This window comes from Eublepharis macularius, chromosome 8 (assembly GCF_028583425.1).
Source record: "Eublepharis macularius isolate TG4126 chromosome 8, MPM_Emac_v1.0, whole genome shotgun sequence".
In the NCBI taxonomy this organism is placed as follows: Eukaryota; Metazoa; Chordata; class Lepidosauria; order Squamata; family Eublepharidae; genus Eublepharis; species Eublepharis macularius.
Genome location: NC_072797.1, coordinates 109,282,702 through 109,354,790, shown reverse-complemented (window position 1 = coordinate 109,354,790; position 72,089 = coordinate 109,282,702).

Here is a 72,089-nt window from a genome sequence, read left to right as displayed (position 1 = left end):
GGAAATCCATGCATCTGCAGGAAAACTCCAGAGAATCCAAGACTATGTGTATACACTTTAACTTATTTTTCTCCCTTAACAGGGGAGGGGATGATCAGTGAACACGCACACATACAACTCATGTTATCCTGAATATGTGGCGGGACCGGAGTATGCTTGTGTTTACATTCTATCACTGCATGTAGAGAGTACCCTTTTTGTAAGTGTCTGAAATGGTACAGGGCTGTTTTAAGTGGAAATTCAAATTCTGCTACACAGCTAAATTTAGCATTACATACTACGGTCTATGAACTCAAGATTAACCCTGTTACTTAGAGAATTGTCATAGCTATTTTAAAGTACAGGCCTATGCTTGCAAAAGCTGGACATTTAATATCATTCAGCCTAAATTGCATAGTTTTGCATTCCACCAACCAAGTTTGAACTTGATGTGCCATTCATCCTTTGGTCCTTTCGATACCTTTTGCTTTCGACTTTGCACTTACTTATCTTGAGTTACATTGTGTCACTGGCAAAATTTCTCCTTCACATTGTTTAATTCCTCTTTAAAATCATCCATACTTAGAGTTAACAAGAGAAGACCTGCGCAGTAATTGATTCCAATGTATGTATTTTTGTTTCATCATACATTTGTGATAACTTACTGTTCTAAAGAAGGAAAATTATCGAAGGTTTTTCTGAAAATCCAAGTATATTGTATCAACAAGAATGGCCTCATCTGGAGCCAGAGATTTTGGCAGGCCTGATTCTCATCTCCTTTGTCTATGGCTGAATATAGTTTGATAGTTAACTGCTGTTTCCTGACAATTCTCCCACTCAGAACAATTTTTTTTAACATGACAGTTTACCTTTAGGAAACTGCCTCTTAATGTGCTTTAGTTTGGTATTATTTTAAACTAATCCAGGGATAAATTAAGAAAATAAGAGCAGCTGTGGTAGATCAGACCAGTAGTCTATCCAGTCCAGCATTGTGTTTCACACGGTGGCCAACCAGGTGCCCCGGAAAGCTTACGTGTAGAACTCTGAATCCACAGCCGAACTGGAGGTTCAATTCTGGTTCAAAATGGAGGGATATTTTCCTCATTTCTGCTTCTTGTTCAGACAGACAAATCCTCTCATACAGATTCCCTCACACTTCATAGCAAAAGCACTATAACTGGGAATTCCACGTGATTGTGAAAAAGGGAAATCAGCTAAAACTCTCAGGGAAATTCCCTGTGCCTATTTAAGTCTCAGGTGTAGATTTGAGGTTCATTTAACAATCTTTTGAAACTATTCTTGCATTCTGAATGTGGAAATGTGGGCCTACATTCTTAAAGGATATGCTGAAGGTGTGTGCATATGCTTTGGGGCACGAGAGAGAAAGAGAAAGTGTATCCATCTTGTTCAAAAGTAGAATTCTCAGTCTGTTTTGGCAATCATTTCTAGATATTTCTGAAACCACCTTCTTTCTTTCAACTCTTTTTATTAATTTTTGCTGCCTAAAACTCTAAGAAACCCTCAGCTCTGAATCTGATTCTTTCTGCATAGGGTTAGCTCAAGATCACTGTACCACAGTTCCTACTTTGAATGGTCTCAATGGAACTTAATGGTGCATAAGCTTTTTGCCGCGTCTCAATGCAGGGATGAATTGGGCCTTTAATGACTGTCAGCTTTAGTGAATGCATGCATTAACCGCACAGCTCCCTGGATTTGAATCTACAACCAATGATGACTTGGGAAGAGGCGGAGGAAACCCCAAACACTGCAAACACTGTGACAGGTTTAGAAGATGTTTATTTATAATGACTGGGAGGCTCTCATTAAAATGGAAGTCCTCACCATCTGGGTTTGGGCTTTCCTGATGTGGGGTCAGGATCTTTTCAGTGCTTGAAATGAATAGCGGAGCATAATTTGCCTTGGATATTATGGCCAAACTGCAAACATTTTGTCATTACGTTTGCAAGAAAACCAGTTCTAACCACAGTCCCATGGCACAACAACAAGCAAACTCTTTCCAGCTGCACTACTGTCTGCAAAAAAACACACATCTGAAGACAGCACTGACAATCCTGCCACTTTAATTCTGAGCCTTCTCTCGGTGCTGGATATTTGCCATTCAAAACAGAAGCTTAACTTTATCTTTTCACTACAAGAAAATGCTTCCCTCTGCCATATGGGGAAACGCAGACAGGATCAGCTGGGGAAGACCACTTTGGAGAGCAAGAAGGGGAATCAAGGTGCTGCAGGAGCTGGTGGTAGATTTGTCCAGAAAAGTATGAAAGAACAAGTATGAACGAAAAATGAACACAGGGCTGAATTAATCATTTTACAGGCAGTGATGCCGAGCAATGACGGGCTTCTGCTTTAATGGAATCGGGGCAGAACAGTGATGTTGATTTACTGAAAATAATTAGAATGAGAAAATGTTCTGAAAAATTATCCAGTGCCCTAAACGAAGTGCGGTTTGATTTTCATTTAACCGATCTTGCCTATGTAGTAGGGTATAGTAGAAGAATTATGGCCCAAATGGTACATTTCCTTATCTGAGGGAGCTACGTGAGAATTAAAACTTTTTGAAGGCAATGATGTGAAATCTAAATAAAACCCAAAACAACAAAAGTAGTCACCAGATCCCAGAAACATTTTATTGCTTAGTTTATTGTGTGGCCCATATTTTGTTGGAGCAAAAATAGACTGTGAAAAAAGGAGATGAGGTTGACTCAAATTCCACTGGTGAATCAGAGTCTCTCTACACAAGATGCCTGAGTGCGTGTTTGTCAAGTGCCAGGAGACGCAACGTTCTCAACTGGTATGTGGAGGAGGTGGCCTACCAGCAGGATGGACTCCAAGTTCCAGCCATATAGCTCCCACCAACACAAACTGTTGGTGCACAAGGGATGCCTTCTCTGGGGGAGCAGAGTCATTGTTCCGCCCAGGCTGCATCAGCGGGTGCTTGACGCTCTTCACGTAGGGCACCCAGGGATCATGAAAATGAAAGCCCTGGCCTGCAGCTACGTGTAGTGGCCAGGGATGGACTTAGCAGTTGAAAGATGGGTCCGGACCTGCCAGCCTTGCCAGGAATCTTGCCCCAACATGTCGCAGGCTCTTGTACAATCCTGGAAGACAACATGAACTCCGTGGTCACAGCTCCATATAGACTTTGCTGGGCCTTTTCAAGGGCACATATTCCTGATAGTCGTGGACTCATTCTCCAAATGGCTGGAAGTCTTCACCGTGTCAGCCATGATGTCTACGATCATCATCGACTATCGACTGTTTGCAACCCACAGAATGGGTTGCAACTGTTTGCAACCCACGGAATACCCGACACCATCGTGTCGGACAATGGTGACCAGTTCACATCATGAGAGTACCAGAGGTTCCTGGACAACAACGCTATCTGGCATGTGACGTTGGCACCTTTCCACCCATCATCGAATGGGCAGGCAGAATGCCTGGTGAGGACAGAGAAGGACTCACTGCACAGGCTTAGTCACAGGGATCTGAAACTGCAGAACTGTTAGTGGGGTGGTGATTAACCACCTTGCTGGATCAACTCCTCCCAGATTTTGCTCCGAACAGCCAGCGGGAGCTGTTCCACTCAGGCAACCTCGTCTATGCAAAAAACTATGGGACAGGCCTGTGTGGTTCCTGGCATCTGTGATTAGGGCCACAGGCCAGTCTTGTATGAGATGGCCAGCTCTGCCAGCAAGGTCTACTAATGGCATGTCAACCAGCTTTGGCAGCTCTGGCTGCCATGGGAACGGGGCAGGACAGGGACCTTTCCTCTTGCTCTGCGGACTCAGGGACAGAACCAGCTATGGCGGCTGAGGACTGTGGAGACTGGACACCAGAAGACAACAGCACGGAAGCTCCCACAATTACTCCTCCACCACCAAAGCAGAGCCATTAATGGACACTGAGTCTTCAGGCGCGGGGCCCTCTGGTGCAGAAGGGCTGTGCAGGTCCCAGAGGGTTCACTGTCCCCAAGCCTATCTTGGTGATTTCATTTGGCATGGGGTATCCCAAGTTTATGGAGGAGGGGTGTTACATACTGGGTTGAGTTCGGGCTGAGCTAGGCTCCTAATGCCATTGGTTATTACTTGTTGGCAGCAGCCAATCAGTCCACAGAAATAAAGACCAGTCACAGGGTTGCAAATCAGTTACCATGTATATAGTTAATGCAAATTTAGGATTCTAGTAGTGTATGTTCCTACTGGTTATTGTTCCTATTGGTTATTGCTGGAAAGGGGTGTGGGGTTTATGTGTATATATTGGCTCCTGTTGAGCCTCTGCTTTTGTCAGTCTGCTTAATAGTCTTCTCTGACTGGCAGCAGCTCTCCAGGTCCTTTCATGTCATGTACTTCCCACGATTCCCCTGCTCTTGCCTTGTTGTTTTGCTTTCAGCATGCATACAAAAAGAATAGAGATCCCATTCCTCCAGTGGGGACAGTGGATCCCCCTCCTTCAGCCTCTGCCCACCACCACCTCTCACCTGGCTGGTGGGGTAAAGTTGTGGGGAATGGGTCTGGGAGTTCCTGCAGCACACTCCCATGTGCTCCAGAACACCTCCTTGTTGCACTGGAATCATTTGTTGCACAAATCATTCCTGGTGTGACAAAGAAGTGCTCTGCAGTGCACGTGGGCTGCATGCGTGAAGTCAGTCCTCTCAATGCGCACCCCTCAACACCCCTCAACACCCTCTGTCCTGCAGTTCGAGTCCTGGGGGACCTGGCTAAAAGAGAAGCTGAGGTATGGCATTCTTGCTCAGTGCATGAGAACTAGCTGCAGGTCCTGCCAAAGAGCAGCAAAAATGGTGGCCCCACAGGGTCTCATAACCCACTCAAATGTCTCATCCCATCTGTTGAAGTTGGAACCCCTTACTCTAAGCATAGGGCCACCAACAGAGGGATCTGACTCAGAGCTAAGCTACAAGAGATGAATTACACAAGAAGGAGCACGTGAAGAGAGTCGCAATGTTAGCTGGAAAGCAGAGTTTTAAAAGAGATTGGAAGGCTTTGTTAATTTCCCCTCTCTACAGAGCCAAGGAGATCACTGCTCAGAAGGTTTGTTTATTTCCACTTCACCTCTTAGAAGGGAAGGTGAAACTGACAGGAGGCAAAGAGGAAATTAATAAATCCTCTGAGCAGCTATCTCCCCGGCTCTATAGAGAGGGGAAATTAACAAAGCCTTCCAATCTCTTTTAAAACTCGTCTTTCCGGCTAACATTGCTACTCTCTTCTCGTGCTCCTCCTCGTGTAATTCGTCTCTTGTAGTTTATCTTTCAGACTCATGCTGATATTGTACCTTAAACTTCAGAATTCAGAAGATACTCTATTATTTTTTTAACAGTGTCCCCAAATAACTGAGAGAAATATAGAAAAACATTTTATGTTGTGAAACACGTCATGTTGTAAGCAGCAATTCAGTTCCCTGAATCATACATTCTTCTCAGAAAAGGCTATGACACAGAAAACTGCCATTCACTTATTTTTTTCATGACATCCCAGTGGATTCAACCAAAATTAAGTTTATATGTTTATACAGCCAACTGTAATGACTCATCTGCATACATTTCATGCACCTATTAGCATCTGTCAGAATATTTACACATACAAAAGGGTGATCCTGCCTAACATAACATTTTTGGAGCCCGCAGTAGCCTGTAAGGAGCATTCTGCCAAAAAGGAAAAATAAAAGTTCAAGATCAAGATGAATGATTGTGAATTATATGCCTCTTTCAGACATATACACATGAGCTAGACCGAGGATGAAAACTTTTGTCGTTTTTCAGCTCATTTAATTTGAAAGACTCACATGCTGGGTTACATAGCCAACGTTAACATCTGCACTTTAGTTGGTACATGCTTTTGGTGTTGGCATTAGCCCTGTGACCACAGTGGCTTCTACTGCTCAGTTATTCTAATTTCTTGGCACTTTTCTTTTTCCCTTGGGCTATATGGTACTGCCGAGAGGACAACCTATGCTGGAAGTCAGGAGACTTGTCTTAATGAATGACACATTATGAGCTTCATGAAAGTAATTTGCATTGCTCCAAAGCATAAGTGGCTAAACTCCTCTTACTTGAAACAAAACTAAATTCAGCATAAGCTTGACATACATTCTTGCCTTATAGGCATGGCATGCCACCCAAACATCTCCTCTGGTATAATGGTTTCTGTAGTTTTCTTTGTAAAAAAAATGTAGTGGGGGTGGAGACATGGATGTAAAAAGCTAGCCCCCAGGAGACATTCTCTTCTGGGAAAGCAAAGGAAGGAAGTTTCCGGACTGAGAGAGATTTAAAGGTACAGCGGCCACAGATCCCTGTCAAAAACATACTTGGCACAAAACATGGATTTGATACCAGATAACATGTGCAGCAGTGGTTGCTAGTGCTGGTTCTTTCTTGTCTTTAATTTGATTCCCAAATTGCCCCAAACCTTTAATAAAGAATATTTTCCAATCCTGCCACTGCAGCGGCTTTTATTGCTACATCCATTTGCCATCTCTGGAGCTTAGTGATAGACAATCCAAAGTAAGTACACATCTGCAAGCTCCAGATTGTGCACCATACAAGGTGTTCAATGGATTTCATTTACCTTACCAGAAAACAGCAACAACAGAGAGAAAAGAATTTGCTCCAAAGATGTGTGATAACTAAGAGGTGTCAGGAAGATTAATTTTCTTTGCCTTTCAGAAAATATGCTTGATAAGCTGGTATTGGTTTTCATATACAGATGAACTATTGTACTCATCTTACTGTTTATATAATACAATTTTAGAATACAGTGGTATTACAGTTTCAACTGTGCATGGCACATAAACCATTGAAACAAGGAGGAATAAATCTTCTAGTATTTGCCGTCTGGTGGCACTTTTGCTGTTCCACAGCGTATGCAAGGAGACTGAACTAAGACATATGGTCACCATCAGCCAGGATGATTAATTTTGAGATGATGCACTTATTAATCCATGTGGAAAAGGGGAAGCTACCATAGAACTGGTTGCAATTAGCCAACCACAAATGACCTGCTTCACTCCAAAACCAAAGCCAAAAAAATGGCATTTTTGGAACGATTACATCCCACAAGGGTTTGAATTTCTTGATGAATCCCCAAGGTTATGATCTAAGCCATAGTGTAAAACCAACCCACAATTATACCTTTTCAGAGAAGGGGAGATCAGTAGCAGGTGGTGCCTGCAATAAAAAGCTCATTAAAACACCTTCTGGTTGAGTTTCACAAAAGAACTCCAGCAGATGGAGGCCCATCTCTACATGGTCACCTTACCTCACGTGCGTTTCATCTGTCACATGGCAGCCTCCCTTCACCTAACAAGTAACTGTGAGGTTCAAAAGAGGATATATTAGGATGAATAACCCTCGATCACTGATCCATTGTCGGGCCATATGCTGGCCACGTTGTTCAGTGTTAAGCCTCAAGACAGGTAGGCCCACTGCAGGCAGCACAACCCCTCCTCATTTCTATGGAGCTAATCTAATTTCATCTCCTCATAGACCTCAGATTCCAGGAAAAGATATTTAGCTCTTCCTGCATTGCCTCTTGATGGATTTTTGAATGGTAGCAAATCTGATATAGACGCTAATGATGCTGAAAGTTGCTGACAAATTGGAAAATGTCCACCCCCCCTTCTCCTCTTCTTTTACTGTCTGTTAGAGAAGCCAAGTATATGAAAAGAACGTTTACTACATGTGGGGTGCTGCCGAGCACATGGATTCTGAGGAGTGAATCTGACTTTTCACACCTCTCCTTTTTAAAAAATTTGTCCCCAAGCTCTTTCCTAGAAGTTGTGATTTACAGCAGGAGAACAATTGGCAGGCTGAGAAGTGTAAGCAAAGGATTTTTTTTTGAGAGGAGGCTTTGTCACCTTCTGTAACCCTGTGAGTGGGAGGATTTTTCAGTGGCTTGGCTTTGGGACAGATCCAAATCATTAAGTGCCAAACAGCTCAACCAGAATATTTTTTTTTGGTACGGTTCTGTTGTGTGTTTTGAGTTAAGCTACTTTAAAAAAATACCACCCACCAAGTCTGTTTCTTAAATCAAGAAGCTCGTGCTTACTTAATGCTTAGTGTGTGAGAGACAGAGAAAGAAAAGTTAGGGGGGAAAACTTACATAGCAACACACTGGAGAAATCAACAGCAAATGGAGATTGTTTGTAGATCTAAAATTTATGCTGCTGTGAAAGGTTTCCTCTCCCCTGTCACCAACTTTCCTGCCCAGTTGCACAAAATTATCACTTGCTTCCCACACAAGGTTCTCTCTCTTTAGCTGAGAATGGCTCTTTGCAGCCTCTCTAATGGGCCAATTGGTCAGTTCCTTAAGTAAATGTATGTATGAGTTGCCTTACCCCTGATTTGGTAAAGGGTTGAACTGCTAAGGCTAGCAGGTAAGGGACATGAAATGGTGTGATGTGGTTCAAATCTGAGTTAGCATTTGGCAAAGCACATTTGGAGGACTGTAGAAATGGTGTTGAAAATGGACAATGTGCCCATTGCATTTGATTAAATCCAAGCAGGGAGGGGGTAGAGCCACTAGAATATTTAAGAGCAAGATTTGGGTCCAATAGCACCTTAAAGACCAACTAGACTTACAGGATATGGAGCTTTGACTCAAAAGCTCATTCTCTGGAAATCTAGTTGGTCTTTAAGAGAATCTTGCTCTTCTGCTACAGACCCACACTGCTACCCACCTGAAACTAGAATATTTAGAAAACTGCAGCATATTGATGGCTTGTTTTCAGGGTGTTTTACACATAGTTCTTGACATCCGGTATTATTTAGGGTTAAAACAGATGAGACACTGAGAAATCCCTGAGTGGATCTTCCCAGACTTTTGCTAAAACTAGGGCCTACTCATAGCCTATTCCAGATCAGGGCCACACATGGGAACAGGAGAGGGTGGACTGGGACACCAAGAAATCCATCTGTCTTTTCTTCTTTTTAAGGTTAATAGCAACATGGCAAGGGCAGTTTCAATGGCTGAAACTGTGCAGTGTGGGAGTGAAAGGATTAAAGTTCCTCCCCTCTCCCCTCATGGCCCCACTTTGGCTTTAATGTAGTTGCAGAGTACTTTTAAAAACAAGTAACAGATCTCCCAACATCTTAGATTTAAGTCTTTGATTCCGTAGTTAGGATTGTCAGTGCTGGAGATGCTATTAAGAAAACTCTGGTGTTGCTTAGATCTGTTTCCAATGACTTCTCCTTTAGTTTGATGAGGTGCTCATAGTCACCTGTGGGGAAGAACTATATTCCTGTTGGATGGCACAGACCACCTGAGAGAAACTTGAAGGAATCGTAAGCTTATTGTGAGAGCGGAAATGATCAACTTTCCTGAAAAAGGCAGTAATCTGAACTCTCTCAAAAAGAGCTTGAACAATCCTGTTACTGGCTTGTGGTTTAGTTTCCGTTTTGGGAAAATGTAACAGTATGTGCTTGTGCCTAAGCTACAGATGGCTCTCGGTCAAACAAGGCTTTTAAAAAAACCCCATATCTAGTTTGGCTGCCAGCCTGAACTGAAGGCCCATTCAAACAGCTATCTCATGCTGAGGCAGCCGCAATTTTTAGCCATCCTGGAATAACTTTTGCTTATTGACAGGGACAAGCACAGAAATCTTCTTCATTTAATGTTCAGCTCTTTATTTCTTTAATAGTGAGGTATTTGTTCTCTTTAATATAATTATTATATCAATTCAGATTCTGTTTTCCATTCTTGATTCAATTAAACTGGATTCAGTGGGAAATCTCTTTGCAGTTTTGTTTTCCACTCATGTTGGATGAAATAGGGTCCCTCACCCAACGGATTCTCCATGCCAAATTTCAGGCAGACAAGAATTACAGGCAATTCAAATTCTCATAAATAAGCATGTCAGGTTTTTTTCTTCCTCTCAAAAAGGATCATTAAGAAGGTTAGTGGGGTCTATTTTTAAACAAGAAAAGAGGCAGTAAACCACCTCCCCTCCTTCCTTCCCTTTACCTTAGAGTAATAGGTTGATTTTAGCATTTTCTCCAAACACCAATGATTTCAGGCATGAAAGCCCCAGAAAATGCTTCAGGCACTGGCTTGGAGATTAGGAGCATAAAATTTGCTCCTATGGCGTCCGTGGGTCCAACCTGTGGATGCCAACGCAACTTTAGAGATGAAATTGGCCATTTAAAAAATACTGCAAGCCTACAATATGGCAGGACCAGGCAATCTTGTTTCTCCCCATGAGCCATTTCAAGTGCTGAACTGGTTCCCCCGCCCATGGCTGTTTCAGCACCTGAAAAGGTGCAGGGGGAAACAAGCTCATCTCGTCCTGCTATGCTGCACCTGACCGAGTCCTTTTTAAATGGCCAAATTCATGGGTCTTTATCATCTAGTTTAGCTCTTGCTTGTGCATTTCATTTAAAACTAGCCCTTTTAAAATGTATTTATGTCATTTATAGTCCACCTTTCTTACTGAGACTCAAGGCAGATTACATAGTGTGCGATCAGTACAATTAGTAGCAAGGACAAAGGTAGGCATTTCCATACAGCGTCAAGGACATTTCCGTAAACAATGTTATAGGGTAGATGAATACAAGTTTACAGAGACATAGCATTAGCAAGGATCCAATACAGGGTTAAAGGATTGCTGAAACAGAACATCATCAATTCTAGGACTGACATTAGACAACGTGAAGCACAAGCAGTATATACGAGTACATATTCAAAGGAACAGATAATATGTAAAGCAACATAATGGTGGAGCCCATGGTTCCCAACTTATTGCTGAAACATCCAAGACCCCCTCCCTACAATACCACCCTCCTATTAGTGAAACATCCAAGACCCCCTCCCTACAATACCACTCTCCTATCTGAGTAAAAAAGCCATTTTGAATAATTCAGTTTTGTATTGTTTGCAGAAAGCCAAGGGCGTGCGAGCTTTCCTCACCTCCTCAGGCAGGCTGTTCCATAGGGTAGGGGCCACCACAGAGAAGGCCCCTGTATGTGCTGCTGTTGATTTTGCCCATGTGCAGGCTGGCACCTGCAAGAGACCCTGTTCGGATGAGCGAAGCTGTCATGGAGGGACATAGGGAGGGAGGCGGTCCTGTAGGTATGTCGGGCCAAGGCCATGAAGAGCTTTGTATATAATAACCAGTACCTTGAACTGAGCACGGTAACTGATAGGTAGCCAATGGAGTGACTGCAGGATGGGGGTGATGTTCATGCTCCTGCTTGCTCCTGCTAACAGTCGAGCTGCAGCATTTTGCACCAATTAACACAGCTTTCGAATAAAACTCCTGCTCACCGTATAAAAACCATATAACATCTGACGGAGGTGGAGGTGTGACTTAACTATGTGTGGTCGCTCATATATGAGGGGGTCATATATGAGCGACCCAACCAGACACGGCATCCAAAGCTCTAATCAGGGCTTCTGGAGCCGAACCAGGCTGGCTGTCCAACAACAGATACAACTGGGTGTCATCAGCGTACTGGTAGCAACCCAGTCCGAAACTCCATGCCAGCTGGGCGAGGGGGTGCATATACAGATTGAACAACAATGGGGAGAGAATCGCCCCCTGGGGGATGCCGCATACCAATGGTTGGTGTGCAGACACCCTCTCCCCTAGCTCCACCCTCTGTCCCCAACTGTGGAGAAAAGAGACAAGCCACTTTAAGGCAGTCCCTCGTATCCCCACATTGGCAAGGCGGTGGTTCAACAATTCATAGTCAACCATGTTGAACGCTGCCGAAAGATCTGTACCAGGATACTAACACTCTGCATTAATACTTTCTGTAGGTTTCTAGTACGGATATGAGAATTATCTCTGTGAAATGTCCAACTGGACTTAAAGTTTATGCTTTCCTTGAAATTCTTCAGATACTTCTTCCTGGAACGAATGTCCACTTTTGCCTTAAAATTTTGCTTTAGTCTAAATTCGGTGGTAACTTCAGCCTTAGCCCAGCCCAGCCCAGCAGTTTTCCCAGCACTGCTGAGCTCTCCTTCGTGATTGCTGATGCCAACTCGCTGGTTTTCTTTTGCACTTCCTGTGGCTTGAAACAGGAGTCGTTTAACTATGAAGCCACGTCACAGTGACTGAGGTTGAAGAGGAAATGCTTGATAAGGGATTCCCTCAGGAAAACAACATATCTTTGTGCTAGGTTTGTGGCCTCTCACGACTTCTTTGTCTATTTGTTTTGTGTACACCTCTTAGGTTTATTGCTAACTATGCGCTGATGTTTGTAGTTCTTGAAAATCTGTGTCTTTGTTATTTATGTTATCAGTGATATGATCTAGGCTTGCCTCAGAAATGTTCCAACTGTTCTCAGGTCCTCAGTTATTAATTATGCAGATGAACAGATTGTGCAAACTTTTTTTTCTCCTTATGATCACATTCTGGAGGGCTTCTTTTTTAAAAATAAAATTTACTGGTGTAGTTAACTGGCAAGGAATTTTTTTGTCTGTGTGGCTTTTACAAATGTTGACTTTATTGATCCTATTCATGAAAAATAGAAAATGATTTTAAAAACCCTTTGGAAATTTAGGAAATTACAGTAATTTTAGAAATAAGGGTTTAAGTTGAGGGATTCTAAAGTTAGACTAGTCACCAGGGCCGATTCCGCACGGCTTACCTGAAGCCAGGATGTTGCGGAACCCCCCGTGGAGGGGGGGTTAAACCATCGCCCCTATGCAAACACAGAGGCATGTATGAACTACTATGCAGTATGAACTGTAATATTTTATGCTTTTAAATGTTTTTTAATGTATTATTTAATGCTTTTAAATGTTTTTAATGGTTGGGTGATGTTTGTATTTGTTATCCGCCCTGAGCCTGTGAAAGTGGGGAGGGCGGAATATAAATATAATAAATTAAATTAAATTAAATTAAATTGCGGAACATGCCGGAAAAAATGCGGAAGATTGCGTTTTCTCGCATGAGAAAACACAACCTTCCGCATTTTTTCCGGCACGTTCCGCAACATCCCGGCTTCAGCTAAGCCATGCGGAATCAGCCCAGATGACATTAGATTATCCCGGAGGAGTTTGAACTTTAAATGCTAATGAGCCAGAGTAGTGTAATTCCAATGATGCCATTAAATTTACTGTGTATGCCAGAGATGGTTTTAGTCTCTTTTGGTAATATGGGCCTACTTCTCACTGATGTGATAAACCAATACAAACTACGTGAAGACCAGATGCTCTTCCATATAAAAAATCATGGATAATCTGTCATGATAAAATGCTGTACAAATATATATTGTCCAAACACACACATATTTATATTGTCCACATAGGTGTTAGGGAGAAGGCTATGCTAAAGCTCTTCCCTTTGACATACAGGTTTTTTGCATGAAGGAATGTTTTTGTATGGAGAAACATTAAGTAGGATTGCCATTTGCCTAGTGACACTGTACAGCCTCCCACCTCTGCCTTCAGTGCCTTGTCCTTGCTAATTTTAGCATCAGGAAAAAATAGGAGGGACACGGCATTGATAGTGACTCTGTAGGAATTTCCCCCACTCTCTATCATTAAGACCATAGAGATCTGGGGAATTCCTAAAGGGACTAGAGGAAGTGATCTGACCCTCCCATCCAAACTCCAGCCTCCCCAGGCACTGCCCCCCCAATCTCCTTATATTTACCAGAGCAAGGCTGGCAGCCCTAATATTCAGTCATGTGAATCATGTGTAGTGTGAAGTGGTACAGAAGTCTCCTCTTCCACTGGTAATTGAAACCAACAAACCAAACAAAAGCCACTCCAGCCCTTCTTTTGCTTCCCTAGAGCAGGTGTTTCAGATTAGTCCAGGGTTGAATGCAAAGGATCCCATAGTCTGACAGACTTCGTGTTGCACTAATGGACAGATACAAACTTTGGAGCATTGTTTACTGGAATGTGATATTTTCTCAGTATTAGGAATTTGTGGGTTATTTCCAATTTTTTAAGGATAACAAGGGGCTATCAATACCAGAGAAGGTTAAAAAACTTTTGGGAGATGTGGATTTAGCAATTACATTGCCATTTTTTGCTTATGTAATTAAAGGCTTTTAAATGTGGTCAATCATAGGTTATTTTAAAATGATTTAGTTATTGTAGTTGCATTTGACGTGGCATCACTCAAGGCTGGGGATCAGCCCTGGAGGTGTCACTTTTGCGTCTGAAGGAAGCAGCCATTCTAAAGCAGCTGCCTCTGTCATAGAAAGACCCTTGGCTTGGAGATGGCCAATGTTTTGGAATTGGACCTTCCAAATTGTACAATATTATGATTGTACAATCCCCTTGTTACCCAAATAGTCTACACATGTCTGCTTCTTGACTATTGGAGTGTCCCCCTTCTCAGTTTGTTGAGTAAAGACACATGTAGCTGGGCGAATTATGGGATCCTGCCTGTGTATACCAGGGTCTCAGTTCTGGGCAGAGCCTCATATCAGAATGGGGAATTTCCCAGAAACAAGCAGGCAGAAGACAGAATAAAATTAAAATCTTCATTGAGAAAGGAAAACTTTTATTGAGACGGGAATGTTGAGACACACAGGAATCCAAATACGCTGCAAACACACACAGAGTAAAAATGGTAAACTTAACACGTAACACATAAACAATAAACAAAAGGGGTAGGTGGGCAAATGAGTGGATACAACCTGTTCAGCAGAGGGTGGAAATTCTGTAGGGTCCTGATGTCGAGAGCAGAAGAAATGAGTGTAGGACAGAGATCAGCTCGTGTCTCGCAGGAACCTGTGCCGCACAGGGGCAATAGCTGGAAAAACTGCTGCAAAATATTTGTGAGCTATACTTATAGGACAGATGTTCATGATCTGGAATGTGCTGGTCATAAGTAGACATGGGCACAAATGGAAAACCCCCCGAACAAGCTGTTCGTTGTTTGTTGCCATCTACGAACAACAAACAATGAACAGTAATGAACATGACCCGGTTCACAAACATGTTCGTTGTTTGTGGCCCCTTAAAATTCCCTTTAAACTATCAGCTGGCAGGTGGCAGGGTGAATTCCCCCCCTGCTGCCTGCCAGCTGATAGTTTAAAGGGCCACATGCAAGGGGCAGCGCCCTTTAAATACCCCACAAACTGAGCTTCCCAATGTCTAATACCCACCAAATTTGCAGGCAACATAGTCCTCACTGTCCTCCGAAGACCCACCAATTTTCTGAGAGATTGAACCCTGGGAAAGGCATGACCCATGTGTCCCCCCCCTTGCTGTCATTTTCTGTTCACAGTGGCAAAAACAGGACTGCCTGTTGGAAGGCAGCTACTTTGAGGGGTTACAAACTGACCTTCCCAATGTCCAATACCCAGCAAATTTGTAGGGGACATAGTCCTCACTGTCTTCCAACCCCCCCCCCCCACAAGTTTCAGAGAGATTGCACCCCGGGAAAGGCATGATCCATGGGTCCTTCCCTTTGTTGTCATTTTCTGTTCACAGTGGCAAAAACGGGACTCTCTGCTGGAAGTGCTTTGAAGGGTTAAAGCCAGAAGGAGTTCAGACAGAGTTCAGTCCCTGCCATTGCCAGAGGAATTGATTGAAAGGCCCCAGACTGTCCTGCTTGACAAACAGCTGACAAAGGCAACGAATGAGGTTTGCAACGACCACTTTTTTGTTTAGAATGGAGCCTCATGAATGGCTTGTTCGCGAACCGACGAACAGGCTGTTCGTGGGTTTTTTATGTCCGTAATGCTGTTCATGCCCATGTCTAGTCATAAGGTGGGCCTAAGATAAGACAACAAAACACTGGAAAAGACAGATGATGGATAATGGATCTATGATAAGAGACTGAGTACCTGCTAGATCCTGTCCTGCATTAAGGCCATCAGAAAACATAAATCTAGAGAATTGCCCAAGTTTAAAGGGGGTGGAGGCTGATATTGAATTTTTCTTGATTTGCATAAAAGTTAAAAATGCTTCCTGGAGGAGATTTGGAGAAACACCTAAGGATGGGTGAATAACAAGAATTTTTACTATACAGTCATTAAGATAAGACAAGGACCTAGCTCCATTGCTTATTGTCTTGGAGAACTGCGTTGTTCATTAGGGCCAAATTATTCAGGCAAGAGGCTCCAAGGTCCTTGGGGAGAATAGCCCTCTAGTTTAATAAGCATTTAGGGAGGAGAAGCTCTGCATTCCATTGCTGCTTAATGACTCACTATGGCATCATTGTCATTGGCAGGCTTGCTGCTACTTAATGGATTAGCTTAACTTCAGCAGGACAAACTCCATTTTCTAGCCCTAAGCCCATGTTATAACCAAAGTGGAGCCCCCAAAATGGCCTTCCTTAAGGCAATGGTCTGGGAGCCACACCCTGTGGCAGCCATTTTGGGGTGACAGCTGATATAGATGGATTAGTACAATATTAGGATGACACTGATCTTACATCTACATGTCAATTGTCAGTTTTACACTGAAGGATGTAGGGAAAGGAGAAAACAGAATCAACATTCCAATACTGCCCATTTGGTCAACCTGTCAATGCCTCTGATAAAGTATTTCTGCACTTGGCACCTTGAGTTGTCCATGACACTAAATTTGTTAAGGAGTGAAACAAATCTTTAATTTATACTTTTGTATTGATTAGTCAAATCAATTGGAGGGAATTTGAATATATACATCAAGTTCTAATTGACTCCAGAAGGGAACTCTAAATATAGAGGGAAAGAACATAAATAGGGAAGTATAGGGTGCAGTTGTTTGTCAAGTCGCTAGAACAAGCTCAATAATTTTTTTGACAAGTTTTGGAGCTTTTGCCTATCTCTTGAGAATAGAGATGGGCATGAAGAGCAATACGAACAAAAAAAAGCCACGAACAGCCCAATCTGCTGTTCACGAACAAGCTGTTCATGAGGCCCCATTCTAAACGAACAGGTGGTCGTTGCAAGCCTCGTTCGTTGCTGTTCGTCAAGCCAGACAGTCTGGCACCTGCAATCAATTCCCTTGGCAACTTAGGCAGGGATTGTCTGGACTTTGTCTGAACTCCTGCTGTTGCCCTGGAAACCCCAATTTAAGCCCAATTTAGCCGGATAGGCAGGTCTTACTTTCAAGTGTGGAGCTCCAAATTTGTTATAACAAGGGAGCAAAGACCAGGGGGGAGGGGGGCTCCCAGTTCTGACTTTGTAGATAGTGGCGAGACAGTTGCTGTTGGCATTTTGATAGAGACAGTGCATTGGAGCCTGAATTTTCTCTGTGTATGGTGGGATAGGGATCTACCCCTTCAAGTTCCAGGGCTGCTGCCGGGCTCTAGGCCAAGCTATTATTTATTATTGGTACCTTTCCTGGTGCCTGCTCAGGCCAGGTTTCTGGGAGTGGTGCAGTAGGGATCTTGACTTGGATGATGGCTCGAGGAGAGCCTGCAGGCCCCTACGAACAGCCAACCATGAACATGTTTGTGAACAGGGCCATGTTCGTGGTTGTTTGTGAGTCCCTGTTCGTGGGTGGCAACGAATAACAAACATCATGTTCGGGTTTTTTTTGTGTTTGGGCCCATCTCTACTTGAGAATGGAGGAATTTAATAGAAGTAAGGGAAAAGGGACAAAGGGTGGGAAAGCTGTTGGAAGTCTACAAAAGGGGGGGAAAGGGAGGGGGTTAGAAATGAAAAATTTGGGGAAAATTGAATGTAATGTAAAAATAACAATATTCTAACCCAATAAAAATTTTTTCAAAAAAAAAAAAAAAAAGAGAATGGAGGGAGGCATTGTAAGTAAATCTAACTAGCAACTGAATTTTCATTTTGTTTTACTAGTGTTCTGTATTATTCCACCTTTCTGTGCTTTCTAGAATCTACGCTTAGTCTCTTAAGAGTAAGAGCTCTTGGGAAACCCTATTAATGAGATGATGGGTTTGTCACAAAGCTACCATAATTTTAAAAGAGGTGCTAAAATAACCAGCACAAACAGGAGAAATGTGGAAGAAGGGAAAAGTCAAGCCTCCTGCATATATACACACACACTAATAAGGGAACATAGAGGCTAACCAAAAGCCACCTGGATCAATATTTGTTCAGGTCTAATATTGTTCAAATCCAGTAATATTACTCTGGTGGTGGCAGCTACCACTGTTTATCCAAAACAGAAATGCCAAAATGAGTTAATTTTTTAAAACCTATCTTAGTCCTGGCACCCTTATTGTATGGAGCTGGGATCCTAAGATGGTGGGGAGGGTGAGCAGCAAAGAGGGTCTAGGAATGAGAGTCTGCAACAACACCCACTACTCTTCTTAAAAATTGCAAAAGTGATCAACAGGCCTGACAAGGTTGGGGACCTGTACTAGTCTTAGGGAAAGTTGACCCATCCATATTAACAATATTAAAAGGTCAAGTGATAAAATTAATCTGAGTTGAAATAGCCATCTCAGATAAAATGTCATGAGCAGAATATTTTTATCATTTGATTACAGCTGATGCACCAGAGCAATTAAGATGTATATCTTGCCCTGACCTGGATAGGCAAGGCTGGCCCAATCTCCTCGGATCCTCGAAGGCAAGCAGACTTGCCTGGGTTAGTAATTGAATGGAATATCTCCAAGGAAGATTGCGGGTACTATGCAGAGGCAGGCAATGGCAAACTCTGTTCATCTCTTGCCTTGAAAACCCCAGCAGGGGTCGCTATAAGTCGGTTACAGTTTGAAGGCACTTTCCATCACCACCACCACCTGAGCTTTAAGGCTAAAAGGTTATCAGGTTATTATTAGTTATTTTATTTTTAGAACACTTTACAAGAGTTAAGTCTAATACAGTTTATATTATTGGTTTCAGAATATTAATATTCTGCCATATTATGTTATAATATAGTAGTGATTGAACATGTTTAGACAGTCCTCTTGTTTCCATTCAGCAAACCTCTTAAAATACAACAAATGCAGTAACTGCAAATTAATTCTGCTGGGGATGTAAATTTCTTTAAACTTTCTAGTATTGTCTGAGTTTTCTCCCCTTTCTGTTTTACTACTATAACAGGCTTCTAGTTTAGCCATAGGTCACTTATTTAAATTCACATACATTAGAAATAATCCAATGTCTCCAAAAATCTGTTTCTCCTCTCACTGGCTTGAATTAACTACCAAGTGGCTTTCTTTTGCTCCACCTCAGGGTTCTGGGGAAAGCCATGGGGAGGGTGACTTGGAGAAGAGAACCTATAGGTGTGGCAGAGGTTAATAAGAGTCACGTCTCTGCTTTAAAGTGCCCTATTGCCAAGAGTCACTTTTTTTTTGCTCTTTTAAAGACATTGGAGCAGTGCTTCATGAATTAGCATGTTAGCAGCCCCTGACATTCGCAGTGTGCAGGTGTATAGTAAGATCTATAACAGAAGGACTCTGTCACATTTTTATTCATGCTTCTTCCAGAAAGCCAGAGAGCCTTACATGGTCCACTGTCCTCCATTTTGCCCTTACAACAAACCTGTGACGTAGGCAGGGGTCATTTTGAGGGGGAACGTGCAGGAACCCAGTTCTGGCAGTTCCCCAAAGAGGTCACATGTCAGGTGGCCCCACCCACCTGACTCTGTCATTTTGGGTCCGTTTCAACCTGGATTGGGGCCGAAATGGCCCGGATTGGGCCTCTGACGGGTGGTGGATCACTCTCCCACTCAGCAATGGCCCGGTCCTGACCATTTTGGGCCCCTTTTCAACCATTTTCAGCCCCTTTTTGCCATTTTGGGCCCAATTTCGGCCCTGAATGGCCAGGATTGGGTCCAAAACAGCCAGGATAGGTGATGTCAGGGGGTGTGGCATATGCAAATCAGTTATGCCAATGACACACTTCTGGGATGTCAAGGGGCGTGACATACGCTAATGAGTTATGCTAATGAGTTATGCTAATGAATTCCTCCCGCTCTTTTTCTACGAAATGACCCCTGGAGGGAGGTTATATTGAAAGTGAATGTCCCAATGCCACCAAGTAGGTTTTATGGCTGAAATGGGGTTTTGAATCTGAGTCTTCCACATACTTACCATACTCCAAACTGGTTCTTAATAAGGATGTAAAAGCATAGAGTTACTTGGGTCTGGGTCTGACTTTTGGCTTTTGTGTTCTTTTACCTTAAACCCATGCAATTCAACTTCAACTTTTTTTTTACAGCTCAATTACAATTTTTACTTTTACAAGCTCCTTCCACTCCCAGGTGCCAAGCCAATGCAGTCACACATCAAAGCGATAAAGCGCATTCTGTGGAAAAGTACAGAGAATGTAAATACCACTTCTGCAAAGGTAAATATGGATTAAGTACGGGACAAAATTTGTCTTTCAAGAGCGCAAAGAGTGAGATTTAAAATGAAAGAGATTTATGAGGTTCTACAAATGTATTTTATGAGCATTTCAGAAAAAAGAATATATTTTTACACTGACATAGTCTGGAAGCATGTAACTTTTGGTTTTGCTCTGAAGCTGGGGCTTTTAAGAATCTAGAGGGACGTGCATCATTTCCCATGTTCAAAGGCAAATATTTGAAAATGTATTGGGGGAAAAAGCTGCAAGGGCTCGTTCTGAAGTGACATGACTTGGAACATTGCCAAAAGGCAAACCAAAATAGCACCAAACACCTTTGTTTTCATTTGCCTCTATATTACTCAGCTCTGGAAGGGCTGGGAGGTGAAAGCAGCCGAGAAAACCTGTGTTTGCAGACGGATAAGAAAGGAAGTGCCAGGAATCTCCAGTTCAAAAAATGATCGTTAGGAGGTTTCCATGTCACCTCTGCAGACTTAAAAGGTCAGGTAGACTTGAGACCTTTCCTCTGCCACCGTAGGCTTTTTCTTATTTGGACATCTTTGGGGGAAATCAAAGGACATTTGCATTTTAAGGACCTCACAAGCGTGGGGAGAAGAAGAATCCAAGACAGACCAACTTTCTATCTTTTCTGAGGTTATGCTTCTATTTTGCTAAGAGTATGAACCATGGAAGAACTGTTAGAATCAGAAACAGGGCCAAACCAGGCAAGACGTGGGTAGATGTATGCATTTATTTAATTATTTAAGATGTTTAACTGCTTTTCCACCAAAAAGGAGCTCAAGGCAGCTTACGGTATAAAATATAAACAAAAATTAAAAACACAGTTTAAAGTATGTCTTTAAAAAGCAACCCGAAATGAAATAGTCTTCAGCTGTCTCCTGATGCACCACCCTGAGGAGACTGTTTCACAGTTATGGGGCTACCACCAAAAAGGCACTCTCAGGTGCACCCACAAACTAAACTTCTTTGGTTGATGGGATAGTCAGCAGGGCCTCTTCCTGTGATCTTACCTTTTGGGCAGGAACGTATAGGAGAAGATGATCCTTCAGATTACCTGGTCCCAGGCCATGTAGGGCTTTATAGGATAGAACCAACACCTTGAACTGGGCTTGGGAGTGGATTGGTAGCTAATGTCATCATTGTAATATTAGGGTCACATGTTCCTGATAGCTAAACCAGTAAGCTAGCTGTAGCATTCTGCACTGACTGCAGCTAGTTCTGAATCTTCTTCAAGGGTAGCCCCAAGTAGAGCACATTACAATTGTCCAGTTGATATGTAACTATGGCATGGATTATTGTGGCTTAGAGGCAGGCACGAACCGAAATATGAACTGACATTCATCACAAACCGGGCCGGTTCATGCTTCGTGAACCAGCAGTTCATGGGAGCTAATTTCTCACAAACTGTGATGAATTTTAGCTCCGTTTGGTTTGTATTTTGGTTCGTCACTGTAGACAGCCTGGCGCTGATCAATCAGTTTCCTAGGCAATGGGGGGGATGGGCTCTCTGCAGTCTTCTGCCGATCTGTAAATGATGCTTTCATGAACCAAACAAGCTGGTTCACAAACCAGGGCATGTTCGTGAAAGTTCGTGGTTCATGAAATGCGATGAGCCACATGGTTTGAAATTTTACGGGTTCATGCCCATCTCTATTATGGCTAAATCTGACTGAGCCAGGTGTGATCTGTATGGTCTGCATTGTAGGTAGGTGTTGGTGCACTTTTCTGTGTTCATATTTACCTTGTGGCAGGGACAGTATCACACTGACCTGGGCCATGTTGTTCCATGTTCTACTGTGTAGTGTTTCATATGAAAGGAAAAGAACAAATGCACGTTAAAAAGCCTCCATTTACTAACTTAATGAAAACTCCAATTCAAACATCCTAATGTAAGAGTAGGCTACATATACTCTCTACCCATACTAGCCAGCACTATGAACTTTGAATTAGTACCTTGACCAACCCCTTCTTAATTCAAGATGGATTAGTACTGCTTAAGTGTGTAGTGCTGATCCTCTTGAGAATGCTGTGCTAGTAGTCAGAGTCCTGAAGTTGGATACAAGCTGTTTTTAAAATAGGGCTAATGCAGTAGTACCCACATTAGGGTCTTAGAACTCTCAGAGAGATGGTGTGCCATGGCGCTGAATATGGTATCAATCATATGACTCAAATGGCCCGAAATGGAATAATTAAAAATTACAGAATAGAAGATCTTATACAAATAATTATTTCCATTGGTCGGTCTCATTAATTAAAAATGTGGGAAATGTTTACCCTACTATGTTTTTATTTATTATTTATTCAAACACTTCTATGCTGCCTTTCCACCCAATGCAAGGTCCTCACAGCAAAAAAAATCAGAATGTTAAACACATTTCAGACATTAAAATAATTTCAGAACATTAAAAAAGTGTTTAAAATATTTAAAGCCATTAAATAAAACATATGAAAACATAAACACACCAACAGGAAGGAGGGCTAATAAAAATTAATGAGGGAGCACTAAACAAATAAAAAATCAAGTTCACTTGTTGGCAGAAGACTATGATAGAGATGTAGACAAATCTCCCAGGGGAGGGAGTTCCAAAGTCTGGGTGCCATACCTGAGAAGGCGATTTCTCAGTTTGTCGCCTGTATCAGGTGGTGGGTAGGGATATGAAGCAAAAAAAAATTGGTATAATTCAGATCTGAATATCAGGAATACCATAAATATTTGGTATCCCTGAGGGCCAAGCTACACATGACGAATGACACTTGAACGGCAAGTGTATTTCTCCCTGTTCACTTGCCCTCCACTCAATCCACTTGCTGTTCAAGTGCCATTCGTCACTTGTAGCTTGGCCCTGATATCTGGGTCAGATTCTCTATTTGATTTGGTTTTATTAGAGAATCCTTATTATATCTGACCATTATTCTCTATAGGGGGCATTTCCCAAGCAAACTGCACCAAATTTGCAAGGAACCTATTACTCTCTGTCCACTAAAGACCCCCCAAATTTCAGGAAGAATGGACCTAGGGTTCAAATTCTATGGGCCTCCAAACAAGCTGCCCTGAGCCATTCACTATTGTTTCCTATGGGGAGAAACATTCCTAGTCTTTCCAGGGCAAAGAAATCTTAAGCAAAGGGGCAAACCCTGGCCAAAAGCTAGTCCCAATGATGGATATAGATTTGAAGAGAAGGGATTTTATATACTTTTTATATACTACTTCTGTGCCTTTTCAGTTTTACATGCCTTGCACTTTTTCTATGCTCAGGAGCCAATGTAGTATTTGTAATGCAACCTGTAAGAATATGACACTTGAAACAAGAAGATCTGAGGAGAATGTATGCTGAACCTCTGTAAGAACTGAGAACTAAATATATATATATATATTGCTTGTAGAGCTGCACTTATAAGAATATTACACATATGTTACATTATTCTATAAGATTCCAATACGAATCAGTATTAGAGAACCTTTTGTAGAAAACTGATTTGATGCAGCAAGCTGGTTTGGCCACCTGTGGCATTATCTCCCTTAAGGCTGCAGAAAAAAACTGGGGGAAAGGGTAGAAATGGGGGAAACATTCCTTTCTGCCCATGGACTTCAGTTATCTGAAGGCACCAAGGCTGCCATATTGAGACTCCCTGGCTCCATTGAAGGTGAAAGTGTTGTGCCCAGAAGGAAGTAGGTAAAAGGTTGGAAGGTGTCCTTCCAAAATGAGGACAAGATAAAAAGCTGCAAAAATTGGAATTCCCCCAAATAGAGGGGCTGACCCAGAATTGCATCTTCAAATCAGAACTGACCCTAGATACCTTACGAGCCAATAAGATAACAAATATTAGAATATTGTAATATTATTATAATTACCTGAAGGTATTAATTGCTTTGCACTTCTATTGTAATTGGGATGAGCTTTGCACACGAGGAGACTGTCTACTTCTGTGTAAAAGAAAGGGCTCATCCACCGGTTTAATTAAACCATCTGTTTTGCTTCAATTCAAAAGGACTCCAGGATTTTTATTTTAATTTTTATTGTGGTTGGTCAGAAAAGGGAGAACGAACCACAGAGGCACAAAGTTTTGCGCATAACACCAATGCAAGTCCTACTTCCAATGCAAGCTGAGGCAACAAAGCCCAACAGAATCAAACTAAAGCAAGGGAACCAACACCAAACCAGAGACGAGTCAGAACAGAACCAATGGGTCTATGACCTTCATTTCTCCTATTTAGATCAAGCCTTATTGTATATACACTTAGTGTATATACACTATTTAGATCAAGCCTTAGTGTATAGTACAAAACCAAACTGAAACAAGGGAATCACATCAGAACTAAACTGAAGCGAGGGAACTAACATCAAACCAGATAATCCCACTAGAAACAAACTGAAGCAAGGGACAATGTAATAAGTAAACAAACAGCAAGCAAGCTAGCAACTGCTTAAGCAATTCCTCCAACCACAAAAGAAGCAATGTAAATAAACAGTAAACAATTAGGAGCCAGTTTGGTGTAGTGGTTAAGAGTAGCTTGACTCTAATCTGGAGAAACCGGTTTGATTCCCCACTCCTCTGCTTGAAGCCAGCTGGGTGACCTTGGGTCAGTCACAGCTCTTTCAGCTCCACCCACCTCACAGGGTGATTGTTGTGAGGATGATAATAGCATTCTTTATATACTGTTCTGAGTGGGTGTTAAGTTGTCCTGAAGGGCGGTATATAAATTGAATGTTCTTCTTCTTAAGCAATTCCTCCCCATAAGGAGCAACAAGTAAATAACCACTGCTTAAATAAATAAACAACTGCTTAAATAATAAATAAATAAACAAACAACTGCTTAAGCAACTCCCCCCCCCAGGACAACACTTAGTAATATATAAAGAAACAGTAGCACGTAGGTAAAGCAAGCAACTGTTGTCTTTAAACTAACAAAACCAGAAACGTCCATATCCATTAGCCACTCACTCACTCTCCCTGAAACAAAGTAGTAAAAATAGCTTGTATAATTAGCCTGCCTGTTTCAAGATAAAACAAAATATTAAAAATAGTTTGGAGAAGTGGCTAACTGTCTTTAAACTGGCTGAATATATTCAGTTTTATCCGGCATTAATGTATCGGTGTCCCAATTTTATTTGGGATTCTCTAATTTGATTCGGTATACCTGGATAATGCGGATTTAGCCATTATCTGGGTATATTCTGTATATCAATACCAAATCAAACCTCCCTAAAGGTGGGGCCACCCAAAGAAGGGCCTCCAAAGATAACCAGAGTAATCCGGTAGATTCATACGGGATACGGCAGTTTTTATCCTACCCTTCTTTCAAGGAACTCAGGGAACCTCAATGGAGATTTGAACTCTGACCATTCAAGTTCATTATGGCCACCATGCTTCATTGTCTTTTGAGATCCCATCTCCCAAATAAAGAAGATGCTTTAGGTTCCCATATAGCCCTTTTCTTTGAGAGAACTGAGATATCAAACAGAATCTCCCATCCCCACCCTCACCCCATAACCTTATTGTATCCAGTATGGCATTTACCACCATTTGAAAAACAGCTTCTGTAGGCTATGTAGCTGATCCATTTTGATGGTGGCATGTGTGTTTTTATCGCAAAATAAGTAAGCCGTCTGTACTAAAATATATACAAGAATAATTTTTCCTGCATAGCTGGTATAAAAATACGGTAGTTACTTAAAAACTTCTAAGAGCTTGAAGAGCTTTAGCCTTCTTTTCTCTTTCCGTTTTATGGAGAGCCTTTACAGCCTATATTTAGAAATTGAGTAATCTATCTTTAAAAGATTTGTTTCCTGGGCATATAAATGCATACATTCCTTTTTCTTCTTGTTCCATCTTGTTTTAGTGTCACGGAGTTTTCCCTAATGTTTCACATTTTCAGGTGCATTCTTGTAAAAATATGACCTACTTTGCTCAAGAACAGTGTCGTATTTGCTGGAAAAAAACATTGTTAAATATAGATGGACCTTTATTACTATGCATTTTTTAATGGGATCGTAATGCCTTTACAAGTGGCATAGTAGGCCCACAGCAAATTGCTCACTGAGTATCCTATCATTCCCTCTAATAATAAAGTGCCAACTCCCACTGATAATGCCCAAGTCATCAAAATGGAACCAACCAGAAACAAGAAGGAGATTTCTTCACACCTGGTGGTCTCCCAAATACGTAGAAGAGAGGATCGTACTTAAAAATAATCCTACTTAAAGACGATTGTATATGCGCCCTGCCATCATGCTGCTGTGGAAACGGGGTTCACAACAACAGGCCATCACCTTCATAAGTTAGAAACAGGTATGCTCTGAAGGAGCATGATCCAACATGGCAAGCCTATCTACCATTTGCACCCAACAACGCAGGACAACAATCCTACCTGTGGGAACAGAGCGCCCAGAACTGACAGTCGGAAGATGCATCTTCTTTGGTGGGTGCAAGTGAATGTGCCCAGCGAGCAAGGTAGCAGAAAGGCTGTCTGGACTGGAATCATGGGGGAGAATGGGATTCCTGAGAAGGGAGAGTGCATTTAAGCTTCTGCTGCCTTTGCAAGAGGAGGGGAAGAAAGGCAGGTGAACAAACGCCTGTTATGAATATATTTCTTGACAACCTAACTCTGACCTTATTTACATTCACAGTAGATGAAAACAATGCCTCTAGACTACACAGGTTACAGGAGATGCTGAACAGTCCTGTTCACACAGCGTTTCAGAGAAAAAATAGGCTAGAATCCTTCCTTATAAACCTAGGTTTTCAAAATGAATGGGGAAGGATTCAATCATAGGATCCCCCTTTACACTCTGAAGTAGTACAAGCCAGGAGGAGCTTTGCCATCTTGTCTGCTGTTTGTGTCAGCCAGTCCTGGGTGTTTACAGTGTGATGTGTTCTGGAAACTCTTTTCAAGGGAGAAATGGGTAATTTGGGAATTATGCATACTTTCTTTCAAATGAGTTTTCTTGTGGAGTAGTCAAGAATTACTCCAGTTCCATGGATTCCAGAAACTGGTTCTCAGCGTCGAGGAGGACCCTGCCCCTGAAGTGGCTGTCTCATGGAAGGTTGTGCCTAGGAACTAGGAGTTTATCAGGTCCAGAGTTGTATATGTGCACTGGAAGAGCACACTAAAGCATTAGCAAATTGATGTTTGATCAGGACTGGGCTGGTAAATTAGACATGGGGAAGCCCATTAGGAGAAAACACAACTTTCCCCATCCCACTTTTGCATCTGTGAATGTGTGAGTGTGTGCACCCACCACACTGCACTGCTGCTGTTCATCACGCATTGGACTGAGCTCTGTGCTGTGAGGGTGACAGGTGGACATTCCATTTTAAGTTATTGTGAATTATAAGGTGAATAGCTCATGCAATTCTTCTTGCTTTTCTTGTGATCCCATAAACCTTCCGAATATCGTTGCAGTGACAAAGTTCCAGGACCTTCTTGGCATTATGACAATGACCTACTGTCCTCTCAGTGCAGAATGGCTTAATAAATAAGGAAAGCTTCCTAGATTTCTCCATCTGCTAGAGGAAAGGGCATTTGAGGGTAAATGGGGGGTAACTGTGGTATTTTAGGAGAAGAGGCAAAAAGGAAACCTGACGGCCTTGCCTGAACCTGCCTCTAGGTTAGAACAAAGAATAGAGAAGAAGAGTTTGCATACAAATGCCTGGGGCTGCTACTACAAAGTCAGGAAGGAGAAGCTTTTAAAACAAATAATCAGAGCTTTAGCAAGATTAAATGAATAAATATTGCTGTTAAGGACTGACAGCTTTGCAAACATAGCAAACCAAAGAATGAACAAGATGCACTGTTCATGAGGTGGCATGTGCCCTGAAGATCTCCTCTAGTTGACTCAGGGTGGGCAGCTTGTCCTGCCTCGCAAGAACAGCCTACAGCAAGGCAATGAAAAGTACAGCAGGTGGGGAACGCAGCAGCAGTTTTCCTCAGGACCGTGTTTTGAGCCCACTGGCTGCATTAGGTCCTTGGTGCAGAAGGAGCTAATATGAAATGAGCTGCAAAGACTCCATACCCTTTTGCTATCTTATTTGCAGCCTGTAAGTAGAGGAGCTCCCTTGGGGAATGGTTTGTTAGGAGGTGGCACAAAAAAGTGAGATGTTTGTCCCAGTTACCAGTGCTGAAGAAGTTTGGTTTGGAACTTTTGGCTCAGCTCTAATTCAATTCGCTACCTGAAGCTCTTCCAGCATTTCTTCTGCAAGTCCATTTGGGCTCAATCAACACAGTCCACACATGTGCAGTCTACACATCAGGCGCATTGAAAAGTCAGTCGAAGAAGCCATTTTCTGGAACCATCTTCAAACTGGCATTCTTCAGATAGGAATATTATTAACATAGTATAGACAGCAGAGGGCTAATAATTTAAAAACTGGATTTACATTCTAAATGTATATTTTCATTCAGTGAAAACTGCAGATGTTGAAAAATCCCCCTAGAAACACATTAAGGGCAGTTCTACATCATACACTTAAATTGGGTTGATAATGATTTCTTCCTCCTACCCTCCCCCTATATTTTTAAAAAGCAGTTTTAACTGGAGGACTGGGAATGAAATCAAAATGGCATTTTTGCTACAGTACTGATATTTTAATATTCAATGTTTGTGGCTTGAAGAAATTCAGCAGAAGTGTTTGTCTAAAAATATCCCGATTTCCAAAATAATTATAGTTACAAAATCCCACTGGGCATAAATCTCTATTCCAGGTTGGCATTGTCTCCTGTTTCTGGTTGAAAAATGTGGCAGGTCATGCATCATAGTAGGTTGTGCCAGCCCTATTCACAGTAACATTTAGCTGCGCGTCAACCGTCTGTGTTTTCATATGTATTCAAGTGTTGTCCATTATAAGTTTATGAAATGGCACAGTTCCTTTAGTTTGCACTGAGTGTAGTAAGAGTGTTGCAGTTTATTCCAAAAGTATTTTTTGTACAGTGCCAGAAATTTTAGTGGAGGCACATAGACATAGTACTTCCTGTATCAGCCCCATGTGGGAGATGAAGAACTTTAGAAATCACTTTCCAGTCCTTGGTGTTTCATCTACAAATTCACCATCTTTCCCTGGGGAGAGCCTGGCAGACAACATCATTCCTATCTTCACAGACTGTGTGAGCGACTGTGTTGATAGCAGATCTTGGATATCAGACAGCATAGATGTCCTGTTCAGCAGGGTGATGTTCCACTGAAAAAGACTCTGCTGTTTGCATGCTATTCTCTCAAATCACCCGTACATTTCAGCTGTTGGTTATAACAAACTTGTTAGATGGCATGACTTCCACTGTCAGTATGGCTGCCAACATTACATTTGGATTTTTGATTCAGGTTTCCCAAATCTCCATAAGTCAGGAAGGATGAAGGTCATTATGTTGCCACTGTTCTGCAGGACCCATCAGATATCTAAAATACCTCCCACATCAGACAAATTTGTTTATCAGTTCACGTATTCAGAAAACGACAGCATTTGCAAATCACCAACCTCCTCACATTTTAGTTTTTTCCAGTCAGCCATGCATGTCATAACAGCACAGCATCAATAAAGTGGATTTTGCAAATTTTACATCATGATTTCATAGAAATTCTGCTGCAGGAAAGAAAAAATGTGATAACTTGATCCTGTTTTGTTTTGTTTTTTAAGTGCGTGGAAGTAGGCATTCAAAGCACAGAGCATAACCTGCAAATTTTTCATTCTGGGAGTTTAACACCTATGGACTCTGCTACGAGATCCAATTGCATCTGTATAGGCTAATAGTGAGGTTGATGCCCGAACAAAGAACACACGATACACTATCTTTGGGTGAAAACAGGCCACAGCTTTATCGATTAAAGCTATTGGAGCATAGGCAAAGCATAGGGCAATGGATCCACTGCATCAAACAGCCCTTTGATGGCATGCTTCATCAGCACACATGCTGGGCACTGCAGAAAGGAAGGGTGTACTCCCAACCAGTCTTGACCCAGGCACTCAAGGTAAACGCTGCAGTGGCCAGCCTAGGCACGTGCCCTTCAGATTCCCCAAGATCCCTTAAAGGAACCCCCTCCCCAAAAGGGGAGGTGAGCCACCCAGTCAGCATAACTCACCTCAGTGGATTCAGCCCGATGTCTCAAAACTGCCATAAAGTTGTGGCAAGAAACCCCAGCAACAGCTGGCACCAAGGGAGAGAAGGAGGGAGATTGTCCATTCACCTCTGCTGTCCATCAGAATTGGTGGCATGGATCACGAGGGGCTGGTGAGGACAAGCCCGGTCCCTCCTACACTCCTCCCCCTGCTCCTCTCAGCATGTGCCCCTCACTATGAATGTGAGACTTCCCCTCCACTTCAGCCTCAGCTCCTGGCTGTAACTTGCCAGCTGGTGAGTCTACAGGCCCCTTTAGTGAATACAACACCAAAAACTCAAAATCACTCTCATGCACTGTTTACTGAAAAATGTCCTAGAGACCAGAGTTTTCCCTCTGTTTGCTGATTTGTAGTAAATTCCTGACATTTGTAGTAAATTCCTGACATTTGAATCATACATTTCAAGGGTTTGTTTGCTCCTTATAGTAAACCTTTTGTCTTCATACTGCTCTGGAGAATGCATTCAGGAAAGGAATTCTCTGACTGTCATTTGACACTGCAATCCTACAGCTAGCAAATTTGCTACCTTTCCCTTGTTTGCTGGCACTGCCATCAATCTAAATACTGATTATACTTAATATTCATTTACATTTCCCCACTTATTTTTATTTCTGTGGTACTGAAGAACTCCCGATTTTCTCACTAATAAACAGGAACTCTATAGAAGCTGTCTGATTAAATGTATTGTCGAAGGCTTTCACGGCCGGAGAACGATGGTTGTTGTGGGTTTTCCGGGCTGTATTGCCGTGGTCTTGGCATTGTAGTTCCTGACGTTTCGCCAGCAGCTGTGGCTGGCATCTTCAGAGGTGTAGCACCAAAAGACAGAGATCTCTCAGTGAGAGATCTCCAGTGTCTCAGTGAGAGACACTGAGAGATCTCTGTCTTTTGGTGCTACACCTCTGAAGATGCCAGCCACAGCTGCTGGCGAAACGTCAGGAACTACAATGCCAAGACCACGGCAATACAGCCCGGAAAACCCACAACAACCATTGTCTGATTAAATGCCTATAATTCAGCAGCAACTGTAACCAAGTATATGAATGGCTGGGAATATTGGATACAGTCTTATAAAGGCTAAATAACATATACCAAAGTTACCATAAATGTTACATTTTCTGTATTTTCAGCCATGGATGCTTATTATTCCTTTCTTCTACTGCTACTCTGATAAACCTTGATAAACTGTATGAGATTAACATAAGGTGATTCACTAGTCTTTGTAAAGATTGTCTCCATTAACCCTGTCACTATTTATAATTGAAATGATCCTATTATTTGAGTACTTTTTTATTTCTCTGCAGCCATTCTTAACATTTTTTCAAAAAAGTTAAGTCCTATCAAGCCATATATTTCAGTAAAAAGGGTTTCATTTGTTTTTGTTTTGCATTCTGATGGTCACTTTCATTTTTAATGATTTTTAATTTTTGTTAGGGGATTGGTTTCTCTTCATTTCAACTAGATGTCAATAGTTGTGTTTGAGATCTATTAAACCTCTTGTTTCCAAACTGGTGTGTTTCTTGAGACAATGAGTAGTAACAGCCACAGTTGAAGGTTACTTGACAAAAAAGACGTGGCCGCCATTTATTCAATTTCTTTGTTTTGTTCTTGAGTTTCTTTTAGCATTTGGCATTACATGCTCTACATACAACCAAGACACCTGGGCCTTGTCTGCAGTCTCTCCTTCCTCATATATCTTGTATCTTTCTCCTGTAGGGTTATCAGCCAACAGCTGGCAAATGGTGGGAGTTGGCGAGAGGGGGCAGGGACATGGGGGGGTACTGTAATCACACTGGCATTATGTCACATCCAGGAAAAACCCAGAAGTAATATCACACTGCTCTAGGAATCACCAGAAGCTTTTATTCTTAGACCATGACATCATGTAAGAATCATTTGAAATTCTAAAAAAACCGTAGAGTTTCTGGCAATTTCTAGACTGGCATAATGGTACTTCCCCAGAAATGATGTAATTACATTACGCTGATGGCAATTTTTAATTAAATTAATTTAAATTAATCTCCTGTGAGCAGGGGCAGTGGGCAGCAGAGGTTGCCCACAGGAGGTCTTCCACCGTAGGAAGAGATCTGGCAAGACTACTGTCGTCTCACCCACATGGTGCTGAGTTGCTTGCATTATGATTGGCTTCCTTATCCCCATTAGTTCTCTCCTGTTGACTCTTAAGATTTCCTGAGGAAGCGAGACAAGCCCCAAGAAGTTTGATGGGTTTCTGAGTGTTAAACCTCTTTTGGGTGGTTATATAAAATCTTTCCATAATTATTAGGAAAGAAAAAACCTTCATGGTTGTACAATCTGAGTAGGTGCTGACTCTTTTTTCATGTCTTTCTCCTTAACATAGGAGAAATGTGGTGAAAATTAAAGTCACAACGACCTCCACCCACTTTGCCAATTATAAACGGCTGGAATCCAGCTTTATTAGGAAGAGCAATTTCACTTTCCACTTCCATTTTAGTTTCAGCTAGCATTGCCAGCTCTGTGTTGGGAAATTCCTGGAGATTTGGGGGTAGAGCCTGGGGAGGGCAGGGTTTGGGGAGTGGAGGGACCTCAGCAGGGTACAACACCAGAAAGTCTACCCTCCAAAGTAGCCATTTTCTCCAGCAGAATTGATCTCTGTTGCCTGGAGATCAATTGTAATTTCAGGAGATCTCCAGCCACTACCTAGATGTTGGCGACCACAGTTTTGGCTCTTGCTAGCTCAGTTTGAGGTTTTCTCCAGAGATTCCTAGAGGTATAATAAAGTTACCAGTTGATAATGTATCTTCTGTGTGGCTTCCTCTTCATGTCACTTAAGAGAATCCGTTCTACTCTCCTGTACAGAGTATTAGAATGTTGACATGAAAATCACTGAGTTCTTGACCTGGTCATTCTCTCTCAACCCCACCTATTTTATAGGAGTATTGTTAGGGTAAACTTGAGGAGGGGAGAACAATGTGCACTACCTGAACTGTTTAGAGGAAGGGCAGGATTAAAAAAAAAAACTGGGTTGGATCCAACTCAATTTCTGGGTCTGACTCCCCCAAAAGGCTATGCTGGGGATTATGGAACCTGCATAGACAAAAGCCATATGGGAAGAGGGCTCTAGCATGGATAGGAATTGGACAAGATTTCTATATGGATTATTTGCCCTGAGTTCTATGCTGTTGAGAAATTCCCCCCCCCCCCTACTTCCCCATAGCCCTTATGGAACATTTGTGCAACTGCTGGGAGTTCCCTGTTTTTTCTCCAATCATTCTCAAACCTACTTTGCTGCAATGTTTTGGAAAGGATTGCAATAAAGTATGGATGGCTGCCATGTGGTTGGGAAAGTTCAGATTTTCTCATATGGCAGCCATTTTCTCTGACCTTTTCCCTGCAGTGGCCATTTCCTTCACCACCACAAGGGATTAAAAAACCATAACTGAATACCATTATATCATATAATGTTACAGCAGTCTGTGTACTAGAATCTCTGAATTCCCTGTTTTCTTCTTTTTTAAAAGTATCTAGCCTCTTTCATTGTGGAGATATAAGGGGAAAGTCATATCTGTGCAACAAAAGGAGCTAGAGATTTACTTTTTTTTAAAAAAAGATGGGAATGTGGAGAACCTGATATTAATATGGCATTTGCAGCCACAGCTGTAACAGGGAAACCACACAAGCCTGTTCCTGTTTGGAAACTACCTGACTGAAAAAGTTGGCTTCACTCAATCCACTAAACAATATCTCAGGCATTTATACTTAGTAGCCTATAATTACTACCAGAATAGATGCAAAACTATTTGGTTTCAGCTCTGATAGAAGGTTCCCCTGCTGACTTTCCAGGGGTATAAATAAAGTTTCTCTGCCTGTGATCTCCATACCTTTTGCCTCCATGGTGAATGACTGGAATATTAGTGAAATAGTACAATGATTTCCTAGGGCAAAGATACAAATACCATTTTTTATGCATGGCACTAAGATTATATTTAATAAATGGCACTAATACCACAGTAGGTGGTCTGTAGAAGTAGGGTGCCTTTGTATAGTGTATCGGAATTTATTTTCTTGTATATTCTACTGCTTTTGATATAGTTCCCTGTGACTAATCTATGGCTCTCTCCACAACCATATCAAAATCCCCACCACTGTAATTTCATATCACAAAGCTACTGTTATACAGTGTGGCAAAAATTTCACAAGGCTCTTGCCTTTATTTTTCTGCTTGCAGGTGTGTGAGGTAGGATGAGGGAAGGGCTCACCCTTGAAGAAGTATTATTCAAAGCCAATTTGATTTCTGGTTTTCGGACGAATTCCCTGGTAGGCTGCAGCCTACTTTATAAAACTGCCATATATAATATAACACAGCACAGTTGACACAGTGAATGTCTCTCATTCCCACAGAGAATGCTGTGGCCATGTGGTAATGATCTACCATCAGCTTGGAGTCAATGACAAGACCAAGTGACAAAACTTACATTATGGCTGTCTGCACCATACCTGAAGCAGCAGAGACTAAACAGAGGAAGACATTTTTAGAACTCCGCAACTCAGAACTAAGAGTTGAAGCACATGCACGCTCTCTCTCTCTCTCTCTCTCTCTCTCTCTCACACACACACACACACACACATACACACACACACACACACACGCTAGAAATTGACTGAGAGGTGAAATCTACTCTGTTTCATTCTGTCAGTATAGCATTACAAGGATCCATTTCAGTTTTTGATTTTGATGTCTGGTAGATAAAGATTCTAAATACAGAGTAAGCATGAAAATCGACTGTTTGTAACCACATCTGGGGATTATTGCCATTAAAATATGTACCTAATTATTTCGGAGAAAATGCAATATTATCACTAAGAGAATACCATCTGAAACCAGTTTTCCCTTCATCGTTTACTGTTCTTGTTCTTGTACTGATAGCCCAAAGGAAACAGAAATCACTTTCACTGAGGCGCTCTAAATGTTTGTTGATGATTCGTATAAGCGTTCTAACCCTTTCCCCAGTGTTGACTGTACATTCATAGAACTGCCAGTGGGGAAGTAAAGCTCACCTTGGCATGGCCCCAGACAACATGAAGGCCTTCATAAATATATTTGTATGTTTTTGAAACCAGAGCTCTTAGCACCTCCATCTGGGGCTGTGCTTCTTTCTTTATAGCAACTTGGCACCTGAACTTAGTATCCATGCATCTGGCCTTGAAGGGCATGGCCCAAGTGCTCTGTTGGGATACAGCACCTTATATCACTGGGACTGTTGACTGGAGAAGGAAACTGGCACCAATCTGGCACCAATGTTATATAAAGTACCTAAATCTGCCTTTCTTCAGACTGGGCAGCTAGTTCTGAGGGAGGCCACAGGTTTACTGGTCTTCTTTAGTCTACCTAAGTTACGTACTTCCATAGGCCGAGAATGTCTGATATGTGTGCACATGGCCCTAGACAGGGTGTCCCAGACAGAGCGCAGAATATTCCATCGGCCTGGAGTGTATAGGAAATGAAAAGCTGTGGGGAAATGCTAACTAATTTGGAAAGGGTGACAGTTCCTCCAATAAATCATGTGGAAAGAAGCCATAAATATCTGGACCGTTCTAACAATTTACAAAAGTGCTGCAACAACAATTTGTCTGATAAATTCCAGTGCGCACATACCCATACACCTCAGTCAATGGATCATGGGGAAATCTGCTCCAATGATCTCGCTTTTTATCAAGATCATGATATGATTTCTAGTGAGCTTCATCTAGGTTCCCTGGACATGACTTGCTTTCCCTGCAGACATACAGCAGCTGCTGAGAACTGCATTTTAAAAGCATGTTTGGGACCATGTAGTGGTGGGGGGGAGAAGGGGCTCCTGCCTCTCCCATAACATTTTCCAGAGCTGAAGCAGCCCTAGGGGCAGTTATTTGCCCCATTTTGGAGTTGCAAGTGTGACTCATACTTTGGTGGTTATGGGTGTCCTCACATAGTGAACTTAAACCACACACTTCAAGTAATGTATGAACCACGCTGTACACCAATTTGGTGTAGTGGTTAAGAGTGCTGGTCTCTAGTCTGGAGAGCTGGGTTTGATTCCCCACTCCTCCACTTGAAGCCAGCTAGGTCAGTCACAGCTTCTAGGAGCTCTCTCAGCCCCACCCACCTCACAGGGTGATTGTTGTCATGGTGCTAATAATGACATACTTTGTAGACCGCTCTGAGTGGGTGTTAAATCATCCTGAAGGGCGGTATATAAATTAAATATTGTTTTTGTTGTTATTGTTATCATCATCATCATCACCATCATGAGACACTAAGTCATGATTTTGATCTCCTGTCCTGAAGGAAGGAAATTCCATGAACTTGGCTTCTAGTGTGGGTGCTGTTATTATGGAGCAGACTGGTTCACGTGTCCCGAGGGTGGACAGATGGTGAGTAGACCACCACCCGTAGATTCAGAGAACTTAGGGCCAAGCTACACATGACGAATGACAATTGAACGGCAAGTGGATTGAGTGGAGGGCAAGTGAACAGGGAGAAATACACTTGCCATTCAAGTGTCATTCATCATGTGTAGCTTGGCCCAGACTCTCTTCCTCCACTATTTCTTTCTTGCCTGTCTATCTTTTTCTCCATTGGTCTCTCTCTCTGCCTCTGTCCCTGACGAGTTGCAAGGCAGTGACACCTTGTGAAGCACAACTGCAAGGCTTCATTTCCATAAGCTGGGGTGGCTCAAGATATTTTGCCTCCCCCAAGCAGGTACCATTCACTACCCATTGTGGAGCGAAGCCCAGCCCAGGTAATGCTAGCAGCACCTCAGGAACTGAGCTTGGGTGGGAGGCATGAGCTTGACAGCTGCAAGCTCCTCCTTGTTGTCTTCTCCTACATGACTGGTGGCCTACAGACAGACAAGCCCCAGTGGTACTTCCACCACCTCAGAGCTTGACTTGGCCTCTGCAAGGTGATGACAGGCTTAAACTATGCCCTTTGCCACTGGCAACTAGGAGAAAGATGATCTTTGGAGTTGCTGACAGTGCTGCTGGAACTGGTCTGTCTCCTACTGAGGTGACAGCGGGTACAAGTTACACCCGTTGCATCCTACCATGGTGCCATTTGGCTGGGAGCTAACTGAAACCTAGAGGCAAACTGTGGCATGCCAATGGACTGCTGGCCTCACTTGGGCAGTGAACTGGCATTGGCCATCAGCAAAACAATATTCTCCGAGTCTGAATTTGTAATCCTTGCTGGGATTGACAACAATGTATTGCTGAATGGAAAAGTCACAATTTCAACAGCGTAATTCCTTAGGCCACATGGTATGGGTTTTTAAAAAAATCATGCAGCATGTGCATCACACAGCACACAATAACTTAGGATAGGAAATACAGCACGTGCACATTTTAACCTGCCAGAAGCTTCAGGGGTGGCCTGCAGTTCTGGTAGACAGTGGCCCCGTTTAACTCTGCACCTGGTTTTTTTTTTTTAATTTTTTTGAAGCTGCATTAGTGAGCAGTTACTGTATGGTGTCTCTTTGAACATATAATTGATTGTGGTATTCATATCTAAACGAGCAATGTTTTAAAGCACCTGAAACTGAGCAGCAAAGCTTTGTAAACCTATAACTCTTGAAAACTGACTTGGAAGACCTAAATGCTGTGCGGGTTGACAGGGCCCAGGTGGGGCTCAGCTGTAAATAGTATTAGGCTTGGGCGGGGCGGGGGGGGGAGGTGGATTAAGAGAGGCAATGAAGAGCCCTCATAATAGAGGTAATCTACATACACTTCTTGCTAATTTCTTGCTATAAAGTACTAAAGGAATGTTCTGCGCTTGGTTCATTCTTGTGGAAGCATGCTTTGGAGACTCTGAGAATGGTAGAGTCTACTCAGTTTCTGTGTTGGCCTATTTGAAATTGAAGGCTAGTTCTAAAATGATCCTACCAAATGGGAAGTTTATATGATGATAGTTTTTGGAACTATAAAACCGGTTTATGATTCCTGTGCAAAGGCATACTCATTCCACTTGGGAAATATGTATGCTGTTTATTTAAACAAAGGAGAAACAATTTCCATCTTTATTTAGAAAAAAAATAGTTCAAGGATGAGGTGAGCATTCTCCGCCATTTGACAGCTAAAAAAGACGTCTTCCCCTTCCCAGATCTGCTCTCCAGATGCGAACAATGGTGGAGAAGCAGGAACAAAGCCACAATTTTAGCCACATCATGTCTTTTATAAGCTTGTTCTTGATAAATGGCCCCCAGATTATCGGGCTGAGATAGGTGAGAACAACAAGGTTTTAAAATGTACCACTTTTTGCCGTTGGCTGAAAGTTAGGTTGTGTTTTAGGAAAACGTACATATTGATACATTCTGGGCTTCTGGGCCTTCTGAATGGCTCCAGTTCTGGGCATAACTGGACTGCTTGTGTTCCACTGAAGTAAGTTGGATTTAAATAACTTAGCTGTGTGCAGGACTGCAGCCAATATCCATGAGGCTATAAATAAATGGACACAAAATGGCAAAAGTTAATTCAGAAACTAATTTAAGGTTTTATGAAGATAATGAAGTGAGAGTTTCTATTAAAAAAAACCAGAATCACTTCTTTTCCAGAATCCCTTTTCCCTTTAAGTGTACTTTGTCTCTTGTACTTTCCCTTTGTCTCTTGTACTTCTGACTTTTCTTTCTTCATGAATGTTTATTTGGAAGTAAGTTCCACTAAGTTGAGTGGGATTTATGCTCAAGTATTTGGCCATAGGATTGCAGCCTCAGCTATGTAATTTACATTATGCTTTTAAATTGATTTATGGTTAATGTGACCTTATTACAGCATGCTTTGCTACATAATTCTACTAGGAATTCAAGTAAACAGAAGGAGCTGAGTCTACCTGGGGCCTTGAGTCTTTGTATTCAGGTTCTCCTGCGTGACTGTATTTTGTATAGCTGCCTATTGCGTATGTCAGCAATCCAAAGCACAGTTACCAGGGAACTTACTTCTGAGTAAACATGATTAGGATTGTGCTGTATGATACCTGTCTTTAAAAACAAAGTCCTAAACTGAGCAAGCATGCTGGTGTTGCAGTTAATAGTAGAGTTACAGTGCTATCCAAAGCTGAGTTACACCATCCTAATCCCATTGATTTCAATAGACTTAGCAGGGTGCAATACTACTTAGGATGGCATAGTTTAGTACATGCTTATCTGTTTCCTTAAAACTACTCTCATATGCCTAACATCTTGCAGGGCTGAAATGTTAAATTACATTCAAGAATGCTTTGAATTTCAGATAGGTGACTCCCATTCATTAATTACTAGGTGTGTACCATGGACTGGTCAGAACTCATGGCCCTGTTCCAGTAATTCCCTGATGTAGGCATAGAGCTTTCTTTAAAGCAGAGACTTCTTGATTCACTTAAGTTTGAAGTATGTTGCATATTAATATAGGTGTTGAAATCCGTATCTGCCATTGGTATGAATGGAGGATCCCTTTCTTGTAAGGGAGTTCTGTTTGCACAGCATAATCTTACAGAGTCTGCCCCCTCCGCCCCCTTGCTTTTCTGTACCTTCTCCTTACACCATGCCAGTATGGCAAGAAGCAGGACAACATACCAGTACAACTTCAAACCTGCAGAGCAATCGCATGAGTTACTTAGCCCATTTTCTCCTTTTGGTGCCCTTTATATATACACCAAGTCTGTGGATACCTTTGTTCTGGGGGGTGCAATCATATGACATGTTTCCCCACCATTTTTACACTCGCCATGGGGCAGGGTATAAAGAGCATCAGGATATATGCAAAGGGTGATTGAGAGTCTGGCCCTAAGGCTTCCAGAAAGCTTAAAAACTCTGCTGCCAATTGGCGCATACAAGTTCTTTATGCAAACACAGTTCCCTGCGCAGCCTACCTCATGGCAATCCTAAAAAGTGAACATTCAGAGGAAAAAAGAATGACGATCTGTATCCATCCTTGGTTTTCCTGTTTGAAAGGTTAGAAGCACATCTGTTTTCTCTCCACTCTTTGTCTTTCTGTGCTTGTGCTTTACATACCCTTGATACAGCGAGTGAGTTTTGCTGGAGGAAAAATAATCCCCATTTTGGTGCCTCTCTGCCTGTGTGGATTCATTTAACTTGCAAAGTCAAACAGTGGTAGCGATGGTGCGGGAATTCTTTCTGCCTGTAGCCATAAAACTTTATTTGCACTGTGGAGGAAAAAAAAATTGGAAGCAGCGGTTATGCCAGAACCACTGTTGAATGTTAAATCTGCAGCAGATGCCTCCCTCCATGTCAAGATGTGGGCTATCTGAATGGTGATGAGGTCAGAGGAAGGTTTTCTGCAATCCAGTACTTTTGTTCAGAAAGCTCATAGGTTGGGGAGTCTGTCCCTGCTATGTAAGCATATCTGTTCTGTAAAAATGTTACCACAGTAATGTAGCAGTCTTCAAGCCACAGTTTATGACACTCCCCCCACCCCCTCGGAAAAGAAAAAGAGATTGGAGCTGAAAGTCAGTGGGGCAGAAGGTAATTCAAGCTATGGGTGCCAGATGTTGCAAAAGAAATCTTTGAACTCTGTCCTCTGTTGCACCCAGGACAATGCCCAGGATTCTGTATAGTTTTGTTTTCGCTAGAGAAGCGGATCTCAATAGGACAGTGCCTGGTTAGGAATCAGAGGGGACTTCCATGTGGCTGCCTTTGAGCAACCAGGGCTCATTTCGTAGAAAAAGAGCTGGAGGAAGTCATTAGCATATGCCATGCCCCTTGCCACCACCAGAAGTCTGTCATTAGCATGACTGATTTGCATGTGCCACATCCCCTGACATCACATATCCTGGCTGCTTTGGACCCAATCCTGGCCATTCAGGGCTGAAATTGGGCCCAAAATGGTCAGGATCGGGCTGCTGCTGAGTGAGAGAGTGATCCCCCACCCGTCAGAGGCCAAATTTGGGCCGTTTCGTCCCCAATCCAAGCTTAAACGGGCCCAAAATTGCCAAGAATGAGGTAGGCGGGGCAACCTGACATTTAACCTCTTTGGGGAACTGCTGGAACTGCGTTCCAGTGTGTTGCCCCTCAAAATGAGCCCTGTGAGCAACTAACATCATGCTCAGAATGCAAGCTGTGCTAACTAAACTATTTTGAGGAGACAGAGCTCAAAAATAGAAAAATGTTCTATACTAAAGAAGAAGAAAAGTTGCTACGTAAAAGTTTTTTGGGGGAAAATTTATATTCTGGATTTGGTGGCAGGCTTTCTGAATCTTTAGGGTTTTTTCTGCAACTCGGCGTCTCTCTACATGAGACATCTGGGCACATGTTCGTCAAGTGCTGAGAGACACAACGTTAGCCGGGAAGCATAGTTTTCAGTGACAGAGCTGGCAGAGATTGCTCTGGAGGGGCGGATTCCCTCACAGCCCTCCACTATCTCTGGTGTGCCAGACTGTTTCCCCTTTGCCCTGCTGCCCTCTCTGCTTAAAGCTTCAAGTTAACCAAGCCTTGGCAGGGCAAAGACTCCAGAAGGGGAAACACCATAGGTGGTGGAGGGCTGTGAGAGAATCCACCCCCTCTGGAGCAATCTCCACTGGCTCTGTCATTTAAAACTATGCTTCCCAGCTAACACTGGATCTCCCAACACATGAAGAACATGTATCTAAGGTCTAATGTAGAGAGACTCTCAGGGTCTTCTCAACACCAGGAAAATTTAGTAGAGTAAAAAACAACAACTGAGGGATAAGACCTGGGGGGGAAATGGCTGCTAAATTTCATCAAACACCATGAATATAACTTATGGTTAGAACAGAGTAATGTAGTGGCCAGAATATTGGGCTAAGACGTGGAAGGCCCTGGTTAAAATTTTCCTGAGTTCTTTAAGAAAGAGTAGGATAAAAATGATCTAAACAGATAGATAAAACCTGCTTTGGGGCAAGGAGCGGATTGTTGTGTTGATATCATTTTAATGTCTCCCAGTGATTAACTATTCCACTGCAAGGCTAACACTGGATCTCTGTCCAGAATTTCTCCCTTACATTGTTGACACCCAATGCAATAGTTTTAAGTTCAGGAGGAGTAACCTACTCAGATTTCAGGCCAGAATTTGAACACATTCCACTAGTTAGAGCTGCTGGATTACACAGGCGATGCCCAAGTTCATATGCCCATTTAGCCATACATCTCCTTTGGGCTAGTTGCAGTGTAGGGGCAGTATAAATGAAAAAAAAATTCTTCCCTCTGCTCCATTGGTCTCCCCCCACTCTATTCTTGTAGACTGCACAGCTGCTATGGGTCTCTCTAGATGTACAGTCCCAACTTGGGTTCCCGCAGTAACACGGCAGTTAAAAAATAAATGACTGTTAAAAAATAAAGGAGAACCCAAATGGCCTCAGAATGTCACTGTGATAGTGGTGGGAAGAAAAGGTTCTTCCCTCCTCCTCAATCTGTTTTCCAAAGTGAGCAAGTGGTGTGCATGTGTGTTTGGGTGTGGTTTTTTTGCTCCAACTATAATAATAATAATAACAATACTACTACTACTACTACTACTACTACTACTACTACTACTACTACTACTACTACTACTACTTGATTTATATACTGCCCTTCAGGACAACTTAATGCCCACTCAGAGTGGTTTACAAAGTATGTCATCATTATCCCCACAACAATCACCCTGTGAGGTGGGTGGGGCTGAGAGAGCTCCAGAGAGCCGTGACTAGCCCAAGGTCACCCAGCTGGCTTCAATATTCTGTGCATGGGGAGAGGTAAAAACAGGGAAATCCCCTCCCCCATGCTATTTTGACACAGGAAAATGGCTTGAGGGGGGATACACAAGCTGTTCCCACCCCCCTTCCATACCATTCTGAGGCTGTTTGGGCTCTGCTTTATTTTTAAACATCCATTCCCCACAGCTACTGTGCGGCTGCAGGACCCAAGTTCCTGGTTCCAGGTTCCCCAGACTCAACTCTTTAAAAATCTGCACATCTAGAGAGACCTTTCGTCTCTCTAGGAATTCACTGTTTCATTGTGAAACAGTTCATGCACCATATCATCTCTGTTGAAAATTTTCCTGGCCACATTATGTTCACCATCTATTTCTGTTCTCTTGGGCTTCATATCTCTATCCACAGTCAATGCAAAAATTTAAATTTATATATATTTAAATGATTTTATGCCTGTAGTTGAGAAACAGGTTTTCCTTCTTCATTTAGAAGAGGTAGAAATTCTAGAACCCTTGTCTACAGATTAGGCCGTACTGTTTGTTCTTTGTAAACTTTGCACTCTAAGTTGTCCATACCCTAGTAAGGTTATTGGATTTTTGTCACTGAATAAAAGGTTGGAGTTTTCGATGGTGACCATTGGCTCCCCCCAGTGTTCAAAAATTAAGCTATGGCTGTAGCAGCCTTTTCCACATCTAACTTGAGGAAATGAGAGGAAAACAAAAAGCTCTTCTAAAACGACCCTCTCTGTTCATTGTTTTTCATTGAGTTATCTGCAGTGCTTTGGAATGAATATCAGCAAATTTACTCCCCCCCTTTCCAGTTTTCTAATCTGAGTACCTCAGCAAGGTATTCTAACTTGAGTTACCATCCCCTAAATCATGAACTAAACTTCCCTTAAATAACTTCTTTCCCTTAAATAATTACTAAACTTCCCTCAAATAACTACTTTTTTTCATTTGGCACTTGACCCATTCATGCTTCCAAACTTTCCAACGGCAATTGTAAGCACTGGTGATTTATGAATTCCCCCCTCCCTTTATGAATTGGTAAAAGGATTTTCATGTTGTTTAAGAAAACAATCAAAATTGATTAAAAATCACAAACACAGGCAATGCTGTGAAGTATTCAGCAGAAGCTGCGAGAGGAGAGGAAGCGAGTGAGCAAGCAATTATGGCTAGCCTTTTTTCCCCCCTTATAATTTTGTATGGCAGTGCATGCTACCTGACTGAGAACTGCGTATACATGTTTGGCTTATACATTTCTCCATCAAGGATACTATCACTAAAACAACCCCCAATCTTTTAATCTTTTAAAGTGTTGCTTAAAAAGAAAACACTGGAGATATCTGATAGTACCTCAGTGTGCCTAGAAGTTGCATTGATTGGTAGTTAAGAAATAGACACTTTAAGGACCTCAAACTGGTCTAGCAAGGGTTCCTGCCCCCATTTCATCACCTCAACAACCCCATGAGGTAGCTTAGACTGAGAAATAACTACTAGCCCAGAAGTCATCTCAGGGCTGAGTGGGGATTTAAACCATCATATATCAACTGCTATACCACACTGTTACTCAGGGACAAACGACAAGTGACGAATGACACAGGTTGGACACTTGTCAGCTTCCCTCAAGTTTTGATGGGAAATGTAGGCTGCTTGGCAGAATGTTGGACAAGTTACAGTTGAAAAGTCCATTGGACAGCAGTCAGAGAGTCAAGCTGCAAGACCAGGATGCCTACATTTCCCTTCAAAACTTGAGGGAAGCTGACAAGTATCCAACCTGTGTCATTTGTCACTTGTAGCTTGGCCCTCAGATAAAAAATGGTTGACCTTTGGGATATCATACAGTTTTATTTATGTTCTTTACTATTTATTTAAAATATTTAAATTCTGCTCCTCAGTCATAAGATTCCTCAGGTTACAACTTTAAAACACAATAATAAAAGCGATGTGATAAAAATAATTCTCTAAAAAACGCAAACTATCTATCACCCAAAATTTTAACAGCAGCATCAGAAGTGGAGTAAAATTAAGAGGGGGAAACACACAGTGAAAGCACCATACAATAAAGCCTTATGGAATGCCACAGCACAAGTACTGTGGATTAAAGTAACTAGCCTGTCATCATTTATAGTACCTGCTAGATAGGTAGAAATGGAACCACTGGAGTGTGGTGCCTCTAAACCCTACCTCTGCTGGTCAGCCTAGAAGGATATCATGGTAGTTCATAAGCCAAAGGATGAAAATACATTTTCATTTGAAGCTGGAGTAATTACTATATAATATATTAATTATTAATCATATTTTATATCTACTGCCAAATAACTCAGGATAGGTACATAGTGTTGTGTTACAACAACCTGTGAGGTAGACTGAGATACTGATTTGCCCAAGGCCATCTGTTGATTGACATAGCTCAGGTGAAACTTCTGAACCCAGACTTTTCTGATTTATGTTTGTAATGCTAACCAGTATGCTCCATTCTGTTTTTATACTGAACATTCAGTTTTAAATCACGTCTCTTTATATTGTTCATTGTTGACTTTTTGTCTCTTATTTATATTTGTTCAGGTGAAGGATATGTAAAATCCTTCACTTCACTCAGTAATCGGACTTCAAGTATTGTTTCACAGTATCCCTGCAGTTTCTTGTAGGTTTATCAGTAGAGGTGGACATGGACTGGGAAAACTCCTCAGACCGCCAGCCCTTGGTCCGTTGATTTTCATGGACCACCGACCACAAACTTTTCACAGAACAGCCTGTTCACGAACCAGTTCGTCAGTCTGTAGTCTGTCACTTCTGTGGACCCTGGCACTACCCTCTTTGTTCCCAGAGAGCCTAAACTCACAGTGAATCTTCAGCAGCCTCTCCTCCAGCCATCTTTCAAGGTTGGTCAAGATTGCTTTTTGGGTGTCCACGTTACAGATCTCCAAAGTGGCCACCCCCAGGAAACTTCCAGTAGATACTAGGAGTTGCAAATGCCAATTGACTTGCATTGGCTTGCAGCACTAAAAAGTTGCAATGAAGCAAAATCAAACAAAAAAGGACCGGGGAAGAGTCCCCTCACTCACCAAATAGATACCTTCCCAGCTGTTGCCTAGAGAATTAATTCTTGCTCCTTGCTTGCATAGAGAATAAAAGCTCTCTGGTTGGCAGGCAGAGCTGCCTATCAAGGTTTTGAGGGCTAAGATTGGTGTTCCCATGGCTGCAGAATGTCCATTCCCTCCATTGGCTAGGGAATTAATTCTTGCTCCTTGTTGCATAGAGAAGAATGGGAGCTCTCTGGTTGGCAGGCAGTGCTGCCAATCAAGTTTTTAAAGGCTGCAGAAGGTCTGTGGACATCCCCTCCGTTGCCTAGGGAAATGATAGATTGGTGCCAGGATGTCTGGACTCATGGACCACGGACCGCCGAACTGGCCCAAATGGACTAAAGTTTGTGAACAATGTGAGTCCCATGAACCATGTGTTTGCAAATGACGAACCGGGATGGTCCGTGTTAAATTTAGGTCCATTTTCTGGTCTGTGCCCACCTCTATTTATTAGTGTTTTCCATACGGAAGATCAGTAATCAGGGATCGCCCCACTACTAACCTATCATTTCAGCATATAGCATTGTGTCCGTTTTATGGTATACTACCAACATTCCACATGACCTAACAGAATGTCTGAGAACTCCTCTCAACAGTCTGTATACAGACATTTCATAGGAGACAATTTGATGTGAAAAAGATTTTGTGAAGAAAAAATGTTTTATTTGAAAACAACTGAATGAGGAAAATAAAGTTACAGGAAAATGATCACCCTTGGAAGTTTACCTAATGCCTTGTTCTTCCCACTGTTCCATCTCAAGGAACACAGGTCCTTTCTTCATGGCACACTTCAAGCTGGAGCTTCTGAGTATTCAGCAGTGCTGAATCAGCCTGGGGTCTCCACATTCTGCACTGCATGATGCCAAAGTGATTTGACCTGCCCTTTTATTCTAGACATGTTGAGATGTGCCTGTTTGGAGATGCCTTTTATGGAGGCTGCAGCTGACATCAGTTTTTTAAAATTCAGTGCATGTGTCATAATGTTGCAATGTGTGCCCACCAACACCTTCCCTCTCCCTGTATTTTCTGATTGGACAGTCCTGTGCCCACCATTTTTTTTTAGAATTCTGGAGAGGCAGCTGGCAGTGGAGTTCTGGGAGGAAGCCTGCAAAGTGCTTTTTGCCCTTGTTACATTAGCAGATTGCAGCCATTGCAGTTCTTTGTGATTGATCTAGAGTGTAGTTTGAATTGTCTGCTTGGCTCAAAACAGCACCTCTCTGCCAGAGCAAAATGTTCAAATGTTGCTGCCCAAACGAAACAGCATTCTCATTGGCCTCCTCCAGCAATGTGGTCCCTAGCAGGATCAGGCTGATGTGGCACTTTTTAAAGCAAAAAAGAAACAAAACTCCAAAATAGTGCCTCATTCCCATGGCAGACTCAAGGATATGGTATCATCTAGTCTGGCCATCAATCATACTGTACCAGCTAAAATAATCTCCTTGGTGCTCCCTTAAAGGACTATTTCATGTATCTGCTCAGAAAAGGAATGAATTATAAATTATCACCAAATGATATTCATTGTACTCTCATTCTAGAAAAGTTTTCTGTCCCCATGACTTTTCCTTGGGTTTGGAGTCTGACTTCCATGTCCTCTACCAGATGAAAAGTATGCAAGTACAATGGAATTCTAGAGTAGAATCCAGTCCGGCCTTCTGCTGGTGACAAAGAGAGGAGGGGGGGGGTCTACTTTGACCACCCAAAAACACTATGCTGGGGATCAGGGAACCTGCTTGTACAAAAGCCAAATGAGGTGGGTCTATAGTAAGGAACAGAACTGAGTGTCTTGAGTGAAAAGGTTATCTAGATCCAACCCACTATAATCTGTAAACAAATCCTTTCCTAGCCGTATTTGAGATTAAATATGTGTACTACTGTAACCTTTCAAAAGTAGGGACAATAAGAAGTATCATTCTGGTTTTGTTTACACCCGCTCTGTCTTCTACATTGTAAATGTAATATTTTATACATCAGATGGAGTAAGGTTTTGCTTACAGAAGTTCATGCCATATGTCTATTGGTTATTAAAATGTCACAGGCCTCTTTGCTGTTAATGTGGTATCTAAAATGGTGGCTCAAGATCTGTTATTGGGCCATGAAAGTGATGTGTTTTGGCGGCTGTAAGTCTCTTCTCACATTTTTCAAGTAGAATGAAGCCAGTTACGGTGTGACAATGGAGTTATGACCGACTGGCCTACTTTGCTGCCACCTCCCCATGTCTGAGATGTTTGACAGTACCTTGGTGATGAGATGACTCCACCCCACAAGTAGTTCCACAGGTATCATGGGTAAAGTTCCCAGTTTGCGAAAAAAATGTCTCATTTGCCTTCTGTTGATGTTCAAAGATTAGCCTAAACTTGCTACCACTAGGTAAGACCAAATAAGTGTGAAACAAGCTTCTTTTGGTGTGAATTCATCTGGAAATCTAGGCATAGGTATCTGGAAATCTAGGTAGAAATGATTGAAATGTTAAGGGATGCTGGAGGGAGACAAAAGCGGCTTCCTAAAAGTGAACACTGGATGTCATGTTCTCAGTGGGAACAAAAAAGATACTTGAATCTGCCTGAAAATTCCACCAGATAGAAGGGAAGAGACTGGAAAGAAAAGGGAGGATCATGGACTTATTTGGAATACTGTTTACAGTTCTGGTTGCTGTATCTCAAAAAAGATATTGCTGAGCTGGAAAAAGTACAGATGAGGGCAACCAAGATGATGAAGAGGTTGCAGTGCCTTTTCTGTAGGGAAGGCTACAGAATCTGGGACTTCTCAGTTCAGAAAAAAGATGAATAAAAGCAGACATGATCAAGGTTTATAAAATTATGTATAGGATAGAGGAAGTGGTCAGAGAGAACTGCTCCTCCCTCTCCCATAATGTGCGGTACCCAATGAAGATGGTCAATAGATTCAGGACAGACAAAAAGAAGTCAATAATGTCATAGGTTCCCCAAGTCCTTGAGGAGCCTGAAAAGTGAGTCAAGAAACAAAACATTCCGGGGAAGCAAGGCACCAGCTGCCCCCAATTCCCTTTAGCTAACCCTAAGCTTAGAGACCAAGGGAAAAAGTCTCTAGCAGTGCTGGTATTAATCAAGAAGTCAGCCGTGCGAGGTAGAACACCTCTGGAACATAGTATCCATAAAAGCAGTACATAGTATCATAAAAGCAGTAACTGAGGTTAAATAGGCAAAGATACTGGCTAAAGACTGAAGCCCCCAAATCCAACAACACTACACAAGTATAATTGATATAGTTTATTAAGAACTGTGCAAAAGATTACACATATAGAAATTGGGCAAGACAGACTTTTTCTACCTAATATCCCAGATGCTACCTTGTCAGGTCAAACCACAAAGTCCAGAGCAGAACTATACAACCTCCAGTGTCCTGGTCTTCCACTCTAGACCCAAAATGTCCAGTAACTGACTGGCTGCCAATTCAACCAAGATGGCAAAAGGCAAGACCAAGAGTTTAGTCAAGCTCTACATCCAGAGCTTAACCAAGAGCAAAGAACAAACTGAAGATACCATTCTTATGTCATGTTGCCTGCAACATGGTCTGATCCTGAAGGTCCAATCAAGGTATTGCTAAGACACATGACCATGTTTCTTGGCAGCTGAGACATGTTCACAATCTGAGCGACCAATCCCCACTGGTGCTCTGAGCACTAATTAGATGGAATGCAGGGGATAAGCGGAAGCCTTACTCTTCTGTTCCTGGCCTTGATGTTCTCTGATCTTAATGACTGCATTTCCAGTCTTAATGATTGATCTTAATGATTGCATGTTCTGTGACCACCATCTCTAACCTTATCTTCTGGGAATAGCTAGCTCTGAGCTTCAGTAAGTTCCAGAGATTTCTGTAATCAGCAATGCTAGTTTTGGAATATTGTTAATCATGGGGTTTGCATGCAGGCATTTCCTCCATGCATTTGCTCCATACAGGCTACTTGGTGATTGTATGAAGGCTGTGGGTGGGGCCAACATGCTTGTGCTCACTCTGCTCCCATGAGTGGTGAGCGCCAGGGCCGGTGCCTCCATTGAGGCAAGCCTGGCGACCGCCTCCAGCACTGAGGCACCGGAGGGAGCACCAGGGCCGGGGGCAGCGGTGCGCACCGCGAAGCTGGCAGCAGCAGTACATGGACAGCTGACCGGGAGGGATGGGAAGCTGCCCACGCGCTGGCCCGGCCGCCTGCCACACCTGGCCTGCAGCTACTGCAGCCTCCCAGCTCTCCCACACTTCTGCCACTGCCAACATGTGCCCCCAGCTGGGAGCAGCAGCCGTGGGCCAGGCGTGGCAGACATCCGGGGCGCCGCATACAGCAATGGAGTGGGAGGGCTGGGAGGACGCACGCACACCTCCTCAGCCACCCACCATGCCTGGCTGGGCCAGCAGCCTCCCAGCCCTCCCGCCAAGCCACCCACTGCCCCATAGTCCAGGTGTGTGCATGGGTGGGGCCAGGAGCAATCCTGAAGCTGCCCCCCCACCTGGCCTCAGGTGCCAGAAACCTTGGCGCTGGACCTGGTCAGTGCCCATGCAATTGGGGCATCTGCACAGGGCTTATGTTTTTGAACATTGTTGATTACAGGACCAAAACCTGCACATGGTTCAGGTATGGTTCAGGGCCAGCTTGCTTGTTCCCACTCTCCTCTATACACGTGTCTCTTTTGACCACCATATGTCATCAGTAGAGAGATTAAGTACTGTAAGACAGTCTACATGGGGCTGCCCTTGAAAATGACTTGGAAGCTTCCTGTGGTTCAGAATGTGATAATTCCCACTTATTAACTGGGTTTCAGCTCACCACTTCTGTGTATTATACCAGCATTGAAGCAGTTACATTGGATGACGGTTTGCTTCTGTGTCCAATTCATGCTGCTGATATTTGGAAGCTTTTCAGGGCCTGAGACCCACAAATACAAAGGAGTGCCTATTTCTGTATCACCACCATATGTATCAGCTCTGATCAGCCAAACAATTTCTTTTGCTGGTGCTTTTATTCCAGCTGGCCAGTCTTGCAGGAATCCATGCCACAGCCTTCTCCAGCACTGCTTCCACCCTCTGTCATGGGCTCCATAGAGGCCGAGGCGGGTTCCTTCGCTGTCAACCTCAGGAGGGCTTGAAAACCAGTCCTCCTTGAAATACCCTTCAAGGGTGTGTGTTTTTCCTGGTGGTTTTTCTAGTCTTATGCTTGGTGTTTGTTTTGTCTGTTCCTTTTCTGCTCGGGGGGGTGGGGTGGATTAGTTTGTGTTTTTTTAAAATGGATAATTGTATGTATTTTTTCCTTGTTGAAAACCCCCATGAGCCTCTGTTTTCTTTCCTATGCCCAATCTTTGTCTCCATTCCTTCTTTTCCCTCACCTCTCACTTGCCTTCTTTTTCTGTTTAGCATCCTCCTCCTCACTCATTCAATGTTTCCTCCCACTGGCTGTTCACCTCACTCACTCACTTGCCCTCCCTTCCTGTCATGCCCCCCCCCGTCCATTTCTGCCCTCCTGTTTTTTTTGCTATTTTTCTGCAAAATTGGGGTTTTAGGCAGGTATACAGAAATATTTACCTTAGCTCTATGTCCCCCTTGTGTTTTGAATCTACTGGGGGAGGGAGAACTTGGCTTTTAGATACATCACACTGTAAGTTGTTAACTATTCTAAGGTAGGACATGTTACCTTAAAAGTAGAATCCTTTTCACTGGAAGCTAGCTTTGGACAAACAGGGAGATTTAGACAAGGTTTTTTTTCAGCTGGCATGGATTCTCCCCAGCATGGAGGGCAATTTAAACTTTAAAAAACCCTCCCCCTTGCTCCAGATGACTGCTGACAGTCAGCTGGAGCAAGGGGAGGAGTTTAGATCACCCTCCATGCCGGCATGGAGGGCAATTTAAACTTTAAAATCCCCCCTTGCTCCAGCTGACTGCCAACAGCTGACTGCCAACAGCAACGGCTGACTCCCCCCTTCTTGTGGGAACGCTCCCATGGTGGCGGCACCCTGCATGATGATGTCACTTCCCAGAAGTGACATCATCACATGGTCCATATGGTACCAGGGGCATCATCTCCTGTCAGGAGTTGCCCCATGTGCTGACAACCCACTGAGTTCCACCACCTCTTTTTGCAGAAGAAAGCCCTGGATTTAGATAAGAGGTAATCAGTCACTTATATGAATCACATGATGAAGTAATATAGGCCTAATTTTGTTTGTTTAGTTGCTGTTTATAGTTTAAATAGTGACTGGAGATGGGAAAATAGAGAAAATGTAACTTATCAATTACAGTTGTGGAAACATACAAATTCATTAAGGGTGTTTAGTATGTATTTGAAAAAGCAAAGCTAGAGAATGTATATATATTTCATATAAATGAGGGGCAAATTGTAAAGCATTTGGTACGCAGAAGACTACAATGTGTGTGTGTGTGTGTGTGTGTGTGTGTGTGTATTTAAAAGATGGGTTTAGGATATGCCAAGGATGTAGGCTATGTCAAGTTTAAGAGGCCCTTTAACATTAGGTAATTTAGTACAGTACATTACAATCTTGATTGCAGCCTACAAGCCATACAAACAAAAACAATCAACAATTAATAACCCACACAAATCCCAGTTACATCATTTCTCCGAATCCATAACCACATTTAGTAATTTTAGGAGGATTTTTTTTGTTATTGTTGTATTATTGTAAAATCACAGGGACAACGTGATAACCATCCTGGAGTTCTTAAAGAACTCAGATGTGAAATTGCTGATCTTCTAACTGAGATCTGTAACATGCCCCTAAGATCAGCCTCTGCAACAGAGAACTGGAAAGTGGCCAACGCAACACATTCTTTATTTAGATTATCAAAAGACTTTTGACAAATTCCCTCACCAAAAACTCCTGAGCAAACTTCAAAGTCATGGGATAAGAAGACATCCTCTTATGGTTTGGAACCTGGCTAAAATCTGAAAACAGAAAGCAGGAAAAAATGGCCAGTTCTCCCAATGGAGGGATGAGAGCAGTGGGGTCCTCAGGAATTAGTACTAGGACCAGTGCTTTTCAATTCGTTCATAATTAGCCCCATGGTGCAGAGTGGTAAGCTGCAGTACTGCAACCCAAGCTCTGCTCACGACCTGAGTTTGATCCCAGCAGAAGCTGGGTTCAGGTAGCCGGCTCAAGGTTGACTCAGCCTTCCATCCTTCCGAGGTCGGTAAAATGAGTACCCAGTTTCCTGGGGGTAAAGTGTAGATGACTGGGGAAGGCAATGGCAAGCCACCCCGTAAAAAGTCTGCCAAGAAAACGTCATGATGCAGCGTGTCCCCCCCCCCCCCGAGTCAGTAATGACTCGGTGCTTGCACAGGGGACTACCTTTACCTTTTACATAATTGACCTAGAGTTAAGGGTGAGTTGTGAGTGTGACATGGCCAAATTTGAAGATTATACCAAAGTATTTATTGTGGTTAAAACAAAAACATATTGTGATGAGCTCCAAAAAGACCTCACCAAACTGGGAGAATAGGCAGTAAAATGACAAATGTGATTCAATGTGAGCAAGTGTAAAGTGATGCATATTGGGGCTAAAAATCCCACCTTCAGTTAAGATGCGTAGGACTATTTAGGTTAGAAAAAAGGAGAGTAATTTTCCCAGGTGGATCTTGAGTAGTTGTACATGGTGTCCTAAGATTTTTGCAAGACCTATATCTTAGCTTCAAGGACAGAGCATATATACAAAGATATGCATTTCAACATATATGGATATTGCTTGAATCCCAAAAGCAGTACCGATCCAGTACACACCAACAAATTCATGTCACCCTGGTGAACCATAACCACTAGAAGTCCATGAATTAAATCTTAGCTCAGTTACAGGTGGTTAAAGCAAGCCAGCACATCTTAGCTTTAGTACCTCATTAATAGGCAGACAGCCATACTAGCTAGTTTTAGAATGGATATAACAATTACTGAGGTAAATGTCTATATAAACACTAAGAATTACTACAAGGTTAAGTCCTCCAAAAATTAATTGCCAACATTAATACCTGTTTGGGTTTGAAGATGTGCAGAGTGCTGATGCAGCAATTGCTTATAGTTATTACTGTAGTAGATTACAGCAGTAGCAGTTACCTTACTGCATTAGCTTCGTTTTGCAATCCCGGTATAAAAAGGTTTCCCCTGTAGATTAGAAAGCAAGGTTGTAGCGACATAGCTTTATCTGTTGTTGCTGAAATAGCCCCAACATGTAGTGTCACTCTGACACTCACCTTTGTTATCTACCCATCTCTGCATCCTTTGTGGCTAGTTCTGTGCTGTACAATAGGATAGTTCAACTCAATTGCCCCACATAGCTCAGTATTAGCTGTTTATTGCTGATATGGTAGCACTAACATCTTAGTTTGGTTCAAGATGGCAACGAAGGTTATACAGGTAGAACAGCTGGTGAAAATAAGACAAGCTTTCATCCTCCTCGTCACATTCCATTTAGGGACATTGTGTGCCATAAAGCCACTACAATGTACGATTCAACCCCAAAAGAATTTCTGAGAGGCTGCAAATTCTGATGTGCAATCCTTTTATTTAAATTCAGAGACATTGCAAAATATGTTTGCCACAGAAGAACAAATTTTTAATGATGGTGGCTAAAAATGCTCCCCCTTCAGTTTAATCTTATGCCTGTGTACAAAACACATATGACACATTTACTCAAGTACCTGTGTTAGGCAAGAAGTTGTGGGGAAGGCTAGTCTCTGGGATATGTTTTGCCTCATGATAAGAATTTGCTTGCTAAGGTGTTCCAGATGGGTGGATTTACAAGTATTTGTGTGTTAATTCAGTGTCCCTGACACGCACAAGCCATTCCCATTCTAATACCCGAGAGTTCAAAAGAATCAATACGATCACTACGAATGTCGTAATCCAGGTCAGTGACTGCAGTGCCCATGGTAATTGGTATTTCCTCTGAAGTATTTTCCACTCTTTTTTCATTGAGGTCACCTGCCATTGAGACACAATCCTCATGTCTCACTCTTTATAGCACATATGAGAACCCTACATGAGATTACAGAGGTCCCACCGTATGTGTGTAATATGTGACACTGAATTAGCTATGTGCCCATTTCCAAGGTAAGTGACCAGTGATTTTTCTTTGGTAGAGACCCTAGCAATAATCTCCTGAAAACTATTCTGTAATAAGTCAAATTTAATTTTGAGATGCCTTTACTTCAGTATTGTTTACTGCAGGTGTAAGACTTTGTGTCCAGCTACCTAAATTGCAGTGGCATGTGAACTGATCCAAGCTAAATCAGAGGGGTGTGCACATTGAACCAAGCCAGATTGACCCAAGCAGGGGTTTCCTACTAAAAGTGAGTATGATTATTTTTTATAAAATCGTCTTCAGCACCAGAGGCAGTGGACGCCAAAGACTACATTAATACATCCCAAGAACCATTTGAGAGCATGGTTTTCAAGGGAAGGGAATGAGCAAGGAGACTTGACCAAGGTCACACAATACGCTGCTCCCATTCTAGGACTCCATGATAGATCTTACGGGGCTTGCAGCCCTCTTGAGTCCTTTATATTGAATGTATAAACATGAACCAGGTTTGATGCATTCTGAGAGGGAATTCTAGAAAGATGCTGCAAAGGTTAAACCCAGAACACCTTTTTATTTTTTAAATGAGCTGCAATTTGCCCTTAGCCATTCTGCAAGCTTGTTATTTCTGTTACGAATGCCTTATATCCAGAGATTATACTTTAGCCATAGGGAACTAATTTTAGGCAAAGAAATAATTACTTAAATCTCCCTTTTAAACATTTTATTGTAAAAGCAATATTTTTAATAATATATTTAAACTTTCATGCAAGCATTAGCATTTCCAAGAACAAGTGTGGTCCAGGGAATAGAGTCATTGGCTAGAGTCCACACTTAATTGGGAATAAGTTCCATTGAATTCAATGAGTCTTTCTTCCAAGTAACCAGAAATCAGATCTAGCCATATGATTGCAATCCTAAGCACAATTACTTGGAAGTAAATTCAATTGAATTGAGTGCCCTTTGCTTCTAAGAAAAGAATATATCTGAGGTAAAAATGGAGGCTGCAAATCCACAGCGGACTTGCTCAGTCTCATTGGATAGCTGCTCCATCTATAAAATAATTGATTGTCAGAGGGCTATGACAGTGAGCTTGAACTGCAAATCAAAATGCTTATTCTTATCAGTTTATAGGTTCTGAGGTTTGTCAAACAGGGCTCCATTAGTCCAAGTGCTTTAAAGAAAATATGAACTGCCACAGTACTTGGTCAGCGGGTCAGCATTAGAGTTCATCATAACAATGAATAGTTTACCTACCTCTAAAAGTTGTTCATGGGATGACCAAGGGACTTTCAATGGCCTCAATTCTGCCATGTTAATCCTCAACTGAAATGGATTTACTGTTCTTTATATGTTGAAGTCATTGGATCTTTTGCCTTATGTTTATTGAGAGGAAGTCTGGCTAGGTGGGTTTTAGTAGAGATGCTGAAAGAATCAATGTGAATTTGCTTGGTAGCTCAACATACCTTGATTGAATGCTTCTCTTACACTTTGAAGTTGCTATCTGATGTTCAACACAAACACCATGTTGCCAAGTAGGCCCCCTCTCCTGCTTTAAGGCCTGCCATGGACTGTGTTAAAGTTTCCTGCATTGCTGTTTTACTGCTACACAAAGATTGCCCTGCACGTGTGTGTTCTAATACACGTGTCAGTTTCCTGTCTACTGTTTGATTACATTGCTGCTGCAACAGACTGTGTAGTTCCCTGACTCCATGTTTGGTTAACTGCACAAAGGACTCTCTTCCTGGGCAGCCCTGCCTAGACCTGTATCTGGACTTCCCAGTGTGTGTTTGGACTTTATTACAAGTGTGCCCTGTGCCTGCATTGCCATCTGCCACGGACTGTGCCTGTTCCCTGCTTTGGACTGTGTTTTACGTGCTGTTCCCCCTGCCTCCATGGAAGCCTGCCTCATCTGGGCCCAAGCCGCTGCTAGCAGCCGGGCGCCTGCTGGGGAAACCTCTAGCGAGCCTGGCTAGGCGCTCCCTGGTCAGTTCCCGCCTGGAGCCTCCCGCGGGCCGGTCCCCGAGCTTGCCCTCGCTACCGGGCAACCTGCTAACCAGCCCCAGCTATGCCCAGCCAGCAACCATGTTCTTAGGCAGCCAGAAGACCCAGAGGAAAAGACTGCTTTGGGAAGCCATTTCGGCGAAGCGGGCACACCACGTCCGCAGCGAGAGTACCTCACCCCGCTCTGCATATCTTAGGAGCTGCCCCGGAGAAGGAACTAAGTGCCGACCATCCCAAGCACTTAGAGAATGCATCTCAAAGAAACCTCCGCATTCCAGAGCTGATGACATCAGGGCAAGCCCTGTCCGCTGGAACATCCATTCAGCCCACTCGGATTTCCCCCTCCCTCCTTTGTCCCCTCTTCCTGAGGTGTCACTTATCACAATCAGATTACCAAAGTGGCCCATCCAAGCCATTCAGTAACCCATTAGAGTCTTTGTTTTAATCTGTGAGAACCACCAAGTACAGCACCAGCCCCAGGGTACGTTTTGGGGTATTTAAGCTGGTCTCTCAGACCACTCGGTGCTTCAGCCATTCCTATCCAGAACCCCTTGCTGTCTGTCTGTGGTTCCACTGCTGGCATTGGACCACCTTGCTGTTGTGTCTCTGCTCCGCTTCAGGATAAGTGAGTATTTCCCTTACCATCGTTGGGAACCTGCTAATGCGAACGTCTCTGTGTTTCTTACTCTATATTTCCTAGTCCTTGTATGCTCTCTTGTATGTATGTGCAAGTTCAGGCTTACGCCACACTATTAGTAAATACATGTGTTTGAACCTATTTGTAGTCTGCCTCTTTGTCACTAGAGTGTCTGGAATCGGGACCTCCGTAAACATTGGTTAGATCCGCGCTATTTTTAGTTACAGACTGCAAAGCTAATTTCCCCCTTATAAAGCAGTTCTGGTAACAACCATGTCGAGCAGCTTTGCACCCAAGCAGTAGACATTTGTGCTATCGAGTCATGTCTTAGTTGTGTCTTGGTGGATATACTTTTCTTTGTGCAGCTGTTTTTTTCGGGCAGTGAACTCAGTTTTCTCAATGACTAGAGAAGATGGCAGATCTCTTAGAATCATGGCTTGGTCATTAAAATGACCTAGTTTTCAAGCATGGAGCACTCACAGTTTTCTTCCTTTCCGCACAAATTTAATCCCCAGCTTGGACAGTTTGGCTTCTTTTCCTTTTAATAGTCAGTGCAGGCACCGTGTGCCAGAAACACTTCATTGTAACAAGTTCTGAAGGTTTTTGCTTTAAAGTTTAAAATTGACTGATGGGTAGTGATGTAGGGGAAGGAAAACTAAATCACACTTTAGTGTCAGTTAATGAGTTAATATGGCCCTAGACAGCTCAAAAGGCATTAATGGAAATGTCAATAAGGCACACAGAGACTGGTGTGGGGGAGGGGCAAAAGCGGCATGAAATCACGTTTTTCTGTTTGCCTTTTCCCAACAAGCAAACACATTGGAACTGTTTGGATGCAGCTGAGCAGTCCATTAAACATTCAATTCCCATGATCACACTACCCACAAGTAGGGCACGAGCGAACCCGTGGGGGCGTAGGCATCCTCGGATATTACAAGTAGTAAGAGCACAAAAATTGTCCCCATCCCACCTGAGTGGTTATTAGGTCTGAAAAGGAATAAAACAGTCGGCAAGCTTTTTTTGCCCCCCCCTCCTTTACATGACTACTAATAACAGCACACAGAAAAGTTGGCAAAAGTATGCAGGATGGATGGAGGGGTTTAAAGCTCCCTACTTCACTGCAGCCTCTGAATCAGGGGCTTTCAACATGTCAGTTCCCCTTTAAAACACTGCAGAGGTTTGTTCAAAGATAGTCTTTGTCATTAATAAGCCATTCCTTGTTAAACATGGTGGTGCTTCAGACTGAGTTTCCTGTTCCCACAATACAGCACTATGAGCAGGGGCTGGCCTGTGATGTTTATTATCAGCAAAAACTCCAGTTGTACAGTGGGTATTTGCTTCCTGACAATGAAGATAGCCACTGTTGGCATGGAGCTCCAGTCAAACAAATGTTTTGGAACACAGCATGAGAAGTAACAAAGGTATTTCCGAGTTCTGAGAAATCTATGTATTTAGAGAGAGTGTATAATAATTTGGAGGAAAGTGTCAGAAAAGTTGCTGGCTTTGCAATGAAATCGCTTTTTTAAAAAAGGAGATACAATGGAACATTTCTTTGCATTGGTGTGTCCGTACCTGCAGAGGGCTTGAAAAGGAAGCCCGCTTAGTACTGGTTTTTTTCTCCCTGTAAGCCATTATTAAACTCCCCTCTGCTTAAATAATGTGTAGGGTCTGGCTCAGCTGGACTGAACAAAAACCAGGAAATTCACAGTTCTGGCTGGCACTTCATTCTTCGCTCCCCCCATTGTGCTTTTCATTCCCCCCACAACAATAACCATGATCTGGGGATGGAGCCTTAGCCTTAACTTTGAATTTCCTGGCTTTTGTCATGTTTAAGCCAGGGTGTTGATGTCATTGAAATGCTGGATTTCTTCTTCTCACCCTCTACTCCGCCACCCCCAATATCATGTTATTTTTAACTGACAGTTTGTTAACCTAGGGAGGGACATCACACTGGATCTGAAAACCATTCAAGTAATAATACCTTGACAACTCACTTCTTGTTGAAGGCTTTGCAGAATCTGTCTGGGGAAAAAGAAACTATTCAGAGTGGATTCTTGGGCCTTTTCTTTGCATCTGTGCGGAATTTTCTTCTGATGGGGGTCATAGTAGAAAACTGAGTTAGAAAGAGGGGGCCGCCACTTCACTAATTAAAACAAAGCTCATTTGTGTAAACTGGACTCCCTTTTCCCCCTCCTCCTAGCAAAAGTGGGCAAACAAACACTGGGCCTCTCTCTCCACCCTGAGCCCTTTAAGCTGCAGGGAGCTATATTTTTAAATATAATTAAAGCTAATGCCCTTTTGTTTATTATGCTTAGCCTGCCAAACTAGACTCCAGCAAAAACCTGCCAAATGTTAACTTTAAATTTAGTATGCCAAGCCAGATTCCAAATGTTGTCAAGGTCTCCACAGGAAAGTAATCTCCAAACTCTCCCTATCTGCGGCATTAGCAACTTACAGATAACCTCTCAGAAGAAGATTTCTGTATAATGCAGCAACCAAGCACACTGCAGCAACCAAGCGCTCACCTTTGTGTTGCAAAACGAGTTAAAAACAGAGAAAGACAATGAAGTCAGATTTTTGTTTTAGTAAGAGTATATGACTAGATGCAGGAGCTTGTTACTGCCTTAAGATGTTCTGTCACAGGAATGAGAAATGTACAAACATGTCTGTTATATATATATATATACTCTCTCTTTTTGGTAATAGCAGATTGTGTTACAAAAGACAGGTGAGATTCGTTCCGTTTACCTAGCGTTCCCTCTTTGCTATGTGATTTACCGGTGTCCATGTTGACTTCTAATTAATGAAGACTGCTGCTCTTAGTTATTTTATTAATCACTGCGGGGTTTTTTTTTTGTTTCATCTGATTCCTTAATGTAGATTTATTATTTCAGCCCCATTTCTGCTGATCAAGAGGAAGCATAACTCAGGGCAAAAGGGAGCAGAGGGAAAGCCAGGGGCAAGGCATAAAACGAAATGAGAAACTTTAAGACTGGAATGAACCCGCCCCCCCCATCCCCATCCCCATTAGGGTTGAAATCACGCTCGCAAAAACTTTGCTCAAGCATGAATTGGACTCCCACCAGAACTTTGAATTCCAGACTCCTTTCAACTTCTGAGGGGGGCTGGATTTGAATCCCAAAGTCCAAACTTGTCTTCAGTTTTGGCTCATATATATATGTATTTTTTCCTCCTCATGCTGAGTTTGAATGTCAAACATCTCAGAAGTTATTAATCGGTCGTTTATATATGGGCAATCTTGGATCATTTTCCTGCCCTAAAGTAACATATCTTCACAGGGTCCTAATATTTTCTCTCTCCCTCATTCTGGAGGTGCATTTACAAATAGCCTTAATCTATGCCCTTTTTTGCCCTTTAAAACTGTAACATGAGAGCGTCGTGTGATACAATTTAACTACGCAATAGAAGCCCTGTGCATAATGGGGGCCCCACTTCTTACATTATGTGGCAGCAACTAACCGTACTTTTCATAGAAAGCTGCAACCAACCTCAAAAGGGCAGCTATATGATATACTTTGCCTACTTAAGCCCTGATTGCAACATTCATACTTTATATTTTGCAGAGTATTCTTACAATTTTATACAATTACATTTAAAATAATGTATAATAGTATTATTATAATAATAAAATTATAATAAAAATGCAATCTGTGAATAAGTGATTGGAGTGGAATCAAACCCAGTATTACCGGATGGAGGCTCTGAAATTTTTACCACCATCACAGCAAAGGAAGACAACAATGTGGGAAGATTTGCCTATCTCCAGCTGCTTTACTTTTCTCTGGTGTGCAGTGATACTGTGGCTCTCCAATCACTCCCATCTGTATATTAGGTCTCTGCAGTCATTTGATCCTAAATTCTGAAGCCACATATGATTTCCCCTGTGTGTACGCATAGATGGTGCCACATGTACAAGACTGACTCTCAGTAAAATCCAAACATGGCTATTTCAAAAGAACCAGAGAGAAGGAAAATAGCTACTCTGGAGAGAAAGGGACTTTATGAGAAGAGTTTTTGTAGGATCTCATGTGCACTCACTTTTCTGTTTATGGAGAGTTATCGCCACTCATGAATCTGCCTGTGGACTTGTGTGATGTGATTCAAAGTATAGATTTATCAATGACCACACATTCAGAGATGTAGCATGGAGAGGGCCAGGGGAGCGGCTGCCTCAGGCACAAACTTTTGAGGTGGTGCCACATCCATGCCCCCCCAGGAGTGTCCCTGCTTGCCTCCCCGCCCCTTTGCTGCTGCCGCCAACACGGCGCTTGCAGTGCGGCAGGTGGCCTGCCTCCCTGCTCGTCTCCTGACCCTCCCCACTCCCACGGTTCAGGCCTCTCGCATCCCCCCCACCCCTTATGTCTTCATCACAGCCACCTGTGCCGCTGCCATCAGCTCAGCACCCAACAGTGGCACAGGTGGCTGCAGCAAAGAGGTAAGGGGCGGTGAGGTGAGCAGCCTGAACCACGGGAGCACTCTGGGGCAGGCAGGGCGCATCCCTGTGGCCCACCTCTCCGCTCCTTCGACGCAGCCACATACGCTGCCACTGCCAGCTTGGTTCCCAGTGAGCTGGATGCCCCAGCAGCACAGCAGGCAGTGTGGCAGGTGGCCCACCTCCCAGCTCCCCCCCAGAGCACTCCCGTGGTTCAGGCTATGTTTGCCTCCGCTCCCCTTACCTCTTCACTTTGCGCATGCACATGGAGGCAAAGGCACCACCTCCTGCCCCAGGCAGCACTAAGGCACACTACGCCACTGCACACATTACATGCTTGAAGGTACTGGCAACATTTGTCACAAGTATGTATTTTAAAAATATGTGCAACTCTCATATTTCTGCTTGAACGTTGCGATAAAATAAAAACCCAGTGCACAAGAGATTCTGTGGAAACTGCTCTTATACATCTCCCTTCCCTTCAAAGTAGTAGTTTATACAATTGACAGAGAAAGTAGTAAGGCTTTCATTGGCTGACTATATTTGAGAATTGGGAGAATTGGGACCACTTTGGACCACTTGGCTACGAAAAAGATGGTTCTGCAAACTTAGGGGAGCCAGAGGTTTGCAGAAAAATCCCAGAAAAATACATTGGTGGTTTTAACCTCCCAAACATATACCACCTGTGTCAACATTTTTGCAGCCACAACCATCTTCACTGTGTTCAGACTGAGCTGCCAGGTGAAGCCACACAGGGGCAACAAGACACAGCAAGAGGAATCCCAGAGGGGTTATGGTTTCTATGCTTGGGTTGGGGACTTTTAAAGGGATTGGCTGTGCTGATGGGAGGATTGGCTGTGCTGTGCTGATGGGAGGAACATGGAGTAGGGTGGGCAGAGAAAGGCCACTGCCACAGCAGATGCAGTGGCAAAGCTTGGGGGACTCTTAAAAGGGTCAGGTGGGCTGGGATGGGAGAAAAATGCTGCTGCCATCTCCACTGTGGTGGTGAATGTGGAGGTAGGGGGAAGAGTTATAGTCACTGTGTCAAAACTGGGGCTGGTTGGAAATGCCACTGAGGCGGTGAGGCTGACTGCAAGGAATCTTTCCTTGATTCTCTTGCCCCCACCCCTATATTTACTTCATCTCTCTATGTTTGCCATGTTCCCTTACACTCCTGGTGGGAGTGGAGAGACCTTACCTTGCTGGTTTGTTCTTGCTGGTGGCCCCTGTGAAGTACAGGAGCATGCCCACTGCCAGGCTTGATGATGTCACTTAAGGAAGTGATGTCATTGTGCCTGTGAGGCGTGCACCTGCCACAAGGTTTTTTGCCCCCCCCGGGCCCATTCCCCAGGGCCTTTTACATTTGCTGGCTAGGTGAGCAGGGGACAGAGGCTGAGAGTGGGGGATCACCGGCCCCCATCAGTGGACCGGCAGCCCTATCTCTTTCCCAAATGGGGACCCAAAACAGCTCTCATTGTTCTTCTCTCCTCTTTCTTATCCTCATAACAACCCTATGAGGTAAGTTGGCTGAGGGTGTGTGGCAGGCCCATATTCACCTGGCAAGCTGCCATGGCCGAGTGGTGATTTGAATCTGGGCCTCCCAGATCCTAGTCTGAGAGCCAAGCTACAAGTGACATCTTACACAGGTTGGACACTTGTCAGCTTCCCTGGTTTTACAGCTTGACTCTCCATTACAGCTGCAAGGATGCCTACATTTCCCATCAAAACTTGAGGGAAGCTGCAGCACAGAGGGCTCCCCTCCATACGGCCACAGTCAGAGGCATACATTTTTGACATCCTATATCTGTTCCTTTCTTCGGTAACCTTTTCTAAACACAGGAGATTGTGCGGGAGGGTTAGGATTGCTCTTGCTGGGCTAGCAGTTGATTACTTAAAACTGAGGCTAAGTTGTGTCAGTTCAAGCCCATTTAGGAAATTTGTTTCCTTTCACTGAATTCTCTGAATGATTCCTTTTATGCGCAGCTCACAGTGTACTCTCGTTCCTGCTGAATAAGCAATTCCAGATCAACGGCAGCAGTTTTTCTGTCATTCAATGATGGATCGTAAGCATGATTTCCAGGCAGGGCGGACATTTCATTGACCTTTGCTAACTTTAGGTACTGGATTTGAATTCTCAGTCACGTCCTGTGCCAGCAAGCACTTCAGTGTCTTGAATTATGTAATTAAGGTTGCTGCCGCCTGCATTTAAGGTACCCTCGAGTAGATTAGATTCACTTTGTGTTGGGAAGTACAAATTCGTGAAAGTATACTCATGCGGAATAGGAGGCTGGGATACTGATAACATTTGTGTAACATGTTTGAATTTGCTGCTGGCAGTATGTTATCACACCTGGATTATACACCTGATTCTGATTATACAACTGCGTCATGAATTCAGTTCTTATATGAATCATGTATTATTAATGTATTATTGCGGTTGTTCTTAACAAGCAGCTGCAACATTTATATAGGGCTGTCAGTGTTCAGTGTGCTTCATATGCGCAGGAGCAGCTTTTGTGACAAAGTGCTATAATGGATGTCCTAATAGCATTTCCCTTTTTTTGCTACATGCCTCCATAATAGGATTTCCAATATGGCCTAGGCAAATGCTGGGTGATTTGGGAGGTGTTGCCTGGGGTGAGTGGAGTTTCAAGAGGATGTGATGTCATTTCTGGGTGACACTGTAGGTATTTCTCTTAATCTGTATGGTAAAGCCCACAGAGACTAAGGGAAATTCCTAGAGCATCACCATTTTTTTGTCCTGCACCTCATTTTCTCAAGAGCAGGAGACTGAGGCTGGAGGTGGGAAATTCCCTACTGGGCATGGGCAGTTAGGAAGCCTACTTCATTTTTTTAAAAAAATTGAGCTGAATGGCACTATTTCATCAGGTCATTCAGGGTTATTGCCTAATGGTAGAAGCATAATGGTGCAAAAGTAGCAATTTCATTTAAAAAATGGTGACCAAACAATCAGCTTGGATGGACAATGGCATTATCCTTCCCCAACACATGCAAGAAAGCCGTGTAATCAAGCAAAATGGACTCATCTGAGTTGGTTCTGACACATCCAAATAGCTCCCCAAACAATCTGCTGTTTGCTTGTAGCTGGGGAGCAGGATGTGAGCTGAACTAGTGATCACCTCAGCTTCTGTGAGAATAAGTAGCCACAACTTTCACCTACCTTCAAGGCTAAAGCATAAGCATCATCCAAGAACAAGGCAGTAGTGCATGCTGGTATGAATAGTTCACTACTACCCAGCACCAAATAGCTCAAAGCATGAAAAAATCCAAGGTTTTTACAAAGGTCAGTAAATAGCTTGTGGACTGAGGGAAAATCAGGGACAAAGAAGACCTTTGGTGAGGGTTTTTGTCCAGAGTGCCCCTTCCTACATTTCCTTTCCCCTTTTGTTTGGCTTCAGCTCCCCTTCTTAAATTTCATATGGGTCACCTGTTTGTCACTATATCTAATAAACTGTAAAGTGGCTATTCTCTGTTGTGATCAGGAAAGCAGCAAAATAGGGCCACTCATACACAAAGAAGGGCTTTCTGTTTCTTCAAGGGCTCGCTACATAGACAGACAGATACTGCACCCGTCAATATTCCAGGAAGTGCAGAATATTGAGAGTAATTGACAGTAAATTACTGGAGGGGGAGATTTGAATGATGAGAAATCTTCCATATTGTTCCAGCTTCCATGGTTCCTTGCTTGTACATTTTACTTCCAATTTGTGTGAAAAGCTGTACAGACTTAGCATTATTATGAAATACGAGTGTATGTGTGAGACATGGGACTAGGAAGAAACGTTTGTCAATAGTAGGCCAACCTTATCTACTGAAGTAAAATTCTTGAGTTTTACAGAACTGTTTTGCCCTTCTAATACAGATCATATGCATTTTGAGAAATGGTTGTGCTATTTATTTATTCTATACAGCACCTAGTACATGATCAGAAGTATTTAAGAGTTAATATATAACATTTAATGGTAATTACTAGACCAACAATTGACTGTAGGCTCCACATTTCTTACTTACTAAGAATTCTTTTTCAGGCACAAAATCATCTTAGAGACCAATCTAGAATCTGTAGTGCATAAACAGGCTAATCAATCTTTTAAAAAAACATTGTCTTAAAAGACCAACCACTTTTTAAAAGTATGTCATGAAATATGGAGATTTGTCTTGTATCTTGCCAGATTTCTGGGAAGATTAATATAGTGAGAAATACATATGAATTAAATCTAAAAGGTTGGTTTTGCATTGGTTGAGGGCACCAGCACCACTCAAAATACCATAGGGGAAAAAATCTCACGGGACTTTACAGACCACAGAACTACCCCCCTGTTCCCAATAATTCCAGTGGAACTATTATTTTTTTGTTCAGTACACTTACTACATGACAAGCAGGAAGTGATGCAATGCCAAGTAAAATTATCAGAGTATCAGGGAATTCTCCCAGTGTGGGAAGTGATCGGTGACAATTTCCAGCACGGTGTACTGTTCAGTTTTCTGTACTGTTAGGCAAACTTACTTGGTGTGATATCCTCTATAAAACAGCGTCTGCTAGTGGAGTGAAACAAGCTGTGTCCCCCGCCCCCCGCCAGTTACTCTTGCCCTTCTTCTGAATATACTTGTTAGACAATGCAAAAGGATTATGGAAGAGTCACCGTGATGCCAGAATTTAATGAAAGAAGAGTACTTGGTCAGGGGAGAAGAGTCACCCTATTCCAACAGCTGTGTGAATGTCAACACATAATGAAATATATGGCATGATTAAAGTACAATGTGGCTTTAAGGGTCTAGGGTGGAATACCAAAACGGCAAAAGATGCTTCCCAAATTACGGAGATCCCAAATCCCAATAGAGTCCTTTGGTATAGTTTGGATGTTCTGATGTAACCCTACCAGTATAGCTGGAGTTATCTATGCCTAAGGATTTATTAGATGTGAATGTTCATTGGGGGTGTGTGCATGTTTTTGCTGGTCTGGTGCCAGTAAATAAGTCACCGAACCCCTGGGTGAGTGTCATTTGATAGGAAAAGGCCTGGGATCACAAGGAAGCCTTCTGTCTTTTAACAAAAAAAAGTGCTGAGGTAAGCAGCGTCAGCCCCAGCTGCATCAACATGATGGTTGGAAGACAAATGAGAGCTTTCACTGCTGGATATGGGGGATCGAGAGCCCACAGCTCTGAAAACCCTCTTCATATTCCCAAAACAGCTGTCATAACTGTAACTGCCAGGGACTGCTTTTAAGCGACTCCCTTTGATAAGGAGAATTCTCTCACCAGCCCTTTTCTTTTAGCCTATAAACACACTCGCAGCAACACATAGGTCATAGAAGTAGCCGAAGACTTGACTCACTTTCAGCTCTTCTCTTTCTTATTCATCCTCACCCCTGATGAGTTTTTCTTAAAAGTCCCTGTTCTGCTATCTTCCCGTTTCACCTTTTGCAGCACGGCAGTCCCAAAACTGAAGCTTTTCTATGAAATCCAGTGTCCTGCTCTTGAGACCAGATGTGGGGGCTGGTTGCAGTTTGTCAGTGGTGGGGGGGAAGGGCTCTGTCTGCACGTGCTCAGTTGTAGATACTCTTCTTATTACCTTTCATAGGCATTGGATTAAGCTCAGAGACTTAGCTGTGGGGGTGAGATCTGAATACATCTAGATTCCACCCCCCGCCCCCATACAATCAGAAATCATAAATGTGGTCAGCTAAAACCAAACGTGAAAAATTAGATGGGTGCATCCTAGGGGAGATCACCCTAATTCATATCTAATCACATTTACTTGTTCAGAATCTGAAGCAAGGAGGGTTTGAGGCAAAGGAACCTGATGTAAGCCTGTGGAAACAGAGAGAAGCAGTGAAGGAGGAGGTGCTGTTGGTGAAACAAACTTCAGACAGGGACAGCTTTCGTCCCTCAGTCTGGGCCCGCCAGTTCCCTGTGCCTGTTGCCCAGGCAATGACTGGGGGATTATGAGGAATGCTCAGAGACGATAGCCTTCTTTGGGGCTCATGGATGGAGCAGAAGGGGGTGGATGGCTTTTGTCTATCTGCTTCTTCTTTTTTATATTCAACAGATTAGACAGGCGGGTTGCTGTGGCGACGACACGGAGGAGGTCTCTGCACACCTGCACCACAAACAAGAAGTCCCGCCAACATGGACTTATAGAGTCCTGGAGGCAGTTTCTTAACTGTGGGAAACACAGAAGGAGAAAGGAGAGGAAGAGGTATACTGAAGAAGAAGGAAACACAATGTGCTACCTGCTCAGGTCAAGGGTGCAAGTCTTGTTTACAAAACTACCTCCAGTAGATAGACTACACAGAACCATCCTATAGAAACTTCCCTGAACAATTCTTGGAGAAGAGACAAAGACTAGAATCTGCTTGACTGGTGCTAGTAATTTTCCTGAATATGGTACTTTTCTTTAAAAGGAAGGAAGGAAGGAAGGAAAGAAGGAAGGAAGAAAGAAAGGAAAACAGTACAAGGATCATGCAGGCAGCAAATGGAATATTAGATGCAGAAGGATAAAATGAAAAGTTATTTCTGTGTGTGTGTGTGTGGAGGGGTAGATTTGCATGTATTTGTACATATGTGCAGTGCTGAACATACTTTCCCTCCTTTAGAAATATAATTAAATGGGGGAGGGGGTTATAACTCTTTCAGCTAAAAGATAAGAAAGCTGGGAGCGATTAGAAAAAAATGTTAAAGCCAAGAAGTACCTAAAGGCAAACATGCCGCTCTGGAATGCCCTGGCAGCCCTCCAAATGTTGCTAATGAACCAGTCAGCCCTGCGCAGTGTCCTTGCCTCACCTCGCCTGGACAGCCCCCTCCTTTCCAGTACTTCTTTCCACCCAGCACCTTCCTGTCTCCCCACTCACACTGATAGCTTTTCATCATGATCATGTTTCATTGTGAATTTAGATTATTTTCAAGGAAGCCCTTGTTCTAGAAGCATCTATAGATAATTGCACTACTGCTGAGGGCTGATGCGATAACATATGTTACATAATGCTTAATGCAAGCTTTTATTGTCTAGTCTAATGCAATTATTTCTCAGTCTCAAAATTTTCCACCATTAGAATTATTTGATAAGAAGAGAGAATTCTGGACACTTAGGTTCAGTTATTGCTATGGTGGCTGCCGCTATGCTAGTGTGTGCATAGGCGCAAGCTGGCCAGTGTCCTATCTTCACCTGAGATCAGCTCAGTCACACATATGACAACATGCAAATGGCTGATGGAAAAGTGCTACAAATTGACGTTTCCCATAATGATCACAGCCACTGCACAACACTCCCCTCATTGCCCCCAAACAAGGGGCATACCTTGAGGTTGGGCATCTGCCAGGGCTATGGCTTGTGCCAGGGCTTACTCAACTGCACACCTCCTCTGCCACCTGCCTGCATGCCCTTTTGTTGCACACTAAGAGCCAAGCTACAAGTGACGAATGACTCACGTCACAAGTGAACGAACAGACTCACGTGTATTCCTCCCTGTTCACTTGCCATTCACTTGCCCTCCACTTGATCAAGTGGAGCACAAGTGAATGGCAAGTGAACAGGGAGGAATACATGTGAGTCTGCTCACTTGCCAGGCAAGTGTCATTCGACACTTGTAGCTTGGCTCTAACTTGCAAGCATTCTCCCTCCTGTGCTTTTGGCTACCTGGGCTATGCAGCACCACCGGGGAAGAGAGCACGGATGGTACAAGCAGCGCTTCTTATGGTCATAGCAATGGCACTCCAGGCCACACATACACCAGTGCCATAAAAAAAAATAGTATGCAAGTGGTGGTGAGCATGAGCAGCAGAAGGGTTCATGAGCAGGCAGGGAAAGGATGCACAGGCAGATGTGGGGTGCATGAGTGGGGGCAGAAAAGTAAATGTGAGTGGGGGTTCTGGTAGTGGGCAAAGGAAGGGGGCCCTTGAGCACTCTGCCCAGGGCCTCTCAAAACCTGCAACTAGCCCTGCCCCATGAACAAAAGAACTAGTTACTCCCTTTGGAAACCACCAATCACTATGGTTCAAGTGTGGCAACAGTATAGCTGCTAAACCCATTCTTACTCAATTTAAACATACTGCCACCCAAACCCAAAATGATCTGAGTTATGAGTAAGAGGTTATAGAAGAAAGAAGGAGCTAGGTTGAGTTGTTAAGCCTAGAAGTACGTCTGAGGGTAAATTCCACTGACCATTGACCAAAAGAAGAAAGCATTGAGTGCTGAAGCTGTGGCTGTCTGTAGTAGTTAATGCTTTGCTTTGGAAGCAGGATAATCCTTTCAATATGTGTGATTTTGTTTGTTTTTAAGAGACTGCAGTTGGGGTATACTGCATGAGTAGGCTAGTAACAAAAACCTCCTTAATATTCTTCAGAGTCCCCAACCAAAATGTGATGCACATGTCAGAGTAAGAGAGTAGCATTGGTAATGACTACACAAGGATTACTTTATGCCACTGAAGCATTAGTCTTCAGCAATCAGCTAGAATAGAATTAAAACTTGGGTTCTCTATGGCACTTATCAGTATATCTAATTCTCAACATGGCTCCATCTGCAAAAACTTAAATCTGCAGATTGGGACCATATCGAGACAAGGGGCATTTATTTGAAAACCTAAAAAAAAGAAAAGAAAAGAAAGGAGATGGATTTAAATGCTCTCAACAAAAGGAGTGTGCTCCTCTACTTAGTTGACCAAGACTCAGATGCAGCCAGGAGGGCAAAGGAGAGGGGAGGAAGTCGTGTCTCCCTGCCATAAGGCTGGAATGCTGCAGATGGGCAGGAGAGGAGGGTGTGAGCAGCACTGGAGGCACTATTACTTCTGCCACTCACTCTGTTGCTGAGGTGGCAAAGCTACAGAGGGGCAGGGGAGGAGGACTCATCATGGCTTGCCTGTCATCAACAGTTGGGGAAGGAGAAGGGGAGGAGAGGGTGCTGTGGTTTGCCCCCTCCATGATACTGCAGGTAGGAGGGGAAGGAAGACAAGAGGGTGGGTGTGACGGAAACCAGCATTGCCACCCCCCCCCACACACACACCCAACAAAGCTGCAGGTGCCAGGGAAGAAGGAGTAGCTCAAGCAGCTGCCCCCTCAAAGATATGATGCCAGTGATTGGTGGGCTAGGGAGGTGGAGAGAAGGGTAGGGGAGTGGGCAGCAGAAGCAGTAGTGTGTGTGTGTGGGGGGGGAGGTCACGCAAACAGGGCAGCAATGGGATGCTGCCCCAACCAAGAATCCCCCCACCCCTCTGAGTTCCTCTCAGGTCCACACATATAGTGCTATATTCTTTAGATAAATTCAGTAATGTGTGGACAAGATTGTACTATGTATTTTTTCAGAAAAAAAGTTTTATGTAGCCAAGATCTTCCTTCTCCTTGCAGTTTCCTGACCTCTTTAAGCGGCTTATTCCATAAGGTGGGGGCCACCCCAGCAAATGCACATGTGTGGGCAGCTGTTGATTTTGCCCATTTGACAGGTAGTACCTGCAGAAGGTTCTGTTCAGATGAGTCAAGCTGCTGTGGTAGAGCATAGAGGGAGAGGCAATACTGCAGATATAAGGGCTTTGTATGTGATGGTCAAAAGCTTGATCGAGCCTGGTAACTGATGGGTAGCCAATAGAGTGACTGCAGAATAGGCATTCTTTGCCTAGTTCCTGACAGTAATACAGATGTGGCATTCTGCACCAGCTGGATCTCTGACTTGAAAGGGTACCTATGTAAAATACACATCACAGTAGTCTAGTTTTTGATGTTACCACGGCATGAATCCAGTTGGCCAGATAAGCTGTGTCAAGGTAAGGGGCCAACTTCCAGGCTAGTCTAAGTTGGGGGAAAGCTTTTTTTGCAGCTGCATTTATTTACTTCTCTAGCAACGGTGCTCGATCCAGTATAACCCCAAGGTTCTTAACCAAGTCTGCAAGGGTCAAC